This window comes from Canis aureus, chromosome 21, assembly GCF_053574225.1.
Source record: "Canis aureus isolate CA01 chromosome 21, VMU_Caureus_v.1.0, whole genome shotgun sequence".
Taxonomy (NCBI): Eukaryota; Metazoa; Chordata; class Mammalia; order Carnivora; family Canidae; genus Canis; species Canis aureus.
Window position 1 is genome coordinate 9925227 of NC_135631.1, and position 69359 is coordinate 9994585.

Here is a 69359-nt window from a genome sequence, read left to right on the forward strand (position 1 = left end):
AAATGTGTGTATGCATCCATCCATACCCACACATTCCCACACACATGTACATATATGCCTCTGTGTGTGCACACATACTATATGCACACATGTACACAATGGATATGCAACCATATACATGTGCACGCACATGCTTATGCACACACATACATGTACACACGTGCATGCATATATACATGCACACACACATGCATACACACATCACGTATCAGAGATATATGCTGGCTCATTTGCATCCTTCATAATGTATGCCTCTGTAACTCACTCACTTTCATTGCCTTGGAGTACTCATTGTGTAACTATCCACATTTATTTATCCACTCTACTATTGATGGATATTGGACGATTACCAAGATTTTGGCAAAGATGGTACTGGGATGGTATCAGAATAATATGCATCGGGACAGCCTGGGTAGCTCAGCGGTTTAGCACTGCTTTCGTCCCAGGGTATGATCCTAGAGACCGGGGATTGAGTCCCGCGTCAGGCTCCCTGCATGGAGCCTGTTTCTTTCTCTGCTTGTGTCTCTGCCTCTCTCTCTCCTTGTGTCTCTCATGAATAAATAAATAAAATCTTAAAAAAAGAATAATATGTATCAATGGCTAGCAGTTACTAGGTAAGCAAGAAGAGGTTATGGTTGCACGGGGATTCTGAGACATTTCTGGAGTGCCAACCATGTCCCGTGACTTGACCTGAGTGAGGATTGCATGACAGTTTCCTCTACAACCCTTTGTTGAACTGCATACATGTGGATTATGCATTCTTCTTCATACTTCACCATATGAATGGATGAGTGCATGATGGATGAAGGTACATCTATTGTTTGCATCCTCAATATTCTAAAGATGCCTGTTATCCCCAAAAGGACCTAGAGATTAAATGCAGTTTGGATCAAAATTCTCACTGACGTTTTGTGGGAATTGATAAACTAATATCTATGAAGAAATGTAAAGGGCTAGGAGGACCAAAACTCTGGAAGAATGAAAAGTCAGGAGAATGTCCCCAAGCAGACATCAGAGCACACAACTAAGATAGTATGGTATTGGCATGCACATTGAATGAATACCAATCAGAAGGGGGTAGAATGGAACTCCAGAGGCCAGGCCATGCGTATTTGAACAGTAGACATAGGGTGATGCTGGCGCTACAGGACAATCACTCTAGCACGTGGTGCTGGGACAAGAGGGTATGCATGTGGATGAAAAATATGCAAACCATTTATGTAGGTCAATGTCCCCAACATTTAAGAAAGACTATGGGAGAATATTTTCACGACCTAAGGCAAGAAAAGCTTTACTTAAACTAAATTTGAAAGGAGAATATAATCGGTTTATTTTACTACATTTAAATCTAGTTAACTCTCTAAGTTCCACTCTAAGTATCCAGACATCATAAAAAGGGGTTTAAGGAAAAGCCACAAATTGGACAATGTGTTTGGAACACACTTAAAAGCAAAAAAGTAGTGCCCAGAATAAATGGTCAACTCTCGCAAATCGGTAAGGAAACAGAAGAAATAACGCAATAGAGAATGGGCAAACTATTTAAACAGCCATTCTGCAAGCACGGAAATTCAAATGGCCATTAAATGCCTAAAAAAGATATTCCCCTCATGTGTAATCAGGGAATGCAGATTAAACTTGCTCTCATCAGTAGACATCTCTCCAAAGAAGACACACACGTGGCCAACAAGCACGTGGAAAGATGCTCAGCCCGGTCAGCCATCAGGAATGCGCAAATCAGAGCCTCCATGAAGAGCACATTGCACCTGCCAGGATGGTTATAATCAAGAAGGAAAACAGCACAAGTGCTGATGAGGGTGGGGAGGAATGGGAGGCCTCGAACACGGCTGCTGGAGACACAAAGCAGTGCAGCCGCCGTGGGAAACAGTCTCATGGACCTTCAGAGGTTAAACATGGTGCTACTGTATGACTCAGAAGTTTCCGTCCTAGGGGTCTACCCAAGGCAAATGAAAGTGTACCTCCACACAAAGACATGCACACGAATGTTCACAGCTGTGTTGCTCACCAAAACCACTGAGTGCAAACACCCGAATGTCCATCAACTGATGAAAGGAAAACAGAATGTTTTGCATGTGCATGATGGTGCATTATTTGGCCACTGAAGGAAATAAAGCCCTGACACACACTACGGCTTAGGTGAATCTTGAAACCCTGTGCTCAGTGAATGAAGCCAGTCACCAAAGACTGGCATTGTTTGATTCCCCCTCCCTCTTGTACAGAAAGTCCAGAATAGCCAGTATGTAAACACGAAAGTAGGTGAGTGGTTGCCGGGGGCTGCAGCGATGTTGGGGGTAGCAGCCAAGGGGTACGGGATCTCTTGTGGGGTACCGAAATGTTCATGGTTGCACAAGCCTGTGAATATATGAAACTCCCTGAATTGTGCATTGTATGGCATCTGGACTAAACCTCAGTAAAGCTGCATGAAAAAAATCATGCCAATCTACCATTACTCCATTCCAGATAGGTAAAGACGTAAATGCCTGGTGGAACCAAGCTCCACGTGGGGTGCAGAGGGTCAAGAGCTCTTGCCCTCTGCCACCACAATGGGAACTGGCGCAGTGGTTTGAAAAACAGCTGGGCATCACCCAGAAATGTGAAGACGCACCACCCAGATCAGGATACAGAACAATGCTGTCACCAGCCTCCTGAGGGTGATCAACCCTCCCACCCTTAATGCCTGTTGGCCCTGACCTAATCCTGATCCCCGTCGCTGGTCCCTTACAGAACATCCTGACACATCAGAGACGCACCCACGTGGCTGCGGGGTCGGTGGCCTGCTCCCTGCTGCTGCCGGTGTGCGTACATCTCCAGGTGTGTATCCGTTCCCACATTGAAGTTCATTGGGATTGTTTACAGCATTTCGTGATTATGTCGAATGCTGCTTTCAGCGTAGGCTCTGGGGCTGTTTGGGTGAGCATCCTCTGAAAGCTAGGAGCCCTTTCATGGCTTCAGCTGTCGTTTCCAGCCAGGCTCCTGGATTTCCTCCTGCACACGTGTGGTTTAGGGGTCAGGGACCCTGGATCTGGAGTGAGTAAATGCAGATTGTTCCCCTCTCTGCGGCTCTCTCCTACCTGGTGTTTCCTCTCTCACCCCAAACTCTGCCCTCAGACACTTGAGTTCACCAAGATAGAGACCCTCAGGACCAGAGGCCCCCAGGCCTTGCCCTTCTGTTGAATCCCATCAGGCTTCTGCCTGCTTATGGTTCTCCCAAGTTCCTTTAGGAAGTCAGAAGATACACAGTCTGTCTATGGAGAGCTAGTCTGGTTGAAGCTACTTGCAATTTCTGGGGCCAGGTTGCATGGAGGCCTTAACGATACAGTTGACAAGCCCGATCTAACACACCCATGTAGTACTCTGTATCCGATGGTTAGAGAATCACCATACTCCACAGGCATACATTTGTGACAGGTGATGACAGGTGAGCCCACTGAGTCAGTCTCATGTATCTCACTAAATCTGCATCACAGTGACCCCAGTCTCTGATCATATTACAAGCCAGTTAGAAAAACAAAACCAGAGCATCTAAAAGGCATTTTTGAGCCTGGAAAAAAAAAAGAGATTCTAAAATAGCTGGAGAGCAAAGAATAACTTATAATGGAAATTAGATAGAGCTCAGCACAAAGCAATTATAACAACAGAAAACGCTATGAAAGAGCCTCAGTCATGTGGCCAGCGCTGTGCTGTGCTCAGAAAACTGGGCACTCTCCGCTGGAAAGGACTGAGATCACCGGGCTGGTAACTGTGCGTATGAAGGAGAAGACAGCAAATAACCACCCTCCCAGAATTTGAGGGAAACATTTTTAAAAACATAGTAGGAACCAATGACATTGAAAACAAAGATGTATCAGAAGTGCTCACAAGACCCGAGGGGGATGGGGGAGAGATGGAGAGAGGATAAACCTACAACATCCCCAGAGACAAATACAGGTGCATCCAAAATTTTACAAAATCACAAAAGAATGCTATCAACAACTGCATACACACTAATTTGAAATTGCATTTGGGATGAACAACCTTCCAGAAAAAGAACATTAAACCGATTCAAAAACAATAAGACCCAAATGTACCTACAGCTTGGAAGATGTGACATCAGAGGTAGAACACACCATAAAGAGGAAAGAAAATCAAAGAACAGAGGTCCCAACCTCACAACAGGGCCTCTGGTGAGGACAAAAACGAGTAGGTTTTACCATCCCTTTTATGAGTCTAGTGTAACTTCAATACCAAAACCAGATGAGAACTGTCAAGAAAGAACTACAAGCCAATCTTATTTTAAATGCAAAAATCCTAAGTGAAATGTCAGCAAATCATGTTCCGGAAACGTGTAACAAACTCCCCGACCAATGTGGGTTTATTCCAGGAGTGTGGGAATGATGACGTTAAAGACAGCAGTAATGGAAGGTCGTGTCCAAAAGGGGATTCAGAATATTAATTCTTCCAGTCCATGAGCATGGAATATTTTTCCATCTCTTTGTGTCTTCCTCAATTTCTTTCAGAAGTGTTCTGTAGTTTTTAGGGTATAGATCCTTTACCTCTTTGGTTAGGTTTATTCCTAGGTATCTTATGCTTTTGGGTGCAATTGTAAAGGGGATTGACTCCTTAATTTCTCTTTCTTCAGTCTCATTGTTAGTGTATAGAAATGCCACTGACTTCTGGGCATTGATTTTGTATCCTGCCACGCTGCCAAATTGCTGTATGAGTTCTAGCAATCTTGGGGTGGAGGCTTTTGGGTTTTCTATGTAGAATATCATGTCATCGGTGAAGAGGGAGAGTTTGACTTCTTCTTTGCCAATTTGAATGCCTTTTATTTCTTTTTGTTGTCTGCTAAGGCTAGAACTTCTAGTACTATGTTGAATAGCAGTGTCAATGTTACCCAGGGCAATTTACATGTTTAAAGCAATCCCTATCAAAATACCATGGACTTTCTTCAGAGAGTTGGAACAAATTATTTTAAGATTTGTGTGGAATCAGAAAACACCCCGAATAGCCAGAGGAATTTTAAAAAAGAAAACCATATCTGGGGGCATCACAATGCCAGATTTCAGGTTGTACTACAGAGCTGTGGTCATCAAGACATGTGGTACTGGCACAAAAACAGACACATAAATCAGTGGAACAGAATAGAGGATCCAGAAGTGGACCCTCAACTTTATGGTCAACTAATATTCGACAAAGGAGGAAAGACTATCCACTGGAAAAAAAAGACAGTCTCTTCAATAAATGGTGCTGGGGAAATTGGACATCCACATGCAGAAGAATGAAACTAGACCACTCTCTTGCACCATACACAAAGATAAACTCAAAATGGATGAAAGACCTAATTGTGAGACAAGATTCCATCAAAATCCTAGAGGAGAACACAGGCAACACCCTTTTTGAACTCGGCCACAGTAATTTTTGCAAGATTCATCCATGAAGGCAAGAGAAATAAAAGCAAAAATGAACTATTGGGACTTCATCAAGATAAGAAGCTTTTGCACTGCAAAAGGGACAGTCAACAAAACTCAAAGACAACCTACAGAATGGGAGAAGATATTTGCAAATGACGTATCAGATAAAGGGCTAGTTTCCAAGATCTATAAAGAAGTTATTAAACTCAACAGCAAAGAAACAAACAATCCAGTCATGAAATGGGCAAAAGACATGAACAGAAATCTCACAGGGGAAGACATAGACATGGCCAACATGCACATGAGGAACATGAGGAAATGCTCCACATCACTTGTCATCAGGGAAATACAAATCAAAACCACAATGAGATCCCACCTCACACCAGTGAGAATGGGGAAAATTAACAAGGCAGGAAACCACAAATGTTGGAGAGGATGCGGAGAAAGGGGAACCCTCCTGCACTGTTGGTGGGAATGTGAACTGGTGCAGCCACTCTGGAAAACTGTGTGGAGGTTCCTCAAAGAGTTAAAAATAGACCTGCCCTACGACCCAGCAATTGCACTGCTGGGCATTTACCCCAAAGATACAGATGCAGTGAAATGCCAGGACACCTGCACCCCAATGTTTATAGCAGCAATGTCCCCAGTAGCCAAACTGTGGAAAGAGCCTCGGTGCCATCGAAAGATGAATGGATGAAGAAGCTGTGGTCTATGTATACGATGGGACATTGCTCAGCCATTAGAAACGACAAATACCCACCATTTGCTTCGACGTGGATGGAACTGGAGGGTATTATGCTGAGTGAAGTAAGTCAGTCGGAGAAGGACAAACATTATATGTTCTCATTCATTTGGGGAATATAAATAATAGGGAAAGGGAATATAAGGGAAGGGAGAATAAACGTGTGGGAAATATCAGAAAGGGAGACAGAACATGAGAGACTCCTAACTCTGGGAAACGAACTAGGGGTAGTGGAAGGGGAGGAGGGCGGGGGGATGGGGTGACTGGGTGACGGGCACTGAGGTGGGCACTTGACAGGATGAGCACTGGGTGTTATGCTATATGTTGGCAAATTGAACACCAATAAAAAATAAATTTATAAAAATTTTTAAAAAGACAAAAAAACAAAAAAGGGGATTCAGAATGATGCCTGATGTCTCGTTTGCGGGGGGGTAGGAGTCTGCTCGCCGAGCTGTCAGAGGGACCGGGTTTCGGCAGTGAGCTTCCATTCCTGGGAGAAAGACAACACAAAGCAAACCAGCAGATGGGGATACCTGCCCTGAATACAAGTACAACACCCCTACGCTGTCACACAGCGTCCACCTCTGCCAGGGGCCCTGGCTCTTAGCAGCTACTGGTTCAGAGCAACACCTGCTATGGGGGGTTGGGGGTTGGGCAAGGTCTGTTTTCTCTGTCTCTACGTGCCTCTCTCTCTCTCTCCAGTTACAAATACAAGGTAATTCCTGACAACACTGCTCTTTCATACACATTTTAGGACCAGCTTGTCTGGTCTCGTGGGAAACTCTTAAAATTGAGCAGAATTAGGCAGGTTGCAGATGAGTCTGCAGACAGTTAACCCCTCCTAGTGCGAAGTCTTCATCATTGGGAATGTGGGTTCCGTCCCTCTGCTAATTAATTTCCTTTCAATCTCCTGACACGTTGTTTATAATCATCTCCACAAATGCCATAAACATGCCCGTTAGGTACCCTTTTTGTTACTATTGTAAATGATGTATGTAATTTTTAAGTGTATTTTCAGATGCCCTTAGGTGGTAGAAAGGCATTTCATTTTTGTGGTTGTTGTATATTGGTCTTTTATCTAGGAATCTTGCTAAATTCTCTCATTTTGTTTTTTCCCCCTGTACATTCTCTGGGTGTCAGTAGTAATATCCTCTGAAAATGCTAACAAATTTCTTCTATCCTTTCACATCCTAATCCTTTTTCTCCCTTCCTTATTGATCTGGTTCGTCTGTAGACTGGCAAGGCTTTCTGCCAATGCTGAGGAACAGACGGTGACAGTAGGTATTCTTGTTATATCCTTATTTTGAAAGGGATATTTTTAATATTTGTCATATAGTATTTGCCATAGATTTCTGGTGACTGTTACCAAGTTAAAGAAATTCCTCTTGGTTTCTTTTTTTTTTTAAGATTTTATTTGTTTATTCATGAGAGACACAGAGAGAGAGGCAGAGACACAGGCAGAGGGAGAAGCAGGCTCCCTGCGGGGAGCCCGATGTAGGACTCGATCCCAGGACCCTAGGATCACAACCTAAGCCAAAGGCAGACACTAATCACTGAGCCACCCGGGTGCCCCAATTCCCTTCAGTTTCTGATTGGTTATGATATTCATTAAAAAAAAATAATGATTAGATGTTGAATTTTATAAGGAAAATTTCCACAGCCTGTAAGATGATTATACAGTTTTCCTTCTTTTTCTGTTAATGGATTTTCTTGAAACACGTTTAGAATTCAATGTATTGCTTTTGACTAAGTAATATGTTCACATGACTCTAAACTTAAAGGAGTATACGGTCAAAACTCCCAATGGCCCGTTTTCCCTGGCCACCTCCGCATACCCCCTTCCTCCTAGAAGACTCCTATGTCCCCAAGTTCATTTGTGTCCAACCTGAGAAACTCTGTACAGTAAAGGAACATTTTAAAAACATTATTCAGATTCCTCTTTTCTATGCATACTGTACTAATTATTCTGTGCCATATTTTTTGGTTTTGCTTAACAAGTGTCTCAGAGATCATTGCCCAGAGTATATATAGGGATGCTTATTCTTATTTCTAGTGTAGCCACATGGTGCTCCAATGCACAGGTGGTCCATACATACCTAACCAGCCCTTCAGGGATGGACGTCCAGGCCTGGTGGACCCCCACTAGGGTGCGTGGTGTGCACTGATGCCTCTGTACATGCTCTGTCTGCATGTGTGCAAGGACATCTGTGTGACAAACCCTGGATGAGAACTGCTGTGTAAAGGTTATGTACGTCTGAAATTCACCACATTTTATCAAATTCTCTTCGCAGAGGTTGTTTTGATTTATATTCCCTCCAGCCAAGCACCTTGGACCTCTTACCCCATTCTCTTGTTGAACAAACCTGTGTGCATGTTAAAGGCTTTGTTTTGTTCTCATCTGATAAGAGATTGATGGTATCTCTGTGTTCTCATCCACATTTCTTTTTTTGTCTTCATACATTTCAGCCAACTATATTTCCTTTCCTCTGAATTTATGCTTATCTTGGTTATCAATGTTTCCATTGGAATCTTTTTAAGAAAATTATTTATAGGAGCTCCTCATACATTAGGGAAATGAAACTTTTGTGATCGTAACTCATTCTGGGTTTGTCAGTGCCCTTTTGACTTTGCCTATTTAGGGTTTTACCTACTGAAACACTTAACAATTCTTTAACTTAATCAGACATAAAAGAAAAAAATGTAGGGAGCCAAGTTCATGAGTCTTTCAGGGTTTTGGCTTCTGGGTTTAGTGTCACCCTTGGAAAGCCTGTCCCCACTCTGAGATGCTAAAGTGACAAACATAAAAAATAATAATGAGGACGATGATGGCTAACTCACATCTAGTGACTCATCTGGGCCAGACCATTTATTCCGGGAGGTAATTCTGCCATTATTCATCGAGCAGATGAGGAATGGGAGGCACCGAGTCGTGACTTTCACAGGCTCACAGAGGTCATGCCTGGCCCAGCCAGGGTTGGGACCCGGACCCTCCACCTCCAGAGACTTCTCATCCACTCAGTGACACTGCCACCCACTGTCTGCTGTGCTCCTTGTAGAGTTCCACTACTATTAAACCATCCATCTATCTGGGATCTGTGCTTGTGGACGTGAGGCACACATTCCTCCCCTGGCTGTGAAATAATGGTCACATTGCCACTTCTTTCAACACTCCATCTTCCTCTAATATGAAATGCCTCATGACCTCAGCCTCCACCTTGTCTCTCCTTTGGTTGTGCTCTGTCCGCAGGGAGCTCAGTGATTCCCGTGGCCTTAAATTCCATGGATCCACAGACCTCATCCCAGACCTCTTGCCTGAATTCCTGAAGCCAACTCTCAGCTTCATGGTGTGGGTGCCCCTCCCTCAAGCCCCACGTGCTCCCACCCCAGCCTTCTCCTTCCTCTGATGTCCGCAGCTCCCTTGGGGGACTTGCCAAGTCATACACCTTAACCGCTCCTTGCCTCATACCCCACTCAGCATCCATCAGCAAAACCTGTTCTCACTCAAAACATACAAAATATATCGAAACAGTTATCAGCAGCTGTGCCTTATTTCCCTCCAAAGCTCCAAGCAGGGTCTGGTAGAAACTCCCACCACCAGCTCCCGGCAGGCCATGTCTCTGTATTGAATGACATTCCAGAGACAGGAAGGTCCCTGTGACCAGGTCACAGTGCCACTTGGGTTGAAAGCAGGAGCCCCTGAAGTCCTGCTCTGGTTCTAGAGATTTCAAACTAATTCAGATCTAGTGCTCAAAGGCAGAGATGTGACCCCGCACACACTCATCTTCCAGTAGGCTCAAGGGTGTCTTGGGTCTATGTTGAGGGGATGAATTAGGAGGTGAACTTGAGGCCCAGGAAGGCAACACTTGCATCAGGGCTGGCTACTGGCAGGTTAAAACGCCTCTGAGCACAAAGGGAATGCATGGATGCCCCCTCCCCTTCCTGCTTATCAGAAACACACTATCATCTGCTGGCACAATTTGCCTTCTATTTAGTCCATAAAAATTCATCTCTGTAGTCTTTTGCAACAAATCTCAATTAGATCCCAACACAGAACCAAGCAAAAATTGGCTTCACCACTCTAGAAATAGTTGTGGCCTACATGTCAAAACCTCCTAAGGAAATAAAAAGGAGAAGAGAAACAGAGTGGCTGAGATAAAGCAGCAGGAACCAGGTTCACCCTCCATCATGAAACAAAGAAGCAAAAGTCCTAAAATATGGGAGAGGGGGATGTTTCTCAAGTATGGGATGCCTGGCAATTGCAGGCAATTGCCTCTTGAGTGAGGCAAGCAGCATGTGAGATCAGGAGTTGCACCAGCCACCTACCTGGAGAGAACTTTCAGACCATGATGGTGGTGTGAGTGGAGCCTGACAGCAGGAGTCAAGGGAGGTCAAGACCCCTAGAGTTTACAGGAAAAGACCAGGAGGAGGGAGAGAAAACCCAGAGACCAAGTTTTCAGCTATGATGGGGGCATGGACTTGGGGAAACCACCCAAAGTGAGGAAAGGACCATCCAAAAGAAGATGAAAGTACAATCGTCAGAGCTCACACAGTGCCAGGAATAGCCAGTGCCCTCCCCAGCCAGAGCAGATACACCTCAGAGCTGACAGGGACCTGGGTGGAGTGCCTAGAAAGATTTTGCCTCAGCAGCAGGACAGGATGAGCACTAGACTAACGCTGTTCTGGTTCTGTCCAACAAGGCTTTTGATTAGGACCCAAGAGGACCAAATACAACTGCATCTTAGAAGAAAGCTCAGGAATGTTTGTAAGAGAACAAAAATATGTAGCACCCAACAACACAAAACCCACAAGACCTGGCATCCAATCAAAAATTACCAGAATGCAAACAAGCGGGAAAATATCAGGAAAAAAAATCAATCTCTAGAAACAGATTCAAATGACAAAGTGAAGAAATTTATACATAGAATATTAAAACATTTATTGTAATTATGTCCTATATGTTTGGGAAGGTAAAGGAACATATAAACATATTAAAGAGATAGGAAAGTTAAGAAAAGAAGACCCCTCTTTGGAGGTGGAAGAAGGCAAAGTACAGTCTAAGACAAAAACGAGAGCAAATGAGAAAATGTTGGATTAGTAAACTATCCACATGAAACTTAGAGAGAAAATAGACTAAAAAAATGAGTAGAGCATCAGTGATCTTTGAGACACCTCTAAGCAGGATAATGAATTGCATGTTATATTGCATAAAATTGAAACCCAAAAGGACAGGAAACAAAAAAAATATTTGAAGAAATATTAACTGGAAGTTCTCTAAATAAATCCACAGATTCAAAAATTTAAATGAATCCAGGCACAATAAACATGGGTAAATGACACCAAGGCACATAAATTAAAATTGCTTAAAACCAACAAAAGGAAAATTTTAAAGACATCTGTAGAAAAATGACAAGTTACATATCAAGGAATAGAATAAGAATGACAGTAGGCAGTGTCAGAGACAATGCAATTTAGAATATAGTAGTACAGCCATCTTTAAAGCTCTTAAAGGAGAAAATGAAAATCTGAATTTCTAGTTTCATCAAGAATTCCTTCAAAAATGAAGACAAAGAAGATACTTTTTTTCAGACATAGAAGAACTGAAAGGGAGGGTCCTGGGTGGCTCAGTGGTTAAGCATCTGCCTCCGGCTCAAGGCATGATCCTGGGGTCCTGGGATCAAGTCCTGTATCAGGCTCTCTGCAGGGAGTCGGCTTCTCCCTCTGTGTCTCTGCCTCTCTCTGTGTCTCTTATGAATAAATAAATAAAATCTTAAAAAGAAAAGGACTGAAAGGATGAATAACCAGCTGATGTGCATAAAAGAAAATTCTTGAAAGAAGTCCTTTGGGCAGAAGGAAAATGACCCCTGATGGAAACCTGGACCTACACAAAGCAGTGAAGAGTACCAGAAATTATATATATGGAGGTAAAGAATTATTCTATTGAAAAATGTCTTTACAAGATAATTGGCCTTTCAAAGTAAAAATTGCAACAATGTGTTGTGAGGTTTATAATGCAATCTAAGTAAAATGTATGACAACACTAGCACTGAGGCCAGGAAGGGCAGACAAATAGAAGTAGCTACTGTGAAGCTTCTACACTGTGCAGGAAGTAGCATAGTATTGCCTGAAGGTGTAGAGTAGTAAGTTAAAGAGACACATTTAAGTCTTGAATTGACCAGCAAAATAACAAAACAAGGAGTTACAGCTAAGAAGCTGTCAAAGGAAATAAAATGGAATCATTAAAATACTCAACTGGAAAAAGAAGAGGGAAAAAAAGAACAAAAACCTATGGGATAAAGAGAAAACCAATAGCAGGATGATGGATTTAAATCCAACCTTATCAATGATCACATTAAATATAAATGGTCTAAAATCCCAATTAAAAAGGCAGAAGTTGTCAGATTGGATTTAAAAAATAAAAGCAAGACTCAGCTGTATGCTACATTTAAGAAAGTTGCGTAAAATGTTAAGACACAAATAGATTAAAAGTAAATAGATAGGAATATATATATACCATGCTAATATTCATCAAAAGAAAAGAGAGCTGTTTATATTAACTTCAGGCAGGGGCACCTGAGTGGTTCAGTTGGTTAAGTGTCCAACTCTTGATTTTAGGTCCCATAATGAGCTCAAGGTCATGAGATCAAGCCCCACATCAGGCTCCACACTCAGTGCAGAGTCAGCTTGAGATTCTCTCTCTCCCCCTACTCCTCCCGCTGCTTGTGCTCGCTCTCTCTCTTTCTCTCTCTCTCTCAAAAAAATAAATAAAATCTTTTAAAAATATTTTTTAAAGCTTCAGACAAAGTACATATTGAGCAAAGCATACTCCCAGGCATTAAAAGGTTATTTCATAATGACAAGTGGGTCTATTCATCAAGAGAATATAATATTCTTAAATGTTAATGTACCTAATAACAGTGCTTTAAAATACATAAAAGAAAAACTATTGGCACCAAAAGAAGAAATAGACAAATCAACAACTATGTGAGGAGGTATGACAGAGGAACTAAGCAGAAAGTCAGGAAGGCAGTGAAGAGGCGATCACCACTGCCAATCCAACCGACATAACTGACATCTATAAAATATCCCACCCTGAAAACAGCAGAACTCACATTCTTTTCAAGTACACATGAAACATTTACCAAGATAAACCATATTTGGGATCATAAAACTATTCTTAATAAACTTAAAAGGATTCAAATCATACAGAGTGAGGCCACAATAGAATTGAATTCTAAATGCCAAAGAGAACAGTATGTGGAAAATCCCTAAATCCGTGTGTGATGGGTGGAATTCTAAGATGAACTCATGACCTGTGTCCTCCAGTGTGACTCCTGTGATGAATTTCATGTTAAATGGACAAAGGGAGGGGCACCTGTGTGGCTCAGTGGTTGAGCATCTGCCTTTGGCTCAGGGCATGATCCGGGGTCCTGGGATGGAATCCCACATTGGGCTCCCCACAGGGAGCCTGCTTCTCCCTCTGCCTGTGTCTCTGCCTCTCTCTCTGTGTCTCTAATGAATAAATAAAATCTTTTTTAAAAAATGGACAAAGGGATTTTTGCATATGTGATTAAGGTTACTGCTCAGTTGACTTTAAGATAAGAAGATTATTAGGGTGGGCCCCACCTCATCAGAGTTCCAAGCAGGAGATCTGAAGCACAAAAGAGAAGAGATTGGTCATTATGGAGCAAAGGAGCAAGAACCTGACAGGAGCTGTGGGGAGCTGAGAATAGTGCCAAGCCTGTGGCCAGTCGGGAGGCACAGTCTTCAGTTCTCCAACGGCAAGGGCCTGAGTCTGGCCAGCGACAGGCATGAGTGGAGAGGACCCTTGGCTCCAGGTGGGGGCACAGGCCACCAGTACCCTAATTTCAAGGGTGCCCTGCCCAATCCTGGGCCACAGGACTGGATAAAGATAAGGGGTGTGGTTTGAAGCCACCATATGTGTAATAGGTCGTGTTGCAACAGAAAAGGCAAGCAGTACAGAAATTAAGTAACATGCATCAGAGAACTCAAAAGGAAAATTAGAAAGTGTTTCAAATGGATTGAAAATGGAAACACAACATAAAAGTTCATTGGCTTTGGGAGGCCTGGGTGGCTCAGCATTGAGCATCTAGGTCGTGATCTGGGGGTCTAGGGATCAAATCCCACATCAGGCTCCCAGTGAGGAGCCTGCTTCTCCTTCTGCCTCTGTCTCTGCCTCCTCTCTTTCTCTGTGTCTCTCATGAATAAATAACTAAAATCTTTAAAAAAATTCATTGGCTTTAACATGGATGGACCTAGAAGGTATAGTCCTGAGTGGAATAAGTCAGAAAAGGGGAAATGCCATATGATTTGACTCATATGTAGAATCTAAGAAACAAAACAAATGAGCAAAGAGGCAAGAGATAGGGGAGGGGATGAGGGACAGGGAACAGAAGAGGTGGGGGATGGAGGAGGGAATGAGGGATGGGGAGAGGGAGACGGGGGCGGGGGACGGGACTGGAATGAGGTGTGCACTCATCGTGACAAGCACTGAGGAGTGATGCATGAAATCGGTGATTCACTATATTGTGCACCTGAGACTAATAAGCACTGTATGTTAACTATACTGGAATTTTTTAAAAATGAATTAATTTTCAAAAAATTCATTAGTTTTGGCTTAAGTCATATGAGAAAAGATGAGAGTTCCCCCAACTCAATGACCTCAGCCTCCCCTTGAAGAAATCAGAGAAAAAGAAAAATGAAGAAAGGAAGCAACCAATGTGAAAGCAGAAGTCTACGAAACAGGAAACAGAAAATCAGTGAAGCCAAAGCTGTTCTTTTTAGAAGATTAAACAATTTAATCAAGCTCATCAGATTGATCCAAAAACAGTGGGAGCAGACAAGACCGTCAGCACCTGGAGAGACACCTTGGCCGGCAGCACAGATGCAGCTAAAAAACACAGAGTAAGGAGAGAGGAGGATGACTGCCTTCCAGCCGTTCCACCTTGGGCAGAGATGAGCAGACCCGCAGTCGGCCCGAGCAGGTGCACAAGCCCGCTCACCTCCAACCGACCTGAGAAATTGAAATCGTAGTTTAAAGCCTTGTGTCGAAGGACGTTCCAGCAACAGACATCTTTGTGGAGGATTGTACTGAACATTTAAGACAAAGTAACATGCATCCCACAGAAACTATTCCAGGAATTTGAAGAGAAGAAAGCTCTGATCCCATCGCCAGGCACAGATGGGCATTATAAGAAAAGAAACGACAGGCCACCAATGGAAATGCACAAATCCTTTTTTTTTTTAAGAATTTATTTATTCACGAAAGACACACAGAAAGAGGCAGAGCCATAGGCAGAGGGAGAAGCAGGCTCCTCGCAGGAACCCCGATGTGAGACTGATCCTAGGACCCCTGGATCATGACCTGAGCCAAAGGCAGACGCTCCACCATTGAGCCACCCAGGCGTCCCTGAAATGCACAAATTCTTAACAAACGTTTAGGCAATCAAATCCCAAAATACATAAAACGGGTTATGTGACCAAGTGGGGCTTATGCCAGGCTGTCTTAACATTTGAAAATGAAGGAATTTAGTTCATCATATTAACAAACAGACTAAAAGATGAAAAAGCATATGATCATCTTCAAAAGTGCAGGAAAAGCATTTTGCGAAGCCTGCCCTCCATTCCTGATACAGGTTACCAGAAGACAGGGGCTAAAAGGGGAAGTCCCACCGCCTGATGACAGCATGCATGAAAAACCCAACAGATGACCCTGTGCTGAGTGTGGCAGGACGGAGCGCTCTCTCCAGCAGCCAGGAGACAGGGCGGGTGCCAGCTCTCACCCCTGCCGTCCCACGAGGTCCTCGAGGCTTCCTGGTGTAACCAGGGAAAGGAAGACAGGGCATCCGGGGCAGAGAAGAAAGAAATCGTGTCCTCCTTATCTGAGGAACACATGATCATCTGTGTAGAGACCCTACAAAATGTGTGAGTCACTGGAACCCACCGGTGAGTTCAGTGGGGTTGTAGGTTAGATGGTCAGCACACAAACCTCAGCCGTATTTCTCATACTAGAAATGAACATTTTGAAACCGAGGTTCTCAGATGCCTTTTACAAAAGAATAGGAAGTAGAAAACATTTGTAGGTAAGTTTGACAGAAGTCTGGGACTTGTACTCTGAAAACCGTAAAAGACTATAAGAATGGAGAAGCCCTACCAAACGGGCACAAACAGAGTCCAGGGACAGAAAGGCGCCCCTGGGACCGAGGTGCCAGCTCCTCCCAAACTGAGGTAGAGTTAACACAATCTGAATCAAAACCCCAGCAGAATTTGGGGGGTTTTGTAGAAGGTAACAAGCTGATTCCAGACTTTATATAAAAACGCAAGGATGTAAGGTAGCTAAAATCACTCTGAAGAAGGACACTGGGGACTCAGTGATCTGACTTGGAGCCTTGTAAAAGGCCAGCCCGCGGGGTTCCGGGCAGCATCAGAACTGGACCCACACACGTGAGTCGACTGGTGTTCCTCCAAGTTGCCAAAGCAAACCCCTGGAGAAGGGATCACTTTTTAAACAGAAGGTGTTAGGGGTGCTTGGGTGGCTCGGTGGTTGAGTATCTGCCTTCAGCTCAGGATGTGACTCCGGGGTCCTGGGATCGAGTCCCATTTTGTTTTTTTTGTTTTTTTGGTTTTTTGTTTTGTTTTGTTTTGTTTTGTTTTGTTTTGTTTTTGAAAGCAGATTTGTAAGTGGCCAATGAGCAGCAGAAAAGATGCTGAAATTCACACATCGTTTGGGAAACGCAAAAGAAATCCACAGGCCACGGAACTCCTGTTAGAGCCACTGACTTTGAAACCAGGGCCCCCGCAGGTGCTGGGGTGGGGGTGCGTGGAGCAGCGGAGTACCCCACACACCCCGGTGTGAGTCCAGAGCAGGGCCAGCACTTTGCAGACACCAAGTGGATGTCTTTAAAAATTCCCCACCTCTCCCACACGACCCAGGGGTCCCCGATGTCCGACAGGACAGTCAAAAGCGTGCACCCCCCACCAAGCCTGGCATGTGGCAGGTCATGGTACATGCGTGTTCTGGGATGTTACCCGTCAGTGAAAAGTACTGTGCCAGTGATAGTGGTGGGAGTATCAGCGCCCCAAAGACGTGCATGCCCGAACCCCGGGAATTGCGTCCAGTTTCTCCTACCCGGCAAAGAGGAAGCAAGGTTGCAGATGGAATGACGGTCGCTGGGCAGCTGACCCTGAAACAGGGAGATTACCCCGGATTATCTGGGTGAGCGCCGTAATCACAGGGTGCTTAGGCGGGAGGGATGCCACGGGACCACTGGCCGCCGTTGCTGGCTCCAAGGATGGAAGTGGGCCACGTGCCAAGGAATGTGGGGCCTCAAGTGGCCAGAAGGGACCAGCGGCCAGGGTGTCTTTGGAGCCTCCTAGGGGAGCAGGACCCAGTGACACCCGGATTTTGGCCCCTGTGAGACCCAGTCAGGTTTCTGACCCCCAGGTTTGTGAAGTAATATGTTGTTCTGAGGCCCTGAGTGTGAGCTCATGTGTCACGGCGGCAATAGTAAGCTGACAGCGATAAGGTCAGGGATATGGACACATCACAGTCGTCATTCTAGGTGCAAGAAGCCTGACAGCAAAGATGGGCTAGTGCTGTCTGATGACACCCACACCAGCCAGGAAGCACCAGACGGTGGGGGAGGGAGGAGGCCAGAGGGAGAGGGTTGATGCGTGGCTCACTGGGGACCAGTGGGGGCCTCAGGGTGCTCACCTCCACCCACCCTGGCCCTGGAGGTGCATCCCTGAGCGCAGCTATGGGTCAACTAACTTGATGAGTGATTAGACTGACTTTAAAGAAGAGGATTACATTCAGGTCAAAGGGGCGTCAAATGCAGTGGTGCAAGAGGTGCAGGTGCCACAAGCCTGGTGTTGGGTGGTTCAAAGGAAATGTGCTGTCGATCTGGGCTGGCCCCCCCATGTCAGGGGCTGGGGGGCTTCTCTGCATAGGGGGGCAGTACCTCAGGACAGGAGATGGCCCCGGGTGGGCGTCCCTCAGGGAAAGGCTGCAGGTGAGGCAGTGGCCAGGCTCAGCAGGGGTGAAGTGCACAGGGGGCAGGGCCCTGGGGGGAGCCACATAGATCTGGGTCCTGCTTCCAGGGACACCAGGGACCATGGTGAGACCAGAAGCACCGGCCCCGGGAGTGTCGGGGGCTGGGGAGCAACACCCTGCGACGGGCACTGCCTGGAGGGGAGACCACTCTGTGTGCCCCCTTGGTGGTCGTGGGGCTCAGGCTCAGCAGCCAGGCCCCCGGGCAGCCCTCCTGATTCTGGTATCAGATGGTGGCCATGCCTCGGTCTCCCCACTGTGAAGCGAGCCTCTCACCGAGGAGGGGGGTGCGGAAGCGGTGCTCCGCTCTGGTGAACTCAATATGTGTGCAAAGTGGTCTCCCCGGCAAGTCGGGGACCAGCCTGCGAGAGGGACAAGGAGCCTGACCCCCTTCCCCAGCCAGCCTGGGGACAAGCAGACTTTCACTGTGAAAACGGCGGGGAGGAGCAGGGCCAGGCAGTCGGGACTGTGGGTCACCTCCACAAGGACCATGGCCAACGTCCAGGCTCAAAACAATGCCTGCCACCACCTCACAGTCAGAGCAGGGAGTCCAACGTGGGTGTCACTGGGCTAAAATTGGGGCAGCCCCCCTGGAGGCTCTGGAGCAGGACCGGGGCAGGCCTTGGGCAGCTTCTGGAGGCACTGCCCTGGTGGCATGTGGCCCGTCCCCGACACGGGCAGCAGCCAACTGTCCTCCGACCCTCCCTCTCTCTGGCCCTCCTGCCTCCCTCTCATCAGGACCCTCTGATCATGGTTAGGGGACCCCCCAAACCACCCAGGATGATCCCCTGGCTCATGGTCCCTCACTCAAGTACAGCCGCTAAGTCCTTCCGTCCTATGGAGCCATGTCCTCACGGTTCTGGGGATTAGGGTGTTATGCTAGTCAGGGTTCTCCTATCAGCTGTCTGCCTGTCATTCTGTCTACCTACCATCTGATGAGGAATCGGGTCCCAGGATTATGGAGGCTGGTGCATGCCAAGAGCTCCTGTGGGCAAGCGAGTTCTAGTCCAAAGGTGGGAGGAGTTCCCTCTTCCCCAGGGGAGGCTCAGTCTTTTGCTCTATTCGGACCTTCAACTGAACAGGCCAGGCCCACCCACCCTGTGGGAAACCATGGGCATCACTCGGTCCACCAATTCACGTGTCAAAATCTCATCCAGAAACACCTACATAGACACACCCAGAATCGTGTTTGACCAAATGTCTGGGGTCCCCGTGGCCCAGGCCAGTTGACACATAAAATTGACCCTTACAGACATGGGTATCTCTTGGGGCAGGGGGGAGGTGCACTATTCATCCCAGCACAAGGACAGAGGGACTGGGCGTCAGGAAGGGACAGAGCAGGGCAAGTGGACTGGGGGTCAGGGATAGGGTGAAGCAGTGCTCTTGCTCTGTTCCCCATGGGGCCTGGACCACACTGGCTGCCGGGTAGGTCCTGGGACCTTCCATGGTGTAGGGGGGTGGGGAGGAGGAGGGAGGTCAGAGGTCCCAGCAGGTGGGGGACAGGCAGCAGTGGTCTGCACGGGGAGGGGGGGAGCCTGCAGCGAGGCCCATGGGCTGTGGTCACTTGGAGGGGCTTTCAGGAGCCTCCGTGCAGCAGAAAGGCACAGGCCCGTGGGCAGGGGGCCGGCGTGGCCCAGAGAGGGGCTGCCTCCCCAGGTGGTGCTACAGGGTGAGCATCGGACAGAGCAGGTGGAGCCCAGGGCTGGGGGGAAGACCAGCTCCCCCACTGCACCCCCACCCCCACCCCAGAGAGCAGACGCTGCCCCACCCGGGAAGGAAGGAAGTTGCTGGCTGAGCCTGCTGACCACGGGAAGGCCTCTCATCACATGCTCCGAGGTCAGCAGGGCCCAGTGGGGCCTTTCCAGCTGCCCCGTGCCAGGCGCCCCAGGACCCCGCAGCCATCGCGGTGACCTGTCTCCTTCTGACTCTGTCTTCCCTTGCTGGGCTCTCCCTGGGGACCCTCCTCCCTGTGTCACCACTACATCCCTGCAGGCTGGTCCTTCCAGAGACGAGCCATTGCCCCCACCCCACCTCCAACTCAGGGTCAGAGGCCTCTGGCCCCCTTCCTGTTGGCTCACCCCCACCTCCTCTGCTCACTTTGGGGCCTTCACACTTGCTGTCCTGTCCCTTGGCTTGGACGCTTGTCCCTAGTGGTCAGGAGGCTCACTTTCTCCCTGGGCCATCACCCTAACCTCCCACCTAAGCTGTGATAGGCCCCCGGCCAGAGCCCTGTGCCCCTCCCTCGATTGTTCCTACACCTGCTGCCCCTCCTGACTTTGTACATCCATCACTCATGCCCACGGCCCCACACCCCCAGGCCATTGACTCCTGGAGGGCAGGGCTTGGGTTAGGCCCCCTCATCGCACACCCCCAGCACCCACATGGTTCCACACAGGTACCTCCCTGGTGGGGCTGCTCCATCCCTGGGCCCCCCTGCAGACACTGTGAAACTCCTGAGGGGAGACCCCACACACAAGCCAGCCTACATAGAGAAGAAGGAGCAGGTACTCCCCAGGGATCCCCCAGAGGCCTCTGCCCAGGGCCTGGGCCTCACCCTGCCCTCCTTTGAGAGCTCTGAGTAGGGACACTGTCCTCGAGGCTCAGATCAGTGAGTGGAGGGCTGAGGCCAAGGGAGGGTCAGCACCCCCACAGGCGTTGCCTATAAACAGACTCAGCCCCTTACTTCAGCACTTGAGGCTTCTCACCACACCCCTTGACCTTCCTGTCTTGCCTCCAAATCTGCAGCCCCCCACCATCCATGCCAAGCCAGGAGGGGCTGCACAGAAGTCACCTGCCCCCTCACTGGGGCCCCACCCAGGTACCCTTCCTCCGGGGTCTCCACTCACCAGCCAAACCCCTTCCACCCTCAGCTGCCCTTCACAACCTCCCTGGCCTCAAGCAGGGTCCCCACACTTCTCCCATGCTCCGTGGCTCCTCCCTTCAGCCGGAGGCCAGACACGCACCTGGGGAGCAGGGGTGCAAGAGCATGTGGCTCCGGGGAGCAGCATGTAGGCTGGTCTGTGCAGGGGGCCGTCAAGGTCCTTCCCTGTCTTGGGGTCGGTCCTGGGGGGTCCCACGGTTGTCCCTGTGCTTAAGGGGCAGCTGTGGCTCCCGGCAGGACATGCTTCCACGGGGGTCTTTGCCTGAGTTAGGAGGTGAGCTGGAAAGAGGAGCATCATCGGTTAGAAAATACAGAGAGAGGTCAGAAGGAGGTGGTCCCCGTCCTCGTTCAGTCGGAGGGGGTGGGCTGTGCCTGGAGCACCGGGCACTGTGCCCCATCCCTACAGGGTACGTCTGTCATGATCCCGTGTTATGGACAGGAGGCCAAGGCCCATCCTCCCTGTCCCTTCGTTCGTGGACTGTCTGAGCCAGCGGCGCCGGAACGTGGCCCCCAGCACCCCGGCTGGGGGTTTACGGAGGAAGAATCAGGCCATTGTTCACAGGACACAGGGGCCACCTGCCCCCGCCCACTCTCCCTGCCCTCTGAGTCACTGCTCCAAAGAGAGGGGGCGTTGCAACCCCAGACCCGTTTGTCTGGCTGCCTGGGAGGGGCTGGGCGCCGCAGGGAAGCTGGCATCCCCCGGAGCAGGCAGGTATTGACCGCCAGCCACCGGCCCGGCCCTGGGAACAAGCCCAGCGGCCCTTCTGGCCGTGGGCAGAGGGTGGAGGGCTGCAGGGCTGATAACGTCTGTTCCGGGGCAGGCCGAGGCAGAGCAGGTTTTCCCAGCAGCGGAGGTAAGCTGGGACCTGGCCCCCACCCACCTGCGCACCCACCACTGCCAGGCTGTCCCCTGTGGCACCCCCTGGCCCGATGCTCTGCTGCAAGGACATCTCTGGGTGAACTGAGGCAAGATGGCCTGGGCCCCTTTCCAGGGGAAAAGCCAGGGCCCCCAAGAACAGCTGGCCCAGAGTGACCTCTTCCCAAGAGAGAAGCGAGCTGCGGCCAGCTGCCTGGAACATAGTCACTGGTCACATCTGGGGTGGAGCTGGATGCGGATGTTGGGGCCGTGCCCTCCACAGCATCAGCCTCCAGCTGCCGAGACACAAGTCACACCTTTGTTCCGTGGGACACTCAGAGGCCAAGAGTACTTAGGGGAAGCCACAGGCATTGCCCAGCTCTTCCTGACACTCACAAAGCTGCCACCGACAAACAAGCAACCCGTCCAACCCAACCCAGTAGACTTGGGGCAGACAGTACATCCGTCATGCCCATCCCAGCTCAACCAGCCTGCTCATGCCACACAACCCAGAACCCCGGCCCCAACTCATCCTGCCCAGGCCCCATGGCTCGATCCCACCCACCCAACCCAGGCCCGAGGCTCCATCCCATCCTGCCCAGGCTCCATGTCTCCATCTCACCCAGCCTGGCCCCCGTCGCCATACCCCATCCCTCCCAGGCCTCATGGTCCCATCCCACCCACCCACCCAGCACCCATGTCTCTATCTCACCCAGCCTGGCACCCATGACCCCATCCCACTCACCTAGCCTGGCCCCCATGGCCATATCCCATCCAGCCCAGGCCCCATGGCTCCATCCCACTCATCCATCCTGTCCCCATCCCACCCACCCAGCCTGGCCCCATGCTCCACCAACCCCACTCAGCCCCCATGGCCCACCTTCTCACAGCCCGGCTCCGTCTCCCCACATCCAGCCACCCCACCTGTCCCATCTCTAGCCCCTCAGCTCAGCCTTCCTCAGGGCATGCTTCCCCTTGCCCCGGGCTCCAACATGGCCACTCAGAGGCACCGGGCTCCAGGGTTCAGGCCTCTGCCCCTCCTCTTACCTGGTCCTTGGCCCTAGCTTTCATACATGTGCCCCTGCCCCCGCTCCCCCGTCCCCCGTCAGCCTACTCCCACGACCATCCCTCCCCAGCCTTGCCCTGACCTTGCCCCTTGTGCCGAAGGACCTCAGGGACGCCTCTACCTGCAGGTCCACCCCACCAGCAGCATTCACTCTCTGGGCCCCAAATAGAGCGACTTCTTGCTGTGATGTTCCCCATATTGACAAGTGACAACGTGGGGGGTGACAGGACCTCGCAGGGCAAAGGGGCATCCTGGGTTACCTGAGGGGGCCTCGTCCTTACTGGGTGGGGGGATGGGCAGGAGAGTGAGGGCAGAGGGAACAGGCTGGGCTGCGGGCTGTGAGGGCGGAGGAAGAGGCCAAGCCAAGGACTGTGGGTGCCTCCTGGGGACCCTGAGGCAGGAACTGGCCCTGCGACACTCCTGCTGGCCCCCAGAGCTGGAAGGGTACACTCGGCCACCCAATTAGTACTCGCTACAGCAGCCACAGGCCACCAACAGGCAGCTCTGTTTCTCCAGTGACTCATGTCACAGCCAAGCTGACATCCTTATTTTCAGGAGAAGCAGATGAGGAAACAACGAACGCCGCCCTCATCCTCTTCCTCACCTTCTGCATCCACCCTCCTAGTGTCTGACAGAGGATCCCTGACCCTGGGCCTGGCCAGGCCTGTCTCCCAGTGCCCCTCCCCCTAGAGAGCCCCCCAGCCACTGTCACAGTGCAGGCTGCCCAGGTCCCTCCTTCCCCAACACCCACTGCTCTAACCAGACCCTTGCCCAGAGCCTGCCCAAACCTCCCATCACCTCCACCCCTGCAGGGGGAGGGGACCTCCTCCCTGCACACCCAGCCCAGTTACCATCATCAGCCTGGCTCACAACCTACCTCAGGTGCACCCTCCCCAAGAAGGCTTGCCTGAACCCAGTTCTCCAGGAGACAAAACCAAGAGAGTGTGGACACACACAGATTTCATTCAAGGAACTGGCTCTCTGTCATGGGGGCCTGCAGGCTGGAGACCAGGGAAGAGCCCCATGTTGCTGCTGCAGACAGAAGGCCACCCGTAGGCAGAATGCTGGCCTTCTGGGGGGGCCTTACCCTGTGCATTGAGGGCCTTCAACTGATTGGGTGTGGCCCACCCACATGACATAGGGTGATCTAGTTTCCCAAGTCTCTGATTGGAAATGTGACTCTTCTCCAAAAAATGCCTTCGTGGAAACACATAGGATAATGCGGACTGAGGTGACACCAAGTTACCCCTCACACCATCCTGCCTAAAGCAGGCCTTCCCGGTCTCCTCCTCTGCCAACAGAGGCTCTCCAGGCTGCACTGACCGGCAAGCCCCGTGCAGGACAGAGGACACAGCAGCCCCTGGACGAGCTCTGTGCAGCTCCACCATACTGAACCCCAAACCCACATCCTCACTTGAAAGACTCAGACGGCCCACACCCAGGTCACCACCACAGCCCACCTGTGTCCCTGCGCCCCAGCACCCACCCCCACCCCAGGCCACAAGGCCCGTCCGGGAGCTGGGGTCCCACAGATGGAGTTCAACACATGCAACATCCCATCCTTCCGTGGGGTACCCGGCTTCTCCCCCCCGGAGAATCAGGGCCAGGGCAGCTCCGCCCTCCCGGGACCTGGCCAGAGCACATGGCTGCGTGCACACCGCCCTGTCATCCGCCTGATCCCACCTCACATGTGCTTCCCGCCTCCCCGAGCCACAGGGGCTTCTCTCCGTACCTGGGGCTTGCTGGGCTCAGTTTCATCTTAGGGTCGTGCACCTGCTGTTGTGTTCCCCAGCCCCCAGCCCACCTTTGTTCTGGGGCTGGCCCCTGCTCATCACCCAGCAATTGTCCTAAAGACAACCCCGCCTCACTCTAGAATGGTGGCCCCAGCTGTCACTTGGCCTGTGCCACAGCTTATAACTAGGCCATTTATTGCTGAAGGACTTGGTTCGGGTCTAGTTGCCCCAAGAAGGCAGGTCCACGTCTGTCTTGTTCACTCCCAGTGTGTAGCACAGTGGCTGGCACCCTCCAGGACAGTGGGTTTTGATAGGATAAAGAGCTTGCACCCATTCCAGGCTCAGGGACACTGCAAGCTCTGCATTGGGGCTGCTGAGGGAGGGCCTAGACCCGGGGGCTCCTGGGGGCCCCTAAGGGTCCCACGTGGCTGCCAGCCCCTCAGCCATCTCCCTGGGGCAGCCGTGATAGAGAAAGGCCAGACTCAGGGCTCAACTCTTGGAGCTGGAATGTATAGCCCAGAGGGCCTGTGAGACACTGGGACCTAACTGTGCCCAGGCACCCCTCCTCCTTCCACCTGTGCCCAGGTACCCCCCTTCCACCTGCACCTGGGCATCCCTACCCACCCTCCTTCCACCTGTGCCAGGGCATCCCCACCCACCCTTCTTCCACCTGCACCTGGGCATCCCTACCCACCCTCCTTCCACCTGTACCTGGGCATCCCCACCCCCACTCCTTCCACCTGTACCTGGACATCCCCACCCCCACTCCTTCTACCTGTGCCTGGGCACCCTTCCCCTGCCCTAACTGTGCCAGCCACTCCCACCCTCCCCCACCAGCTGTCCAAGGTCAGCTGACAAGAAGTTAATTCCCTCACAAGGCCTCTTGTGCAGCCCTAGCAGAACTAATAGCCTGGGCCTGTGGCTGGGGCCCCAGGGCACTGCACCCTCACCTTCCTTCTAAGGGCCGGAGTGGCCGGCTCTGAGGGCTGAGTGTGGGGTGACTCAGGCCCAGGAGGAGGGTGGGTCAGGACACTGGGGGTAGGCATGACTCAGCATCTCAGCTGCTCTCTTGCAGCCTCGTGGGAGGACCTGGTGAGAAACCTCTTCCTGCCTCATCTTCTCCCTGGGGTTCTGCCCTTTGGCACATCCCCCTCAGCTCTGGGGCTGTGCTCAGGGCCTGCAGACCCCCCTTCTCCCTCTGGGGTATCCAGGAAGCCACAGGTGCAGAGCGCCAGTGAGGAATGACAGGCACTTTGCAGCCTGCTTTGCACTGGGGGCTGTGAGGGTCTCGGAGACTCCCGGGGACACCCAGGCCTGGGGCAGGGGGGCCAGGGCAGAGAAGAGCCAGCAGGAGCCCCCGTCTGCCTCCCTCTTGAATGGATGGGTTCGGGGAAAGGGAGAGAAAGGCTTCAGGCGCAGTGCCCAGCAGTGTTTGCGGGGTTCGTGGCAGTGGGTGCGGAGGTAGTTCATTCATTCTCAAGGCTCTGAGCCTCCCCTGCGTGCACCTGCCACTAATCATTCATCCCTTCTATGGTCCTGGGGACAAGCTTCTCCAGACTCTAGGGAGCTTTCCTGTTGGGGCTTCTGTCAACAGCGCTGCATGTGCATTCTCGTCCCTGCCTCGGTGGCTGGGTGCATTTCAGTTGGGTGTGTGCCTAGAAGAGGTGCCAGTGGCCAAGGACAACCCGGGACCAGCGTTAGTGGACAGGCCACACGGTTTTCCATCCCTCGGACCGGCACGGGCCAACTGCTCTGTGTTCCTGACCACAGCTGGGGTTTTCCAGTGTCTCCACTACAGCCACCCCCACAGGCGTGCGGGGTGCGGACCCGGACTCGAATCTGCACATTGCTGACGGGAGTAGGGACAAGCACTGGTTCGTGGGTTTACTGACAGCCGGGTTTCCTCTGTGTGTGTGCGAAGTGCTGGTCAAGTCCCAGGGATTGTTTCCCTTTCTGTTGGGTTGTCCGCCGTCTTATAGGTTTGTAGTTGCCACATATGTGTAATGAGAATACGTGTGCTCGCTTCGGCAGCACATATGCTAAAAAAAGTAATGAGAATACGTTTTCTCTCACCATGACTTGCCTTTTCACTCTTAATTCGGTATTTTTTGAGGAACAGAAGTTATTCATTTTAATGCGGTCTAATTTATCCTTTTTCCCCTAAGAGAGATTGGTGCTTCTCTCTGTTAACAAACTTTAATTTCTAAAACAGGTTTATATTTACAGAACAATTGGCTGAGGGTAGAGTTCCCGTAAACCCATCCTTCATATGTTCATAATTTCCCCGCAACTAACGTTTCTCGTTGGTGGCTGTCAAAGTTGGCAAGCCAATATTGTTCTATTATTAACCAAAGTCCATCTCTGACATCAGGGTTCACTCCCTGCTCTGAATTTCAGGGGTTTGGACAAGTGTACAAAGTCCTGCATCCACCATGCACGTTCCACACAGTTTCCCTGCCCCGAAAACCTGTGCTCCTCCTATTCCACTCTCCCCCTTCCCTTCCTGAACCCCTGGCAACCAGGGATCTCGCTACTGTGTCCATAATTTTGCGTTTTCTGGGATGTCACAGAGTTAGAATCACACAGCACGTGGCTTCCTTCGATTAGGGAGATGCACCTAAGATGCCTCCGTGAACCTTCAGGGCTTCATGGCTCACTTCCTTTTTGTGCTGAATGGACCACAGTTCGTCCATCCACCTGCTGAAGGGCCTCTTGGCTGCTTCCACGTGTGGCGTTTATGATACAGCTTCTACAAGCATCCATGTGCGGGTTTGCGTGTGGACATGAGTCTTTGCCTCCTTCGGGTGAGTACCAAGGAGCGCGATGGCTGGATGGAATGTGCGTGGATGTTCAATACGTGCCCAGAGCAGCTGCACCATCCTGCGTCCCCACCAACAGTGGACATGACGGTCCCCGTTGCTTCACGTCTTCACCAGCAGTTCGGGCTGTCAAGGGCTGGATTCCGGCCCTAGCAGGTGTGTAGTGGGGTCTTGTAGTTTTGATGTGCATTTCCTACGTGGCATGAGCATCTTCTCGTGTGCTTCTTTGCCCTCTGCGTGTCTCTGGTGTGGTGCTCGTCCAGGCCATTGGCCCATTTTTTAGTGGACTGTTCATTTTCTTACTGTCTAGTTTTAAGAGATCCTCCAGTATTTTGGAAGTCAGTCCTTTACCAGAGGCGTGCCTTTTAAAAATGCACTTCCATCTGCAGGTTGTTTTGTTATCTTGACAGTGTCTCTTTCAAGTTTGGCACTTTTTTTGTGTTTTCTCCTTAACAAATACGCATCGGTTAAATTCATGATTCTGAGCTTGTGAAGACATTCCCCTTTGTCTTCTCTCTACAGCAGTTCCTCCCATTGGCGTTCAAGTCTCCGATCCACCTGGAAGGCTGTGTAGGGTGTGAAGGAGGGATCGACATCCTCCCGGCCTCCTGTCTGTTGATGGAGAAGATTGTTCTCCATGTGTGCGACTCCCCTGTTCTGGACGTCTACTTGTGACTGCAATGTCAATGCCACACTGTCTTTGTCATTGGGTCCTTACACCCAGCCTCTCCCTGAAAGTGCTCCCCTCAAGGTCAGATTGCTAAATCCAGTGGTTGGCATGCAGTCTCATCCTCCACCCAGTCCATGCAGAGCCTCCTCGAATTGCTCTTTGCCTGGCTTCCAGGCTCTCCTTTCTTGGTCTCTTCTGTCCGGAGTGGCTCAGGCTCAGTCTCTGTCGCCATTCCCTGTCGATTCCCCCTTCTCAAAGTTGAGAGGCTGCAGGCCCTCCTCATCTCTGTCTACACTCAGCTCTGGTTGCCCCCAACCACAACCCCCAGGTCCCAGAGCTGCTGCCTCTCCACAGTACCCCTTGCACATCTGACAGGCATGACCTCAACCTGACCCGCCCAAAACTGAGCTCCTGGTCTTCCTCCCAGATCCCCTCCCCCTGCATCACTTCCTGTCTCTGCCAGTAACAGGCCTTCCCTCAGATATTTTGCACAGACCTGGGTCAGTACTGACCCCTCTATCACAGACCACTGTCCAGTCCATCACAAAATCCTACTGGCCTGGCCTCAGAAATGCAGAATCTGGCGGCTTCTCACCGCCTCCTCAACCACCACCCTGACCCAAACAACATCCGCACTGGCCTAGGCACCTCAGCCTCCTGCTGTCCCCTGGCCACCCCTGCCCCTGCCCCTTCTCAGAACAGTGGGGTGATGCTGGTCCGGGCCCTCCTCTGTATCTGCTCAGGGCCCTGCAGGGTGGCCCCTCTGCCCCCGCCCAGCGTGCTCAGTCTGCCCTTGCCCAGTGAGTTGACCCATCACCTTTCATTGCAACCTGCTCCTCCTGTCCACTGTCTGCCTCTGATCCCCTGGCCTGTCCCCTGCATTTTCTTAGCACCCAGAGCAGTGCCTGGCACATGGCCGGTGTTGGACAGTTGTGTCGGGGAAAGACACAGGGGTACACAGAGTTCCAGGGGGGCTGACCCGCGAGGCGTTGGGAGTGGAAGTGAGAAATGGCTTCTAACCCATTCTCCTTCCCTGACTCACCCATGCCTACCCTACCCATCTGGGCCTTGGTTCTCCCTACTAGAGAGTCAAGGGTTAGGCTGGACATCCTCTGGCGGCCACCACTAGGAGCCAGAGACACCGGGCTCCTCACTGGATCCAGCTTTCTGGGACCCTCACACCTGCTGAACTGACTTAAGGAGCCCTGTTCCCAGCAGGTGTGCCCTGGGACCCCCGGTCAGTGGGCACTGGCATGCCCATAAGCCCTGTGGTTGTATTCTGGGCCCACTGCCCTTGGTCCAGCAGGGGTGGGTACCTCTTCCTGGCCTTGCACCACATTTGGCAGGGGCAGGGGACAGGGTGCTCTTTGGGATCTCTGCACCTCACTGAGGCTACAGGAATTCAGGGACCACAGGCCCCAGGCCAGAGCAGCTGTGTAATATGGGAACACGGCTTTGTCTGGTGCCAGCCAGTGGAGGCCCAGCACAGCCCACACCCCAGCCTATGCAGTCATGGCCTGTAGCACTGCCCACCGGGGAGGGAGCCCCGGGCTGCCCTTTGGGAGCAGCTGCAGGGCTGGGGGTAGCCTCTCCCACTCCCTTTCCACCCCAAGGCTCTCCTGGGTGTTGAAGAGGTAGGGAATCAGGGCAACCCTGAGAGCCTTGGGGGAAGGAGCACGGAAGCCAGCCAGGGACGCTGAGCACTGCTCGGGGCCAACAGCTTTGGAGAGGGCACAAGCCAGGGTCTAGGGGGCCCATGTGTCTCTCCCACACATCACTGTCCAGCAGCCACTTCATGCCAGGCCCTGCTCTGGGTGCTGGGGGGTCATGGGAACAGCACAGAAACGATGTCCTTGCTCTGCACGGGACGGCTGGACACATGGTCTCTCCAGCCATGTGTCCAGCCATGGCTTTAGGCCATGAGGGGTCCCTTCTCGGCAGCCCCCACTATCTTCGGGGGAAATCCCAGGGTCTCAGCCTCAGTGGCACCTGCGCCAGCCAGATACAGCTGGCTGCCAGATCACCCTGTGACCTCTCTGACACACCCTCCAGCAGCTTTGCTGGCCTTGTAAGGGCTTCTGTGGAAGAAGCAGATGGGCCTCTCTGAAGATGTACTTTCTCATACATCTGTATCTGAGCATCGCAGGACACGCATGGTCTAGTGGGTGCTGGGGACCCAGGGGGACGCCGGCTGGGACCAGCTTCAAGTGTTTGTGGTATCCAGCCCATCCAGACCCCAAGTGATGCATGTGAGATAGCAACTTGCCAGGAGGGAGGTGATAATGCCCCATGCAGAGCTCCCACTGTGGGGCCTGCCTGGAGCACAGCCAAGGACCTGGGCACCCGGGGTCTGATTCGGAAGGCAGGGAGTTTGTCTGGTTGGTCCTGGCTCTAGCCCTCACACCCAGAACCACACCAGGTGAACCCAGCATACACGGTGGTCACAGAAAAGATGGGAATCCCAGTCTGCCTGTCGTGGACCACTGAACCGGTTCACCCCGTCCAAGTGAGGTAGCTGCAGCACCACTCAAGAAGTGCCCTTGGTGAGGGTTCTCTAGCGTTCACCTCCTGCCCACATGCCAGCTCCCCAGAGAGGCCTGCTCCCAACCAAGGCCACTTCCTCGCACATTCTCCTCATTAACTTCCTCGCCACATGGACTCTCTGAAATGACCTGCCCAAGCTCCCTTCCTCCTGCATGCCTGCCCCTCCTCTGGCTGGAACTGGGGCTGGACAAGTGGACGGGCCCATCCCTGCAGCAGCAAGCTGGACATCACTAGTGACTAGGGGAGGTGGGGGCCCTGAGGGGGCAGTGGCTCACTGTGGCCTCAGCAGGTCTGGGCACTGGCTCCAGTGAGGGACTCACTCTCTCCCGAGGCCGGTGCAAAGGAGCCCAGACTTGGAGGTGAGAGACCTGGCTCCTTACCTGACCCCGCGGCGCACGCAGCATCCCTCGAACGGGGACCTGGAAGGGGCAGTGGGCCCCCAGGGGCAAGACGACCCAGGGCTGCCCAAGGAGGGTCAGACGGGCGCTGCTCGGGGAGGTGGAAGGGGGGGGGACGGAGGGTGAAGCCCTGGCGATCCCCAGGATTGAAGGAAGAGTGGGAAGGAAGAGGCTCGGGGGGAATGAGCCAGGGCGGTGCAGCAGGTGCAAGGTGGGGGCGTGGGCAGGCGGTGCAGCAGGTGCGAGGAGCGGCGTGGAGAGGGAGGCCGGGGCCCGGGAAGGACTGCGGGGCCTCACGCGGTGCCCAGCCCGCGGGTGTGGTGCGGGGAGGAGCCCGCGCTCCGGGGCCCCCCGGCTGCCGCCGTCCCGAGTGCCCCGCCGGCTCCCCGCGACCGCGGCGGCAGCACCGCGCACCCCTGAGGCCGCGCGCGGGCGGGCGGGGCGGGGCGGGGCGGGCGGTCCGGAGCCGGGAAGCCGGCGTGCGCGCCCCCGAGCGCCGTGCGCGGACCCGGCGGGGGCCCGGCCCGGATGGCCCCGCCCCGGCCCCGCCCCGCGCACGCCGGCCGCGGCCCGCGTGACCCTCCCGGTTGCAAACAGTGCGGTCAGCTGACTCGGCAACTGCGCCGTCATCCCGGCTATAAGCGCACGACCTCGCGGCGCTGCGCTCCGACCCGGCCGCCGCCACCATGCAGCCCCCCAGCCTGCTGCTGCTCGTCCTCGGCCTGCTGGCCGCGCCCGCCGCCGCGCTGGTCAGGTGAGGCCCCGCGACCCCCGCGCGCCCCCGGTGCCGCCGTGCGCCTCGCGGGGCCTCGTCCAGGGCTCCCGCCCCCCCGCGGCCCTCTTCTCCCCGCCTTGGAGTCAGCCCCGGGGGGCAGGAGGCTGCAGGAGGGAGGATGCGGGGACCCGGGCTGACCGAGCCCCCAGCACAGGTGGGGTTGCAGTACGCGCCCTCCGCGCCCCGCGGGTGCAAGTCTGGAGACCCGGTGTGCGTCCCACGCCGCCCCCCGCCGCCAGCTGTCAACTGGGCGTGGTCACACTCGGGCGGACCCAGGGGCTCCTAGCGCAGGGCTCGGCCGGACCCCCTCTGACCTTGGGGGCCCCCAAGTGTTTGGGAGACAGAGGGGAGCTACCCGGGGACAGGGCCTGGGGCTGGGTGAGCGCCGGCCGGCACCGGGCTGCACCAGGCGTCCCCGCCGGCACCGCCTGCCCCTGCAGGGACCGCGCCTTCCTGGGCCTGGAGGCCCGTCCCCTGTACGGGGGCCTGCGGGGGGCCTGCATCAGGGCTGCGCCCGGCGCGCCAGCCAGCCTGAGGACTGGCGCCACCCCCCCTCCCACTCGTGCAAGGCAGCCTGCTTTCCCAGGTGGGGGAGGGTGCAGTGGGCCAGCCCCTCCTGCTCCCGCACCCACTCTTGCCCCCCCAGGGGCCTGTGTGCCTGGCCTGGGAAGGCATCCTTCCACCTCTGCTGTGGGCCTTTGGCCCGTGCGCAGGTGGGTGAGGCCACAGGGCCGTGAGAGCTGGCTGGGGGCCGAGTGGACTCAGCCTTGCCAAAGGGCTGTCCTGCGTGGGCTTCACCACGGGCTTGGCTTGGGGGCACGTCGCCCCAAATGGAGTCTTTGTGAGGATCCAGCTGCAGGGCTGAGCCTACCCTGCTGCCACCCACAAGACCCCCACCCCCCACCCCCCAGGGCAGGTGGCTGTGGGGAACCGAGTCTGCCGCCATGTGGGGTAGTCAAAGCAGAGCCCTACACGCCTCTTCCAAGACGTGTGGGACCAGTGGCATCAATGCCTGGGTTATAGGAGGGCGTGTCCCCTTCATCCAGGCAAGAACCTTGGACTCTTCCAGCCTACCAGGTCTTGGGCAAGAGTCCCATCTTCCTGAAGCACGCCCTTGGCTTGCCAGGAAGGGCCAGCTGTGACCTTGAACTCCCAAAACCCCTGGGCTGGGAGGACCTTTCATCCAGCTGTCTGCATGTGCTCTGGGGTGCTTTCCCGACCCGCCTCCTGCACCCGTCGGAGCAGGGTGCCAGCTGAAACCCGGGAGGAACCAAGGATGCAGGCCAGGGGAGGCGACCCCGGGCACCTGACCTCAACCCCTGGCTCTTTCTGCCCAGGCTGACCGCCAAGGCTGGGAGGCAGGGGCTCGCAGTGGGGGTGCCATGGAGTGCCTCAGAGGAAGGCAGACCTGAAGGCACAGACCCCCTGCACTCCGGCGCAGTCATTGCCTTCCTGGGGTCTGCACCGTGAGAGGGCAGAGGACACGCCAGCAGGAAATGGATTCACTACTGCATTGGCAAGGGCCCTGGAGGGAGACAGGGTCATGTTGAAGGATGGCCAAGGAGGACTTCTCAGATGTGGTAGCATTGAAGACCTGTCCAATGGCCAGGCGAGAGCCAGCCCGGGAAGGCACACAGGGAAACTGAGGGCATGTCTGCGTGGGGTCTGTGTGGAGAACACCATGATTCCCGAGGGCCGAGTGGATGGGTCACCTCAGAGGGCTTTGGGCAGAGGTGACACTGATGCCCCCAATGGACCCTGCAGGCCGCTGTCCCAGAAGAGACCTGAGCGGGCACAGTGGGGACGAGGGGTAGGGGGTGCTTCTGGAGCTGCCAGTGGCTGAGAGTGGGGGGGGTACAGAGCAGACCTGAGGAAGCTGGGAGCCCTGATGAACCCTGCCCCCTCTTCTCCACAGAATCCCTCTGCACAAGTTCACCTCTGTCCGCCGGACCATGACAGAGTTGGGGGGCCCCGTGGAGGATCTGATTGCCAAGGGCCCCATTTCAAAGTATGCCCAGGGGGCGCCCGCAGTGACTGGGGGACCCATTCCTGAGATGCTCAGGAACTACATGGACGTGAGTATGGCGGTTGTCCGCTTGGGGCGGGGACTGGGCTGGCAGCTAGCAGTGATTCCGGCAGGAGATGGCTTTTAGGGAAAGTTCTGTATGGGCAGCCAAGAAACACTCTTCTCAGCTCCCAGCCACCTGTGGCTCTGCAGGATTCACCTGCTCAGGGAGGGGTGGGGCCTCTGCTTAGCCACGCCCTCTCCTCCTGGCCCTGCCCCCCCTCCCTAGGACTCCCATTTGTGTCCCCCTGCTGGACCTGGTCCTGTGGGGGCTGGCAGGACAGGTGGGGTGTCCGGGGCTCCCCCGCCGTGCTGTGACATCCCCCAGTGCGTATTACTGACCATTAACATCAGGAGTCGTCTCGTTCCTGAGGCCAGCCTGCAGGAGTGGGGGACAGGGTCACTCTCTAAGGATAAGCAAGCTCTGTCCAGGGCCATGAGCTGGGGGTAGAGGAGCCTAAATCAGACCCAGGCCCTCAGAGGCTGCAGGGTCCTTGAGCTCGGGTCACCTGGCCTGCCTGCCCAGGCATAAATAACTATCTGCTCTGGAGCTTTTTTTGTTTTTGTCTGTCCTGCTGGAAGGCCTGGAGCCACCCATGACCCAGTCATGCCTTCTTTTCTTCCTCTTTGGTCAGTGGCCAGTCCTGATCATGCCCAGTGCTCCTGGAGGGGCAGACAGGCTCGAGGTGGGATATTTTGTAAGCCCCATAGTAAGCTGGGGCTGGGTCAGCCTGGTCCCAACTCTGGGGTCAGGCCCTGGGACCCAGCCTGGCAGCCCTAGAGCTACCCCTGATTGGCAAGGACCTAGCTCTGGTCCACTTGGGTTTGGGACAGGGGGCCGTGCCCTGTGACCTGTCTGGCCAGAGCCCCAACGGTGCTAAGAAGCTATGGCCTCCTAGGCATGTGACTTGCCCCGGGGGGCGGAGGGGGGAGGGCGGAGGAGCGCCTGCCTCGAGGCCTGACTGACCAGTTCCTGATCCCCCAGCTCAAGCACATGTGTACACACATAGGCACACACGGAGATTCGCTGAGTCATCCCCCAGCCCCCCCAAATCTGGACACTTCTGCGAGGTCATGAGACAGCAGCTGCTGGCTCTCCCCGGAGCCAAGTGTCAGGAGAGAGATTCTTGGCTGGGATTGGACCCGGAATCCCATGGTGACCTGGGCCCAGGCTCCCTCCCTGGAGAGGGGGTGCCCAGGCAGGCAGTGCTCACATCTCACATCCAAGTGCCTGTGTCCTCTGACCTGCGAGAGCACCTAAAGATGGGGTTTCCCTTTGAGGCTCAGGGGGGCTTGTGCCCCCTTCATGCTCCCCTGAGCCGTGGGTCAGTACCTGGGGCTTCCCCCGGGCTGCCCTCCTCCCCTGTGTGCCAATGGAGAAACTGAGGCCCAGACTAGTGAATGTAGAATGTAGGTAGTGAGAGATTGAGCCTACACTTCCAGCCTCCAGGATGTACCTCCTCCTCCCTTTGGCCACCAACGCCTCAACCTAGAAGTCCTCCAGGTTTGACCCTATGGGGCAAGGGCAGGGAGAGAATGACGTGGCCCCCGTCGTGAGGAGGAAGTCTTCCCTGCTGGGGCCCCGGGGAGCTGAGACAGAGGGGTCTTCCAAGTCTCAGGGAGGACCAGCTGATGTGACTGCTGCTTTCATCTCTCAAAGGGGTGGTTCTCCGCCACCCTGATGTGGTCAGACAGGAGTGGAGCTGTGCCCAGGGGCCTGGGAATCCAAAGTGCCCAAGGGTATGAGGACCAAGGGCTGGGGAGGGACAGAGGGTGTGGTCAGCAGCAATAGGTCTGGACCTTGGGTGTCCCTTCTCTGTCTTGAGTCTTCCGGAGTCCGGCTCCCTCTTAGGCCCTCTGGGGACATGGGTGCCCTCCCTGCGCAGCCTTAATGGACCCTGCTCCCCTGCCAGGCCCAGTACTACGGCGAGATCGGCATTGGGACACCCCCGCAGTGCTTCACGGTCGTCTTCGACACCGGCTCCTCCAACCTGTGGGTCCCCTCAATCCACTGCAAGCTGCTGGACATCGCCTGCTGTGAGTCAGGGTGCAGCCTTGTGGGGCCGGAGGAGGCAGGCAGACTATGGTACCCGGCCCCCACCTCACACGGGCGTGTGTTCCCCCCAAGGCTCTGGGGCCAGCAGGGCAGGCCTGGGGCTCTCAGTGGCTCTGCCTCAGCCCTTCTTGGACACCATATGACTTCTGCCTCTGAGCCACACCAGCCAGGCCTGGCCCCTCCACCCTGCCGCAGGGCACCCCACTTTCTGGGTGAACCTGTTTGTGCCAGCCTGCCTCTCTTCCAAGGATGGGGCAGACCGGTGCTGGCTGAGACCAAGGCTGGGGGGTCACGGGTCCCCCCAACACTGGGGGAGTGGCTTGGTGGGGGCCCCATAGCTGGTGGCCAGGGCCTGGCCAGGGTGGCGAGCTAATGGGCTTCTCGGCTGGCACAGGGATCCACCACAAGTACAACAGTGGCAAGTCCAGCACATATGTGAAGAATGGCACGTCCTTCGACATCCACTACGGCTCGGGCAGCCTCTCTGGGTACCTGAGCCAGGACACTGTGTCGGTGAGTCTGCGGTGAGGCTGCCTCTGGGCCCGGGGATGCTCAGACGGCTTGGCGACCCCAGCCCCAGCCCAAGGTAGGGCAGCTGAGCCAGGATGGCAGAGACAGCTTGAGCGAAGGCTGGAGCTGAAGAGCCTGGTGGGCTGCGCTGGGCAGGCCTCGGGAGCAGAGCTGGCCCCGTGTGTCTCGGAGTGTGGGGACGGCCAGGAGGGCTATAGGGGAGAGTGGGGCCACCAGGATGTGGGCATGAGAGCTGTAGGTGGGAGTCCGGGACCAGGACCTGGGGAGTGGTTAGCAGCCAGCCGCCGGGCGGAGGAGCCAGTCCGAGGGGCCTGGCTTCTGTTATGATACCTTGGGTTTGAGGTGCCTGCTGGGCCCTGCGGGCTAGGCCTGGAGACACGGACAGGGTCCCGCCACTGCCTGGGGACTTGGGGTCGGGGAGGGCAGAGACATGCTGGGAGCCCTTGTCAAGGACGCTGGAGGGCCTGCTGCGCACCCTGCCTGCAGCAGAGACTGTTTGGGGTGAGGCGGGTGGTGGGCAGGCCTTTAAGGGTTCTGCTTGCACCTCTGTGACCTCTTGGGGTGCCACTTACCTGGAAGGGTCTGGAACAGGGCAGAGCAGAGCCCCCTCCCAGCCCCAGCCAGACCAGAAGGCGGCAGGGCATGGCCAGGGTCCAGCCAGCTGGGTCTGTCCCTTGTGTGGGGGGTGGGCTGGGCCATGGTGGTCGGGGACCTTCCTGCAAGGGCACAGCCCCTATACCCACCTGCCTTATGGAGTCCCCTACTCCTGTCTTTGAGGGCCCAAAACAGGATGTTGCCTAGCATACTCCCTGCTCCCGGTGTCAGGGTGTCAGCCTCAAACAGCCGTTTGTCCCCACATCCTGCCCTGTGTCTTTATCTGGTGGTTGGCTGGTCCCAGGTGGGGGAGGGGTGGCGGGGCCTTGAGTCTGCTGAGCTGGGTCATGGGGTCGGGTCATGGGGTTCCGGCAGCCCGAGGGCCGGGGCAGGCCTGGGTGGGGCCAGAAAATCAGGGCTGAGCATGGAGCCTACCCCTCTGTCCTGACGACCGTGGACACCCACGTCTCTGCCCCCAGCTGTGTCCCACCCGGCGTCACCAGCCCTTCCTTTGGGGTCCTCTGTCTTGAGTCCTGGGTGCGTGGCCCTCTGACCCCCACACCCTGGCCCACAGGTGCCCTGTAAGTCGGCTCTGTCGGGCCTGGCTGGCATCAAGGTGGAGAGGCAGACCTTCGGGGAGGCCACCAAGCAGCCGGGCATCACCTTCATCGCGGCCAAGTTTGACGGCATCCTGGGCATGGCCTACCCCCGCATCTCCGTCAACAACGTGCTGCCTGTCTTCGACAACCTGATGCAGCAAAAGCTGGTGGAGAAGAACATCTTTTCCTTCTACCTGAACAGGTGGGGTGGGAGGGGCCCAGAGCTGTGTGGCTGAGCACAGGGGGCTGGGGCTGTGCCTCCCTGGCCACTCACCAGGCACCAGGCCTCAGGCTGCGGCTCCTGACCTGTGGCTGTGACTGGAGGGGGTTCTGACCACCCCTTGACAGACGAGCGGGCGGCTTTCTGGACAGGCTCTGGGGAGCTCGAGCTGCAGGCCCAGGCTCCCGCGCAGCGGGCCTCACCGCTGCAGAACCAGACCCTGGTCAGGGGTCGTGGCAGCTCCTCCTGGGTCAGCCCAGCCTTCCCGAGGTCTGATGGTGGGCCGATGTGGCCCCTGGATCACCGACAGCCCGGAGGGGACAAAGCTGTGAGCCCTGGTCTGTGGTAGGACCTCTGGAGGTGAGGGACCTGGGGGCTTTCCAGGGAAGGTGACCGCCACCCCCCTGCAGCTGCACCGAGTGTTCTGGTGGCCCCACACAGAAGGGTGGGTGACCTGTGTGCAGTGTCCTGGAGAAGGAGCTCCTCAGTCCCCCCAGGGCGGTGCCAGAGGTCCCGATGTGGGTGTGCCCAGGGTGGAGGTGTGGGCAGTGTGAGCAGATGGCCCACGCTGCCTGTCACCATGCTGCATGCCCCCTCCTCACCCCACAAGCCACTTGCCCTCAGGGTCCAGCCTCAGGCACTTCCAGCCAAATGCCAGCCCCAAACCCTCCCCTCCTGCCCAGCCCCAGCCCTCGGCAGTGAACACTCCACCGCTGCTTGAGGCAGAGCTGTCCTCGGGAGGCTGGATGACCCCACACAGGTGGACCAGGGCGAGGGATTGGCCAGGCCCAGGCGCAGGGCTCCCTGGGTGAGGGGGTGATGGGGCAGGGCTGGTGTGGGGAGCACCCAGGAGGCAGCCGTCTGGTCTCCACACTGATTTTGGAGGCAGGGGGAGAACTGGACATCACAGGTGTAGAGGGAGGATGGGGTTTGGCCTGGTGCTTCTGAGGGGGAGCAGCCAGGAGGAAGGTGGTGTGCTCAGACACGGAGTCTAGAGGGGAGCCAGGAGGCCGGAGCAGTGTGAGCTGAACACGAGAGCTGGGTGAGGGTGAGGACATCCTGGGGAACACCCGGCACAAGGCCCTAGGAAAGGAATGAACTTGCTCAATTCTTGGTGCTATGCAATGCCTCCTCCTGGAAGCCCTCCCGGGTTCTTTTTTCCTCTGACAGATGAGGTCCCCTTCCTTGGCTTCTAGCTTTCACTTCCCCATTTGCCAGCTGGCCTGACCCTGGCCTTCTTCAGCTGGCAGACCAGGAGCCTCTGCGAGCTGAGCAGGAGCGCGGCCTGCAGGCCACACCGGGTGTGGGATTGGAACCCCACCCATCAGGGAGAGGAAGTCCTCTTCCTTCTTGTGACCCCTCTGGAGCTTCCATCCCTGCAGCCCTACCCACCCCTTCTGACTTGGCCACAGCCTGTGTTTGTCCTGCCCAGCGGTCAGGCTGGACCCACGGCCGGTGGCTGACTCCGCTTTCTCTTCTCCCAGGGACCCCAATGCGCAGCCTGGGGGTGAGCTGATGCTGGGTGGCACGGACTCCAAGTACTACACGGGCCCCCTGTCCTACCTCAATGTCACCCGCAAGGCATACTGGCAGGTCCACATGGAGCAGTGAGTGCTGGGAGGGGCCCCACTTGGTTCTGCCGGGAGCGTGCTTTGTGTGGGGGACCCTTGCTGCCCTCCGTCACCAGGTCTCTAGCTACAGCCCTTGGGAGCAGGGGCTCCAGCGTGGAGACGGAGAGATGGGGCAGGCTGAGCCTGCACCCCACCAACCCTGGATGTCCATTGCTACCTCCTGGCGCCCCACTGAGCCCCTGGGCCCTCAGCTCGGGGCCTCCTCCGCTTGTGGCTTCTAGGCTGGCACCTAAAAGGTCACCTGCTCTTGGCCTCTTGAGCTCTAGCAAAGCTGTGGCAGAGGTGGGGGGGTGCCTGAAGGAGGGGACTGCCTGTCAAGGCCCACCCTGAGCCTGAATGCAGGCCGGCATGTTCACACCCCTTCCCCGCAGGGTGGATGTGGGCAGCAGCCTGACGCTGTGCAAGGGGGGCTGTGAGGCCATCGTGGACACAGGCACCTCCCTCATAGTGGGCCCCGTGGACGAGGTGCGTGAGCTGCAGAAGGCCATCGGAGCTGTGCCCTTGATCCAGGGCGAGGTGAGTGGGCCGGGCAGCATGGGCAGGGTGCCTGGGCCACAGCCCCCTACACCACACCTGAGCTGCTCTGTTCTCTCTCCCTCAGTACATGATCCCCTGTGAGAAGGTGTCCACCCTGCCCGATGTCACTCTGAAGCTGGGCGGCAAACTTTACAAGCTGTCCTCAGAGGACTATACACTGAAGGTCAGCACGGGTGGGCTGGGGGCGGGGCAGGGGGCGGGGCTGGCCACAGGCCAGGTGCTTACCACCCTGGCTATCCCAGGTTTCGCAAGGCGGGAAGACCATCTGCTTGAGTGGCTTCATGGGCATGGACATCCCCCCACCTGGCGGGCCTCTCTGGATCCTGGGTGATGTCTTCATCGGCCGCTACTACACCGTGTTCGACCGGGACCAGAACCGGGTGGGCCTGGCCCAGGCCACTAGGCTCTAGCCGCCTGCCCGCTGGAGAGGAAGGAGTCCAGCAGGAGGAGGCCAGCTGCCCCACCCTCCCGGCCGCCCCTGCCACACACACTCACGCTCAAACTCACACTCATAACCCAGCTCCGCAGGCGCCGGCCTGCCGGGCTCGCCGTTCTGTTCTGTGGTTTTCCCCAGCCCTGGTTACAGAAATGCTGCCTGCCCGCCTGCCCGCCCATCTGTCTGTCTGTGCGATGGGGGGGGGGGGGGTGGGCAGCAGCCAGTAGGCTGATCCAGAGCATGGAGCCCCTTCACTAACTTGGAAGCCCCAGCCTGGCTTGGCAGCCGATCAGTTGTGTGTCCCAGGACCCCTCACCCAAGTAGTTCCTCCTCCTGCCCCCCCACCCCCTGGTCTGTGCTTCGGGCCCGGCTGCCCAGGCAGGACCTCTGGGCTGAGCCCCCACCCCGGGCCAGGCTGTTTTCTGGGTTCCTGCCCCTGGCCTGGGGTGGGGAGCTGGGTGCTGCTGGCCCCACCTGCCTTCCTGTGTAGGCCCATCGAGGAAGGGCCAGCCAACGCCTAGGACAAGCAGGAAGGAGCAGGAGCAGGAAGGGTCGGGCCAGGGGACAGAAGCCAGCCTTGTGATGCCGTTGGAGTCATTCTGGAGCTCGACCCCAGCTAGGAAGGCATTGACTGGTCCAGGGTCAGGGAAGGAGGGGAGGGGGTGGTGCCGTCTACTCTGCAGCTCCCCACTCTTGAGCGGCCCGGAGCCAAAGTTGACTTGAAAATACAGTTGTTTGGGCCTCTTTTTTCTGTGTTGGCGTGTTTTGTGTTTGGTGGGAAGGAGCTGGTGGGGCTGGTGTGAGCTGTTGTTGCAGAGAGCTGACTCACAGCCAGGCGGGGGGAGAACGTTTGGAGGTGCCCTGGCTCCCAGACCCCAGCCCCCCTGCCCTGCACAAGGGACCTCACCAGTGGAGGGCTGGCTGGTCCTGAGGCCTGGGGCAGTGACCAGCAGGATGTGGCCTTGGCAAGAGGCTGCAGGGCAGGACTAGGCAAGGTTGCCAGAGCCTGCAGTGGGCACAGTGTTCAGGGCATGGCCCAGGTGAGTGCCTGCCATGCATCCCTGGGGAGTGTCCCACCAGTGGGGCCCTGGCCTTCCCCGGTCCCCCCAACCCCCCATTAGAGCCTAGGACAGGAGCCTCCAGGGTGCTGATTGCAAGTGGGCAACCTGCCTCCCTCTGGGCCTCCTGGCCGGCACCTGCATGCCGTCTCTGCAAAGCAAGCCGATGTTGGACAGGCCAACCTGGGGGCCTGAAGTCTCAGGGTTCAGGGATCCCAGTTCGGGATTCCTGGGCTGCAGCGACCTCCCTGGTGATCTGGCCTCTTGGGAGTTTGCTGAGGCATACTTGGAAGCATCTGCCAGGAGGACAGGAGGATTGAAAGGATAAATAGGAGTTTGTGAGCCCTTGGGATAGAATACTCTCTGGGATCAGCAGCTCTAGACTCTTGTCTAGAGCCCACTCCCTGCGGGTGTAAAGGCAGGGAAATGGCAGCTATGACAGACGTCGCCGTCCTGGTGCCTTCTCAGCCTTCAGGGCTGTGGCTGTCCTTGGCCCGGCCCTAGGGGTCAGGGAACTGCACCCCAGCACTGAACCCCAGCTGGCACCTTTAACAAACACTCAAGCAGAATTGCAAGGAGGCTCATAAACATGTGCCCTGTGTTCTCTGCACTTGAAATACGAGCAGGGAGCAGAGCTGCAGGACCTGGCAAGGCTGCTGGGGAGACAGTGTCACCCAAGCCTTTGTGCGCGCGGACGCCTGGAGTCAGAGCCGGCCAGGAAGAAGGCAGCCCCTCCCCAACACCCCTGTGCCTCCTCCCAGCCTGGTCTCACAGGGCTACCTCCACCCTGCACACCCTGTCCCCTCTGGTCTGGGACACAGGGACAAGCACAGCTGGAGGCCCCTGCCCGTACTGAGATGCTGTGTAGATGAGCATAGGCTGAAGCCTCCAGACCCCCAGCCAACAGGGCCCAGGACCAGTATGACTGCCCTGGGCTGCTGCCTGGGAGCCTCTGGACCCTAGACTCTGACTCCGGGCTCAGATCCAGCCCCTCTGACCCAGCCCTAAGCCTCCGGTCTGTCTTTAGAAGGTGGGTAATAACAGGGCACTCCTCGCCAGGGCTTTAGCAGATCCCCACGGGGAGCCCAGCTCAGCGCCTGGCACTGGTCCTGGCTGGCCTGCCATGCTCTGCACCAGCCCAGCGGGCCCCGGTGGGCATTTCCTGCCTCTTGCCCTTGTCTGGAGGACACCCGACCTGAGTCAAGTGCCTTCCCTCACCTACTGGGTGGAGGCCAGCAGGGGCTAAAGTACCCTCCCCCCTGCTGCTCTGGGCTCTGGGGCCCTCAGAGAGGCAGCCTCAAGACTGCCTGGAGCAGAGGGCCCTGACTCCACCCTGGGACCTGAAGCAGGCTCCGGTGGGCCGGGCGCCCCTTTCCTGCTGCCTAAGGACAAGCCGGACTCTTGTTCCGACCAGCCACATTGGCCACTGCCTGCAGCCTACCTGCCTGGAGTGGCCCCAGGACAGAGCCTGGGGCAGGTGGGGCAGTGCCCGGCCCCGGGAGACCTGGTGGCATGGCGTCCAGACCGCAGGTAGGCTCCGTCTTAGGTCAGGCTCAGCCAGAGGCCTGGGGGTCCAGGTGCCTGTTACTGTGGCCCTTGGGAAGGGGCCAGCGAGGGAGAACTGACTCCTGGTACCCCCATAGTCCCTATCCTCCCTCAAGCCTGTGGGCTCTTGGACTGGGCCTGGCTCCACTGAGAGTGTGGCCAGGATGGGGTGGTGGCCCCAGTGCTTGGTGCTGGGGAGCCCTCCCACTCACGGAGGGTTTTATCAACCTCCTGGAGGTTCCTGGGGTTCTTAACAGCCACCAATGAGGCCTGGCAGGGTGGCCGGGGGCAGGGCTAGAAGGGGAGGGTTCGGGGAGGGGCTGGGGCCTATCCAGAGAGGTGGGTTCCCAGAACCTCAGACGCATGCAGAGGTCAGGGAGAGCAGGGGTGGGCAGAGGATTGCAGGACAGCAGCGGCCCCGAGAAGACCCAGGCTCGGAGGAGAGGCTCGGGGAGCCAGGGGAGGCTGGTTGAGCTAGTCAGGGGGAGCTGGGGAGGCAATCTAGGACCACCGCACATAGGTGCAGCTCCCAGGGAGCTTTGGAGGGCCTGGGGTCTGTGGAGGCTGGTGGGCTGGTGAAGAGGACCCAGCTCAAAGGGCACCGGCATGGCAAGGTGGGTCTCCAGGAGACACAGAGAGGGCCAGGGCTTCTTTCTCCCTTGTACATGGGACTCACTGGGACTTGTGCAGGAAGGAAAGGTTATATGGGGACAAGTATGAGAGAGAGAGGGCCTAGAGGGAGGGCAGGTCCCCGGAGCAGGCTGGGGCTGGGCCAGTAGGCGTGGGTCAGAGGAAGGGACATCTGCAGGGAACACAGCCCAGGTGGGACAGGCAGGCTGGCAGAGCAACATGGGCAGGTGAGTGGACTTGTCTCCAAGGAGACAAGTGTCATTGGGGGGCTTGGAGGAGAAAATCTGGCCCCATGCTTAGAGGGGACCAACCAGTGAGAGATCATGGCCTTTGAGGCCAGACTCAGTGAGGGATGCAACCTCAGGGGTAGGGCCTGGGGCTCTGGGCTGGGGTGCACGAAGTCAGATCTGGGGAGAGGGGGTCAGGAGCTTCCACGGGGGTGGGGTCAGAAAGGACAGGGCCATGCGAGGGCACCAAGGCTCAGGGAAGGCCTGGACTCCGTGGACCCACAGCTGGGGCCACAGGGAAGGGCAGGACTGTACAGAGGTGCTACAGTTGGGGAGCTGGAAGGGGCTTGGTTGGGGATAGGGGTATGCGCGAAGGGGAGCAGGTGGGGTCGGGATAGCTGTGGGGATGTGCTGGGAGGGGCACCGGCTGGGGTACCCGGGCTCTGGGGAGGGTGGGGGCTCCGCCAAGGCAGGACTGAGATGTGAGGAGGGGAGGCCAGCAGGAGGATGGAGATGCCCCCTCCTGGAGAGGCAGAGGCCAGAGGGGCTGGGGGCTCAGCAAGAGGGAGGCCCAGGGAGGCGGGCGGCTCCGCCGGGCGACTGGGGGTGGCAGTGGGGGAGGCCCCAGCCCCGCGCGGCCCCGCCGGCCCTGCAGCCCCCGGGTCGGGCTTCCGGCCGGCGCCCGGGCCCCCACCCTGCGGGCGGAGGAGGCGGGGAGGTGGCTGCGCCCGCCGGCGCCCGTGAGTCAGGCTCAGGCTGCAGCCGCGCGGCCGGCCTGGCGCTGCGGAGGGAGCGCAGGAGCGGGGACAGAGCGCCGCCAGCCCCGCGCTCCCCCCGCCGAGGCTGGGCCGCGGGGACACGGAGCGGCCGGGCACACAGGGGCCGCGGGCCGGCGGAAGGACGCGCGGACGGCGGCGCAGGGGTCGGGCCGCCCGCCGAGGAGCCACCAGCAGGTGAGGGCGCGCCGTCCGTGCGGCTGCGGCAGACCCCGGCGGGGACCCCCGGGGGTGCAGGGCGCCGCCGCCCGGGTCCCCGGCTGAAGAAGTGCGCGATCCGCAGAGTGTCCTTGCGCGTCTGGGTGGCACCGGCTGGGTGGCTCCCTGCGAGCGGGCAGCGCTCGGGGTCCTGGCCGCCCGCTCTGGGCCGGGGTGGGGGGCGGGGACGACGCGCAGGAGTTTGGGGCGCCCGCAGCGGCCGTTTCCATACCCCGGCGATCCATTGCATCCGAGCCCGCGTCGGCTGTGTGTGTGCACGCTGCGTGTCACAGTGCGGAGCTGTTTACCTGGAAGCATCTCAGCGCACGGGTGTGCCCCGGGTCTGGAGAGCCGTTAGTGCCCAATGTGTCAGCGGGTGTCAGCCTGCAGGTGCTCCAGAGAGCTCTGCTCGGTGGCCAGACAGTGGCTGAGACGCTGTCATTGTGGGTTTGCGTGCCCTGTGTGTGCCAGGGTGTTTGGGATGGATGCTGGCGTGCTCTGTTTATTGCAACAGCCTGTCGGTCGGGGCATTGTTGGGTATGGGGGGGGGTGTTGCTGCTGTGTGTCAGTGGGTGAATGTTTGTGCGCAGATGGCAAAGTGATGAAAAGCCCCCGATGCTTCTGCCAAGGCTGCTGTGAAGGGCTTTGGCATCAGGGTGGCTGGGGCGGGTGGGGGAGGTGAGTGGCAGCCTGGCAGCTGGCTGCCTCGGTGGGGATTTCCATCTCCTTTGGGGCTGCTCGTGAGTCCGCAGGGGAGATGCTGCAGGACGACAGGGCAAGCCCTGCAGGGCGGGCAGGACCTGGCTCATTCTTCCTCTCCTCCTCCCTCCAGGCCCAGGGCCCCGGCCAGTGCCCAGCCCCGCTGGGAGCCCCGGCCAGCACCACGGACGGCGCCCAGGAAGCCCGAGTCCCCCTGGACGGGGCCTTCTGGATTCCGAGGCCCCCAGCAGGCTCACCCAAGGGTTGCTTTGCCTGCGTGTCCAAGCCCCCGGCCCTGCAGGCTCCAGCGGCCCCGGCCCCTGAGCCCTCAGCATCGCCCCCCATGGCGCCCACCCTGTTCCCCATGGAGTCCAAGAGCAGCAAGACAGACAGCGTGCGGGCCTCTGGAGCCCCCCAGGCCTGCAAGCACCTCGCTGAAAAGAAGACCATGACGAACCCCACGACAGTCATCGAGGTCTACCCAGACACCACCGAGGTCAACGATTACTATCTGTGGTCCATCTTCAACTTTGTCTACCTCAACTTCTGCTGCCTGGGCTTCATCGCACTGGCCTACTCCCTCAAAGTGAGCTGGGCGGGGGCGGGGGGCAGGAGGAGTGGGTGCTGGCAGGTGGGGGCCGCCTCATGGGATCCAGAGCCACATGGGCACTGGCTAGCTCTAAGCCAGCAGGGAGGGGCTGCCCGTGCCCATGCTGAGCTGAGGAAGCTGCCAGGGTGTCTTGACAGGGCTGAGGGGCCACAGGACTGCATTCTCTACACAGCCCGCTTAGTCGTTGTGGAGCAGTCCCAGGGCCCGACATCCTGTCCTCTGGGCGGGGGTCATGGAGCTGCCCCTGGGCAGGTGGGGACGGAGCCAGCACATTGGTGAAGACCCTTGGAGCCCTTGCCCTGCTGACAGGAGGACGGTGCAGAAGACCTCCTCCAAGCCCTCAGAGGGAACCTGAAACCAGGCAGGCATTCGGGAGGCCACGATAGACGGGGTCTCTGATCAAGTCCCTGCTTTCTGCCTTCCCACTCTTATGGTTTCTAGACTGTCCTGGTGGCCAGGGTGCCTGGGGAAAAGAGACACAAATATGTCCCATGCACCCCTGACCCCACACCCTGAGTGGGCACAACTTCCAGAAGCCCCTCATTGTTGTGAGAGGAGCTGGCTGGGAGCAGAGCTGGGTGCCAGGCAGACAGGACCACATGTCCCCGGGACAGAGCGGGAAGGAATGGACCGAGCTTGCAGGAAAGAGGCTGTGACCCACTCACATTTGAGGTGGAGAGCTCTGTGCAAGTGTGTCAGGACTGAAGAGCTCTGGGCTATCGGAGCCCAACCAGCAGGACCCATCTCCCTGTCACTCCGGAAGGGCTGGGCTCGCGTCTAGCCAGATCATCACTATCCATGGATTTGTGTGTCCAAGACCAGGTGCACTTTGCTGATTGCAGGGGCCCAGTGACTTGGGGGCAGTAGGGTGGGGCTGCAATGGAACATGGGGGCTGGAGGGACAGGAGGGTCTAGGCCAGGGAGGCTGGCCCGGGAGGAAGGATGGAAGCTGGACAGCTCTGCCTCTGTGCATCTTTCAGCCCCACCCCTGCCCCAGGCATCACACTCCCTGGCCACCTGGCTTTCTCCGCCTCCTGACTCATCATCAGCATCACCCACCACCAGACGCACCTTCGCCTCCAGGCCTGTGTACTGAGCTCAGGGCTCCACCATGTGTGAGTGAATGAGTGTGTGTGTGTGTGTGTGTGTGAGTGCATGTATGCATGAGTGTGTGTGCCCAGGAAGGTGCGAGTGTGCATGTGTATGAGTGTGTGTCGGTATGGATGTATAAGTATAATTCCACATGTGAACATGTGTGCATGAGTATGTGGCTGTAAGTACACGAATGTGTATATTTGTGCATGTAAGTGTATCACATGTGGGCTTGAGTGTGTGTGTGTGTGTATAGGTGCAACTGTGCTTGTGTATGAGTGTGTGCATGAATATAAGTGAGTGTGCCTGTAATTAAATGCATCATGTGAGTGTGCATGTGGGTGCATGAGTGTGTGTGCATGTGTGTGCTGTGAGGGCAGCAAAGGGAAGGGGTCCCTAGAAATTAGGGGATGGAGGTCCTGGGCCAACCTCAGCTCTGGCTCTACTGGAACAGTGCCAAGCAAAGGGAACAGTTGTGGGGAGGCTGGTAGGCAGCTGGTGTGTGGCTCTGCCTCCCCTGGTGCCCTCTTGCCACACCTTGACGATGGCCTGTGGACATGGGCTCCTGTCCGGAAGCTGTCCCCTCCTCCCCTTGGCTCGGCTATGGGCACCGGTTGGCACAAGGCAGGTCCATCTGGTGCAGGTTGTAGGTAGGTCACAGATTTCTGAATGGTGCAGGATCTGCACTGGGGTGGGGGTAGGTGGGTAGAAATCAGTGCTTCTGGGGGGGGCAGAAGGGAGCTCACTATGACGCCACCCTGGAGCTGTTCCCCCATGTCCTTCCTGGGGGACAGCCAGGGCAGCAAAGTTCAAGGCTTACCAGGAAAGGAGGTGCAAGGTGAGTCATCTCTGGCCGGGGCAGGGGGTGGTCAGAACTGGCTGGCTCGGGTTCCTGCAGCTGGGAATTTGTCCATCTGTCCATCCACTGCATGTCTCCTGGCCCGCTGCACCCTACACCATTTGTGGCTGGTCATGGGCACTTCCAAGGGCGCCTGACAGACTTGGGGTCAAAAGGCCTTGGCCAAATTCCCAGCCTGGTCCTTAAGAGCAGTGAGCTCTTAACAAGCCACCTTCAGCTCAGCTCATTCCTTCATCTGGTCACAAAACAAACTGAAATGAAGCGACTTTTTTTTTTTTTTTAACTTACTTATGATAGTCACAGAGAGAGAGAGAGAGGCAGAGACATAGGCAGAGGGAGAAGCAGGCTCCATGCACCAGGAGCCTGATGTGGGATTCAATCCCGGGTCTCCAGGATCGCGCCCTGGGCCAAAGGCAGGCGCCAAACCGCTGCGCCACCCAGGGATCCCTGAAGCGACATTTAAGCAAGCACTCACGAGCAGGGCAGAGGCTGGCGTTCAGGGTTGGGGGGGGTGGTGGTGTGAAACAACATTGTGTCTCTGTCTGCCTTCACCTGTCCGTCCACCCATCAAACCATCCGCCCACCGTCCCCGCCCACGTGGGCCAGTTCAGGCCAGCGCAGGCTGGGTCAGCCACACACAGATTGCAGCCTTATATGGCTCAGCCTAGTGTCCGGGGGAAAAGAGACACAGAACGCCAATTCTCCACACTCGCGGTAGGCATGAGCTGCTCCTAATGACCAGCTGGCTCCCCCTTGTCAGCCAAGTGAGAGCCAGGATCTTCATCTCGGCATTCAAGGCTTTTTAAGATCCTTTCTCAGCCATTTCCTAGCCCGACTAGAGGCACCCTGCCCCAGCCCTTCCGTGAGCTCACCTCGGTTTGCAACATGCTGCTCCCACAGCCTGAGGGGCTGTTACGAAATCTAGGTCTTCCATCCACAAAGACTCCACTGACTCACTCTGGCTGAGCCCTCACGTCCCATCAGAGACTCTGTGACCCCGTCATGGCTGCCCACCCCACCAGACCCACGCTTTCATCTTGCTGTCACTGGTGCCAAGGCAGGGCTGACCATCAGAGTGGTCAAAGGATGTTGTACGAATAGGTGGTTGGACAGAGGACACCTTTGTGGACGAAGTGTCCCAGTGCTTCAAAAGAATACTTCATTCCTGATTTGGGACAAGTTTGGAGTCGGGTGTGGGAGACTTATGGGAGGAGGCACCATTTTCGCTGGGCGAGGGTGGTTAAGGGGACAGGTGCTCTAGATGGAAAAAACGTAAACCAGGACATGAGGGTGGGGTGATCTGGGAGGATTGCAGGGCCACCATCTTCTGTGGAGGACGAGAAGATAGTCCTGGAAAGCCAGCCATGGCCATGCAGTGAGGATTTGGAAAACTACATGAGTTGTTTGGATTTCATTGTGTGGAAGACACAGAAGGGAAAGATGGTCAGAGCTGCAAAATCTGCAACCAGTGTGGAGGAAGGGGACAAGAGAAGCCCAGAGGCAGAGAAAAGTTAGGGTCTCAGTGTGATGGCCAGAAAAGGGAGCTCATGGCTTGAATTAGGGCTGGGAAGGCAGGCAGGAGGGGAGGAGCACATATAATGACATGGTGGCTGCTCAACCCTGGCTCAGAAGATTGTGGACTTCCCAGTAATGAAAGTGAGAAAGATTGATTAAGATGGGGGAGACTGTGCCAGTTTTTGTGTATACATATCTGCCCACTACCTGCTTCCTGAATATCAATATCATCCACCCACCCATCCAACCATCCATGCATCCCCCCATCCCCCCACCCACCCATCTATCCATTCACCCAATTCACCCACCAACCCAACATTCACCCATTCATCCACCAACCTACCTGCCCATTCATCCACCCATCCACTCACCCACCCATCCATCCACCCAGCCATCCATCCAACCATCCACCCACCCACTCAGTCACCCACCCATCCACCCACCTGCCTGCCCATCCATCCATTCATCCATCCACCCACCATCCTTCATACACCAATCCATCTTCTTTTATTCCCTTCAACTCATCCAAATAGTCACCCAACCCTCCATTCATCTGTGTTTATACATGTTCATCATTCTTCCTCCTCCCTTCCCTGTCTTCCCATCCCACCCCACCTATTTTATACATCAGTGCACTTAACTATTCATCTAACATCAATTTCTCAGTAAATTTCTCCATCTTACTTACCAATTCTACCTATCAGCCATCCATCCATTCTCTGACCCAATACATCAATACATCAATACATCAATACATCCACTCATCCTTCAAGCCATCTACCATCCCTTCTCTCCTCTAGCTGAGCCATGTGCATCCATTCATCATGTACCTGTCTTCACACTCATCCTTGCTCACCCCCACTCTATTACTCCTTAAGTCATCTCATCCATCCATGCAATCGTTGCACTATCTTTTTTGTCTATTTTCCCTCCCTTCTCATCCATCCACATATCCAACTACACTTCTTTGAACTTTGTGGAAGAAGAAAGTATTGAAGAGAGGGAAATCCTAAGATTTATCCCGGGTGACGGTGACCTCCTCCTGAAGAACATCTCTTCACAACCAGAGAATCTTGGAAATGGATGCAGCTCTCCCCACTGTCTTTCCAAGACTTCCTGGGCTCCAACCCACTCCCTGCATCTTAACATCCCTTCCCAGAGACCACGGGGACTGCCACCGCTTCTGTTTATGCAAAGCACCTATTCTCAGATAATCCCTGTTAATTTTAGATCAGAGAGACCGATCAGAGTAGAGCACACTTAAATCCTCCATTGATCATACAACTCTCTGAGACCAACTTCCTCCTTTATCTTATATATCCATTTATTGATTCCAGCTTTATGAGATACAATTGACATGCAACATTGTATAAGTCCAAAGGATACATTGATTTGTGCATTTGCATACATTAATACATGATTTGATACACGTACCTGCAACAGGATGATTGCAATAAGGGGGTCTGTTAGCACGTCCATCATCTCACATAATTTTTTATAATAAATTTATTTTTTATTGGTGTTCAATTTGCCAACATACAGAATAACACCCAGTGCTCATCCCCTCAAGTGCCCCCCTCAGTGCCCATTACCCATTCACCCCCACCCCCCGCCCTCCTCCCCTTCCACCACCCCTAGTTCGTTTCCCAGAGTTAGGAGTCTCTATGTTCTGTCTCCCTTTCTGATATTTCCCACACGTTTATTCTCCCTTCCCTTATATTCCCTTTCCCTATTATTTATATTCCCCAAATGAATGAGAACATATAATGTTTGTCCTTCTCCGACTGACTTACTTCACTCAGCATAATACCCTCCAGTTCCATCCACGTTGAAGCAAATGGTGGGTATTTGTCGTTTCTAATGGCTGCATCTCACATAATTATCATTTTTGAGGTTTATAGTTTTTTGGTTGTAGGAACACTTAAGATGTGCTGTTAGCGACTTTCAATCAAATAATATTTTTTCCGATCCTGTTTTGTTTTAAATAATTTCAGACTTACAGAATAATTGCAAAAAGAAACACAAAAGAATTCCTGTATGCCCTTTGCATAGATGTTCCCAGTCCTAGGCATTTCCTTCTCTCTGGCCGCTGGCCTCACCTCCTCCCTCTGGCTGCAGGTTCGGGACAAGAAGCTTCTCAACGACCTGAATGGAGCGGTGGAAGATGCCAAGACAGCCCGGCTGTTCAACATCACCAGCTCTGCCCTGGCAGCGTCCTGCATCATCCTTGTCCTCATCTTCCTGCGGTACCCACTCACCGACTACTAAGACCCCACCGGGCACCGCCGGCCGTGGAGACAAAGCACTGAGACATGTTCATTTTCACGACTGATGTGATACGGGATGCCGTGTGGGGCAGAGCAGGGCATGTGCCCTGGAGTCCCCCCTGAAGCTGTGAACCGGGCAGCGAGGCCGTCAGAAGCTCTGTATAGTACAGGGGCAGCGAGCTTCGGGCCGGCGCACCCTCTCTGCCTCCTGACCCTCTGCCTCTGCCTGTTTCTGGGGTCTGTGGGTGTCTCCCTGCGCTGCTGCACCCTGGCTTCCACTGGCTGCCCTCCCTGACCTCCTGTGCTCCCCTCCCAGGCTCCTGGGGCCCCTCTGACCTGACACCCAGCAAGAAGGGCTTCTGTGGGAGCTTCCCAGTTTGGGGGGGCTGCCAGCATCTGGGGACTCACTCTATCTTCCCTGACCCCATCTCCTCCAAGCTGTGACCCTGCTCAGAGCTCTTGTATCTGTGAACTTTCAATAAAATACCTGTCTGGCTCCAGCCCAGCCTCTGTCCCACAGCCGGGCAGGGTATGGGGGGAATTTGGCGGCTTTGGCAACCCCACTGTGTTGCTGCCTGGTGGTCCAGGCCCCCAGTGCTGACTGCCGGGGAAGGTTTGCTCTGTGACCTGGCAGCCTTCTGCCCACCATGCAAGGGGGACTGAGGGGAGCTTTGGCAGAGAGAGCCCCAAACACCAGCCCCCTGAGATGAGGCAACACAAATATAGCTGGCCACCTGGCTGTTAGAGCAAAGAACACCAGCGCATCCCCCAGGAGGGGACCGAGCCCTTGTGGCACAGGGTCATGGCTGGTCTGGGAGACCAGAGGAAGTTCCAGGCAGCTCAGGTGTAGAGGGGGAAGGAGGAAGGCCTGCAAACTTTACCCCCAGGCCCAGGGGCGGGCTTAGTATTGGAGGGACCAGGAGAGATTTGTGGGCTTTGAGGATGGTGCTGTTTGGAGCATCAGGACCCCTTGGAGAGGCCAAGGCGGGGCATGGGCTGCACAGAGGTGGGAACCATGGCGTGTGGGCTGGGGCAGCTGCAGAGGGGGTCATCGTGTCTCAGGGGAGAGGCTGATAGGATTTGGTGATGGTCTGGATGTACAGGTGAAGTGGGCAGGGAGGAGCCAGAGGGGAATCCCTGCATGTCCGACTTGGCCAGGGCTGTGCGCTAATATGGGGACATCAGGAGGCACCCTGTGGGAGCAGGAGAGCCATCTGGGCTGAAGCTGTGGTTTGGAGGCTCTGCGGGGAGCCTGGGCTGCCTGAGCAGTGACAGCCGGCACAGGGCCTGAGGAGCACCACCCGAGGAGCATCACCCCTGTTTGGAGGGCTGACAGGAAGAAGGGGCATCCCCGTAGGAAAGCCGGGAGTGTGGGGGGCCATGGAGGGAGAGGCCAGGGGTGCCCATTGAAGTTAGGGGCCTGAAGTGAAGGAAGGAAGCAAGGCAAGGGGCAAAAAGCTCTGCTTGGAGGGATGGGGACATGGCAACAAGTGGCCATGAAGGGAGAAGAGAGGTGGGGATGCCATCAGAGCAAGAAGCCATGCCCAGGGCTCAGGGTCAGTGGTGATGGAGAGTCAGCAGGAGAAGGCGAGGTGACCAGGGCGGTCAGGGGGGCGTGGGTGCAGAGAAGGTGCAGATGGAGCCCGGTCGAGGCAGCATCCAGACAGCAGGAGACAGACTTCTCCTTCACCCGGGACCGAGGCAGAGTCGCTGGGGGATGCGGTAGGTGTGTGGACCTGGGGCCAGGCATTGGGGTTCCCCTCTGGCCTCCCTGGGAAAGGGGGGCAAGCCAGGAGCAGGGCAAGGCCTAATGGGGTGTGAGGTGCTTGGAGTCTTTCCTGGGCAAGAGACCCAGGGCAGGGGGGCCATGCCCTCAGTCTCCAGGGTGGCAACAGGGTCAGCTGAAGGTGCGCGTCCAGGAGCTCCATGGTTTTCTACCCGAGGTGCCCACTGGGGAAGATCCACCAGAAGGAAGGTGTCTGGGGGGCTAAAGAGCGGGACACCGGGCTGGGCATCTGGTGAGGACAAGAGGGCATTGGGCAATCATGAAATGGCCAGGCTGCTGGGACCTGAATCCTGGTGGGTCCACAGGTCTGCGTGCTGAGGCACGTAGAGCAGGGAGGCAGGGGTGTCTGTGAGAGGGCCAGTTGAGGCAGGGCTCCTAGAAAAAGCAGATCTGATCTGCGGAAGCATTTCCCAGGTAAGAGTGTGAAGAGGCTGGGCCTGGGGACTTCAAGCAAACAGGGCCTGGGTGGTTGGGAGGTGCGTGGGTGAGTGAGCAGGACCCCAGCCTCCGGCCAGACCCAGAAGCCCAGGAGAGGTAGTAAGCAGGCATGGAATGCCATGCCATGACCCCTGACCCCAGACAGTGGCAAGATGTGGGTGGGGGGAGCTGGGGCCCTACAAGGTTGCATGGAGTTAAATTGTGGCCACCCCATACAGGGGAGCAGGGAGCCCTCCAGGTGGCCCCCAGGAGGAGCATCTGGACATCTGCCCGGCCTGGCGTCAGCTCCGACCTGGATGCCCCCAAAGCTTCCAAGGGCACAGCCAGTGGGTTCCCACCAGAGCCCAGCAGCTTCCTGGAGGAGTGAGGGTCAGAGCATCATGGGGAGGGCGTCTGGGGAGCTGGGGAGTGCGGGTGAGCTGAGGCCCTCCCCCGGTGTCCAGCTGGCTTTACTCTGCTCAGGTGGGGCCAGGTAAGTAAGGGCGAAATGTCTTTGCTCTTGTTCCTGAAGCTTTTGCTACCAGCATCTGGCTGACCCCCGGGACAGGTACCCGGAGGAAATGCATCCCCACCACAGGGGCCGCAGCCCGGCTCTTCCGTGGAACATGCCCTGCCCAGTTGGGCTCATATAGCCGCAATGATACAGTGGCCTTGCAACCAGCAAAGGCACCCTTAGCAGGGGTCTGCATCCTTCCTGGGCAGCATGCTGCCATGCCTCAGGGGCACTGTCTTCCCCACCCTTGGGCTCAGGAGAGGGGCTGGCACGCGCTGGGCGGGCCGCCTGAGGCACTGTCACCCCAGCATGCGGGTGGGTGGTGGGTCCAGCCTCCCATTCTGTGTCTTTGCCCCTCCAGCCCTCCCTGGCCCCCTCAGCCCCCATCCCCCAGCTCCCCCTCCCTCTGTTTTTTTGGTTTTGCACAGCGTCTGGCAGGCAATTGCCGCTCAATAAATACTTGTCTTAACGAATGAGCCCGTCACCTCGGCTTGCTGTCTTCCTGTCCTCCATCTGCATCTCCGGTGAGGGACTTTCCCTGCCCTCCCCTCCCCCATGCCACCTGCTGGGCCCCACACTGCCCTCCTGACATCTAGCCCACGCAGTCCAGTTTCAAAGGATCCAGACCAAGTGGCTGAATGACAAGTGGGTCTAAAGGCCGAGACTGACCATGTGCATGTGTGTACTTGTGTGCATAGTACGTGCACGGTGTGAGGAGGGGTGCTGTGCGGGTGGCCCCCAGCCTCTCTCACTTTGGCCACAGGGGCCACATTCTCCAGCCCGACCTTCTTCTCCAGACACTGGAAACACAGAATGTTCTTTCTTCATCACGGGTTCTCAGGTCCCCTCATGCTCCCACTGAATAGAGATTCTGGGTCGGGGGGGGGGGGGGGGCACAGGGGTCGGCAAGTCTCTGACCCTGACAAGCTGCAGGGCCCACCTGCAGATGAAGATGTCCTCAATCGATTTCCCCAGGGGCAGGTCCAGGGGAGGTTATTCTGAAGCAGAAGAGACACCGCCAAAAAAAAAAAAGAGAGAGAGAGACACCGCCCTGCCCTGGAGGCACCTGCTGGGCTACGGACAGAGAGGGAGCAGCCCCGGGGTGGTTTGAGGGGCAGACGAGGTGCGCCCCTAGAGCCCAGCCCAAGGCCCAAAGAGCAGCGGAGCAGGGCAGCAGGGCAGGAATGTCAGCTCCCATGCACCTTGTCTCCTTCCCCTTAAGCCATCCTGAGGGAGGCAGGGTGGGGTCTCCTCCTGGCTCCAGCCTGTGCTCCCTGACACTCATGACACGAGCATCTTTGTCATATGCTTGCTGCCACTTGCATGTCCTCTGGCTAAATGCCTGTTTTATTAGCTTGAGCATGTCCTTCCTCCCAGGCCATGGGTTTCTTCTTGGTACCCTGGTGGCTCCGTCTACGTCTTATTTCCGTCCCTCGACGGCCCAGCCCTGTCCTGCTCGGAGGCTCTCAGAGCGCTCTTCCCTGGCATCTTCTAATAAACAGAACATCCAGTTTCAATACGGTCCCAATTACCAACATTTTCCACTGGGTTAGGACCTTACTCCTGGGACACAAAAAGAAGGGAATGTAAAGGAAAACACACCAGTCCATTTGCTGAATCAGGGGTGACATCAGGGTGCTGATGAACTTCTACTTCTTGACACCGGTGGTGGTTATGTGAGTTTTTGTTTTATAAAAGTCGTTAAGCTGTGTGGACACGCCTTGTGTTCCCCGCATGACCCGCAGGCATTTATACAAATATATTCATGAATGCCATCAACTCAGGCACGTATTAACATACATTTTCATATATGTATAGAAACAAATCGGTACATGTGCCCAGCCTTGTTTGGACCCAAGTGATTTCCCTGGGGAAGTTACTCTTATATTTATTCATAAGTAAGTACAATGCATGGAAGAGGCTGTCTCTGGAAGAAACCGCTCAGACAAGACTGAGATGTGCACCTGCATGTGGGTCACTGCACCCAAGAGAGAGGGAGCCACTGGAGGATGGAGCCAAGAAGGTTTGTGGGGAGAAGGAGGTACCTGGGGCAGGGGCTGTGAAGATGACGGGAGGCTAGACACAGGAAGGGGGTTTGGTCCAGTACGTACATACGGTAAGATGGATGGGAGTTGGTGAGAAGTGTCGAGGGACAAAGGGAAGAGCCACAGTGCTGAGTGGGACTGGGGAACTGAGACACCCACAGCTGTTCCCACAGGGAGGGTCGGCCAGCCATAATACCCCAAAAACAGCAAGCTAGCCAATGCCCCGATCCTGGCTCTTAAGGTCGCTGAACCCCTGCAGGGACTGGGCTCCCTGGGGAGCAGCCAGCAGCAGGTGGCACCCGGGCTGGGACCATGCCCCGCAAGATGACCTGGAAGCAAAGATCTAAGGAGGCGTGACCCCCACTCCCACCCAATCAGGCCCGGCTGAGCTTCAGAGTATGTCCTGTCAGTAAAGGTTAAATCCATCGACTACGACAGGAAATCATGAGTCCACCTGCAGATGAGTAAGCTGGAGGCGCAGTGAGCACGGGGGTTGGTAGGGAACCCGGGGGACCAATCATAATCACAGGGAGAATGAGACCCAGCAGGCCGTGCATCGGGGCACCCACCACCCCTCCTAGGCTCTGCCGCTTTCCTAGCGCGGTTCCCAGGACTGGGGAAGCCATGCCCTTACCATTTACCAGTTCCCGTGATGAAAGGACATGGCAGGGGACACGGGCAAGCATCCAGAGGACATGTGCAAGACCAAGTGTGTGGGAAGGGCGTGGAGCTCCCACAGCCTCTTGGGGTGCATCCGTCCCCCCAAACCTACACATGGTCCCCGGCCTGGAAGCTCATCAGACCCCATGCTCTGGATGTTTCAGAGGCTCCTCTGGAAAGGGGGGGTGGGTGGAGAGCAGTAAGCTTCTAATCAGGTCTGGTCTTTCTGGTGACCGTCCCCCCAGGAACCCCCACCTTGAGTCACCTCCGTAGAACAAAAGATGCTCCTGTCACCCAGGAGTTTCCAAGCGATTCAGGAACTCAGCGTCAGGACCCGGAGTCAAGGACCAAATACCAGAACAAAAGATGCCGCTGGGGCTCTCCTCGCTGGAGGCCACGGGGACCCAGGGCCGAGGGCCGACAGAGATGGTGGCGGGCATCACACGCTGCCCGGAACCCTTACACCAGTGCCACACAAGCCCACACCGAGGGACGATCAAAACAGAATCATCCTGCCGCCTGCTGAAGCCTTGGGGCCACAGGAGTCCGGGGAAGACGGGGGCCACTCCCCACCACAGCACACGGGTCACTACATACAGTGTCGCACCCCACTCCGCGGTCTGCTTTCCATGCGCCTGCGCTGTCTTTACACAAACCCACGTGATTTATGTCCCATCATGTCTTATTCGTGTTTTTTCTGCCAGAATTAATGCTTTTGCTAATAGGATTCATGAGCTCCTGCCGCTTCTCGCCCTGTTCACTGCTCCCTCCAAGGTTTGGAGTGCTGTCCTTGGTGATTGCTTCATGGGCAGTCCCGGCCACCTAGCAGGTGTCCTCTCCTGCAGGGGACCATCTCCAGGGTGCACCTGTCGGTCCTTGAACCCCGGAATCTGAATTACCATAGCTTAATAGTTGAGTCCAAACACCTACTTGACCTCCCACAGGGGTCTTCTCCCTAATTTATTCACTTTTCTACTTTTGATATTCATTTAATTGTAGAATCAACTTTTTTTTTTTTTTAATTGTAGAATCAACTTATCCAGCAGGGGGGAAAAAAAACCCCACTGGGATTCTGATGAAATCTATAGATACATCTGGGAGGAATTTCCATTTTTCTAAGATTAGATTTTTCAAATCAGTAAGTGTGCCGTAAAGTTTCATTTATTTAAGCCCTTTTAAAAAATGGTTGATTTATTTATTTAGGGAGAAGAGGAGAGAGGCAGAGAGAGAGAGAGAGAGAGAGAGAGAGAGTCTCAAGCAGACTCCCCGCTGAGTGAGTTGGGAGGGGTGGAGGCTGGATCCCATGACCCTGAGACCAGGACCCCAGCCGAAACCCAGAGTCGGACACTAACCTGACTGAGACACCCAGGCGGCCCCACTTAAGCCCTTTTAAAGTGTTTTGGGGAGAACCAAAACACTCTGCAGTTTTCTGCATCGAGGTCTTACAGCGCTTGTAAGATTTATTTCAGATACTTGATTTTTATGCTATTGTAAATGTTACGGCGTGAAATACTCTCTTTCCCAAGGGTCTGCTGCTGATGTAAAGAAATGCATCTGACTTCTAAGGAGCCATCCTGTATTCGGCATCCTTACAAAGGGGATTTTTATTTTCACGATATTCTTTGTAACTCCTGGATTTCCCACATATCCAACGACCACAGCGTCTGTTTGCCTGCAAACTTCCAGGCCCCGCTCTTCCTTCCTAATCCACAGACACCGCCGTGTTTGTTTTCCGTTGATGCACCGACTTCAGTTGCGCTGTGAAATAGAGGTCACCCTCTCCCCGCAGATACGTCTTTCCAGGCCGCACGCTTTGGGATGACATTTGCTCTGGGTGTTTGTAGATCTCCGTTACCAGCTTAAGGAACTGCCCTGGTATTCTCAATATGCTAATATTGACATTTTTGCTATAATGCCACAGACAGGAGAAACTTTGCAAATCTGCAAAAGCACGGACTGCACATTAGAGAGCTGATGGGAACGCAGATGTGGGGGCAGACGGCGAGCCAACAGTGAGCACCAGGTCCCCGTGGTCCCCTCAGGACGGGCAGCCAGCGCCCCAGGCAGTGCCCCTCCATGCACCCGCCGGGCTTATTTCTACGGTATCCTTAAGGGCGTTCACTCCAGATTCCACCCAATTTAATCATCCAACCCAGAGGGTAGACATTTCCAGACTGAGGAGCACAAAGGGAATGGTTTCCCCGTTTCCCGATTCACGTTTCGGGCTCCCCAGGTCCGCTACCTGTGGCTGTTGTGCCTCCTGGGAGAGCAGCTGCCCATCCCTCCAGCAGCTTCCACACAGGACTCCCCGCGCCCCCTCACTGTCTTCAGGGCTTCCAACACTTCCCCTTTTGTTGTGAAAATGCAAATTTCAATCATTTAAAATCATTAAGATGTTGGGGGTGGGGTGGAAGCATTTGCGATGGCTCTTCACTTACTCATCGCTTTGGGGCTATTTCTCACTTTATGAACATGCATCGTAACAGAAACGGCTCAGTTTTATTTATTTTGTATTTTAATTTTTTGAAAAGGTTTTATTTATTTATTCATGAGAGACACAGAGAGAGAGGCAGAGGGAGAAGCAGGCTCCCTGCAGGGAACCCCATGTGGGACTCATCCCAGGACTCCTCCGGGATCACGACCTGAGCCAAAGGCAGATGCTCAACCACTGAGCCACCCAGGTGTCCCAGAAATGGCTCAGTTTTATTAAACTGATATAGAATATGATTGAATGGTTTTCTGCACCTTTTGATTTGATTATATGATTTTTCTCTTTTAATAAGTTCATTTGCAAATCACAGTATTTGATTCCCCCTGGTATTCGAACAACCTTGCATGCCCCAAATAATTCTAAAATGTTCATTTTGCTTTATTATCTTAAAACGCTGCTATGTTTGTTGTGATTTCTCTTTCTTGCATCTGCTCTCAGGAGGGTGACAGACTTGCCACTTTCCTTCCTCGCACCGTCCTTGGGTGTCAAGGTAATGCACATCTCGAGTTATCTCAAGGGTTTTTATTTGCATTTTATATTTGCTGCCTTGCTTATGTTTGCTGCAGAAGCCATGGGACCTAGGTTTTCTTTATATGGAGGTTTTGATTTCAATTTCTTTTTCTTTAACACAGAGTGTTTTTTTTGTTCAGTGTCCCATTTACTTGTTCCCATCTCTGATCTCCCACGGTAAATACCTAACTCATTCATTTTTGAATAGACACCAACTGCTTTCCAGTCTGGGACTCTTCCCCATAAAGGCTCCTGACCACCCGTGCTGCCTTCAGGACAGCCATTTCTGTTTTATTCTGTGCAGTGACTTCTTCACTCTTTGGGACATTGAATAAATAAATATAAGAAATGATAGTTCCTTATTGCGGTTTCAGGCCTAGGTGTGTTCCTAGCATGACTGTATGCGGTAGATGGCGTGATGTCATACACGGTGAGCTGTGTGCCACATCGAGACACCACACCGCAGAGTGGACAGGCTACGTGTCCCACCTCTGTCCCACCTGCTGCTGTGTGTGGAACTGCCCTGCACTCCACGTCCATCCTGCCGTCCAGCCTTGTCCATCCTGCCATCCAGCCTCAGGTCCTCTGCATGTGTGTGGACGGCCATGCTCTCCCTGGGTCCTCATAAGGTCATCCCTCTTCTTACCAGGACCCCAGTCACCCTGGATCAGGGCCACCCCAGTGACCTCATTTTAACCTAATTACTTCTCTTAAAGACCCTCTCTTGGGGCACCTGGGTGGCTTAGTGGTTGAGTGTCTGCCTTCGGCTGAGGTTGTAATCCCAGGGTCCTGGGATCGAGTCCCCATGGGGAGCCTGCTTCTCCCTTTGCCTGTGTCTCTCATGAGTAAATAAAGAAAAATCTTTAAAAAAAAAAAAGATGCTTTCAACTGAGATCACATTCTGAGGTCATGAGGGTCAGAGCTTCACATATGAATCTGGGGGGGACACAGCTCAGCCCACAACAGTTGCCTCTGAGTGACTTTCTAAGAGTCGCCAGCGTCACAGAGGGAGGGGACACTTCCCTCGCTCACCCGCGACCCTCCCCTTGGGATGAGAGGATTGTGTGGGGGACAGAACCAGCCTCTCAATGGGCTGCTCCAGGTCTGACCCTCAGAAGCCCAGGGCTGGCAAGCACTCATGGTTTCTTCACCAGGAGAATTTTATCATGTTTCTGAATCCTAGTGTAAACAATGGACTTTTGGTGATAATGACATGTCCATGTAGGCTCATGGAACATAACAAATGCACCACCTGGGGAGATGTCGAAAGTGGGGACCATGTGTGGAAGCAGGTGGACACGGCAACTGGTACACTTTCCACCCAGTTTTGCTGAGCACCTAAAAGTACTCTAAAAAATAAAGGCTATTTTAAAATAAATAACAACTATTTTTTAAAAACTAGTTCCAAAAATGAAATATTTAGAGGCATCTGGCTTGCTCAATCTTTGAGGGTCTGTCTGCCTTTGGCTCAGGGCATGATCCTGGAGACCCGGGATCGAGTCCCACATCGGGCTCCCTGCATGGAGCCTGCCTCTCCCTCTGCCTGTGTCTCTGCCTCTCTCTCTGTGTCTCTCATGAATAAATGAATAAAATATTTTTTAAAAGGGACAAAATGAAATGTATGGTGGAAAGCAAAACAATTTAAAAAGCCAAAACAGTTTTGAAAATGGAAATACAGCGAGAGCAGTGGTATTCACTGCCTATAGCCACGTTTGCGTTGGGACCCACGACAGACGTGGAGTCGCCTGAGGACCACAACCCCCCCCCCAGCTCTGACAGAGACACAAAGGCAGCCGAGTGGGGGAGGGACAGCCTTTCTCAACAAATGGAGGTGGAAAGCTCAATAGCCATATGACAAAGGCCGAAACCCCACGGTTGTACGAAATCAACTCTCTGCCAACCATAGGTTCAAACCCAAGCTGCATGACTGTAGTGTATTTTTTTTAAGATTTATTTATTTATTTATTCATGATAGACAGAGAGAGAGAGAGAGAGAGGCAGAGACACAGACAGAGGGAGAAGCAGGCTCCATGCCAGGAGCCTGACAAGGGACCCAATCCCGGGACTCCAGGATCCCACCCTGGGCCAAAGGCAGGTGCCAAACTGCTGAGCCACCCAGGGATCCCAACTGTAGTGTATTTAAAAGGACATGTGGGTGACCGTCTTGCGACCTGAGTCATAAACACAAATGTGTGTAAAAAACAAAAGTAACCCGTGGAACTCCCTGCATCGTGGGCATAACAGGTGGTCGTGAAATCTTACGGCTCTTGCCCAAAGCAGGAAGGAAAGCTGACATCGGGGACATTTGTCTTCTTCAACTTCTTCACCAAGAGTTTAACCATTGGAGGAGCTCATGGTTATCATCACTTCCCCTAGTAATAAAGTGACAGGGGCTCTGCCCTCAGCAGAACATCAAGGGGAGCTCCACAGATCACCCCCAAGGGAAATAGAGATGTGTCTAAAAAAACACCAATGGCCACATAGTCTCCGGCAATGGCCCAATGGTCATTTCAAACAAAGCGATGTTTGTTCAATAAAATCTACTAAAAGCTGGTACAAACTGAGAGTCTGTAGTATTTGAGCTAAGAAGCTAAGACGTATGCCCTCCTCCCGACCCAGCTCCGCTCAGCTCGAGACCCCGCTCAGCTGCGACCATGAACATGGGCCGCCTTCCCCACCTTCCCAGGTGGCCACCCTCGTGGGGGCAGGCTGTCCCCACCCTTCATCCTGCCCCAGCCACCTGTGTGTGAGGCTGCCTTCTGGGTGAGTGTGTCTGAGAGGTGTGGGCACCCCTTTCCGCTCAGACCCCCACCTGTGGGACCTGAAGATGTCCCTTCTGCAGGGGGAGGCTGGGGGATGCACTCTGACACCCCCTGGACCTCAGACTCAGAGCAGAGAGATATCCTGCTCTCTCCTTTGGACGGCAGGTGGGGTCCTAGGCCACCTGCCCCTGGGTGTGGGGTGAGGGCTTCAGGAGTGTTAGCCTTGTGCAGGAGCCCTCAGCACCCACTGCCCACTGGACGGCCAGGCCCCTGCCTCCTGCCCTCCGTCTGAAGTCTGGGAGGAGCGGGAGTGCGTGGGTGCCACCACGGGAGAGTGCCTGCATCCACCTGCTGCTGCACCTGCATCAGAAGGAGACACGTGACCTTCAGCATCGTGTTCACTCAGCAAAGTCAGGGGGTGGGCATCGGGGGCTGAGGGCAGTGACCCCTGCATGTCAGAGTTTTCTTGATCAGAGAGCGGCTGTAAGAGGGCTTCTGAAACCCCAGCGAGATCTATTGCATGATACGTCCCCTTTCTGTGACTTCACCTCCGCACGGTGTGGCAGCAGTAGAAGCCAACATGTTTGGGGTCTGGGCCCCTCCCTTTGTTCCACGCTGACCGCCCCTACTTTTACAAGCTCAGCTAAGGATTTTAAAGCATTCTGTTTACTGCACCCCACAATTACATTCTTTTAAGAAAAGATTTTAAGGATCCAGGATTTTCCAGGTCATGTGCCTTCTGGTGGTTCTAGAACCAAAGACATCCGAGGGCGGGTGCAGCCCTGGAAGTGACAGGTCCTGCCCCCCACCTCCACCCCCACCCCCACCCTGGGACTTCACAGGACAGAGCCCTCCCGCCCTGGGGCAGGGCAAGGAAGACAGGGACTGGGAGGCAGCAGACCTGCCCTGTCCCACGCCCCCGCCGCAGCTTTGATGTTGAGGCTGATGCCTCTAGCGCAGGCTCTCTGCAGTTCCCGGGCATCTTCCCGGGGCAGGCCCAGCGGCTGGGTGTCCCAGGAAGCCACATGGCCCCAAAACAAGTGTGCACCTGCCAAAGGGAAGTGCCGGAGTCTTCCCGTGGGACAGGCATCTTTCCCGGCACTGGCTAGTTGAGCTGTGGCCTCTCTTGTCCTAGATGACACTGAAGAGACCCAGGACAGCCAGATGGGTCTGTGGGCAGCGTCCCTGCAGCCAGCGGGCCGTGTGTTGGGCCACGTTCTCCAGAGCAACGGAATCAACAGGATGTGTGGGTAGAGAAAGACACTTATTTTAAGGAATTGGCTCGTGACATTGTGGAGGCTCTGTGAGCCCAAAGTCAGAGCCGGGAGACCAGCCTCACAGACTCTGGTAAGAGTCACATGTTGAGTGCAAAGGCGTCCTGCTGGCAAACCAGTAGGAGCCAGTATCGCTGGTGGAGCCCACAGGCTGTCCACTGGCAAAATTCCCTCTTGCTTGGGGAAGTCAGTCTTTTGTTCTACTCAGGCCTTCAACTGATTGGATGAGGCCCACCCACACTGTGGACCTTCATCTGCTTTTACTCAAAGTCCACAGATTTAAATATCAATCTCATCCAAAAAATAGATGCATCCAGAATAACGTTTGACTGAATATCTGGGCACCACGGCCCAGCCAAGCTGACACATAAAATTAAGCATCTCACTCGGGAATGGGTACATCACATCTTTGCTCTGTGCCAGACCAGTGATCCTCCCCCTGGATGTGAACTTCAAACCCATTGTCCCCTGCGTGAGTTCATCAAGCCGTAGACTTGCAAAAATTCTTCTCTTCCAAATCAGGCCTGTGAATTGGTCCCTTAAATCTTACTGAAGTGGCCCTGGACAGTCTCTGCCCTGGAGGGCACCCTCTATTCTGGGGCCCATCACCCCACATGATCTTCACTCCAGCACAACATGAAGGTCATACTCTGTAAACCTCTCTGCTCGCTCTCCTAAGGGATAAGGCCTATGTGGCTTCTCTTCCCCCTCTTAGTCCTGGCTGCCAGGGAGCTCACAGCAAAAACTGGGCTCTTTGGTGGTCATGTCCCTGGACCTGGGGCCATGATGTCATGGAGCCCTCCAGTCTTTCTTTCCTTTGGGGGTGGGGGGGCATATTCTTGCAGAACTGGTGCTCTGAGATCATCTACACCCTCTGGGTGTGTCCGCTGGCTTCCGAGCAAGGCTGGGCGGCATCAGACCGGGGACAAAGTGACATTGCTTTAGATGCCAGCTGCGACTTACTGGCTCTGTGGCTTAAGGGAACTTCCCTAATCACCAGGTTGCCTGTGGTTTTAAAGATACATTTAGGACAAAGTGTGTAAACATCTCCCTATGGCCGGTTGGTCATAGTTCTCAGGTGAAGGGAGATGCTAAGTTAGGTCCAAGTAGAATGGGCACCGCTGGTCGGGAACAGCCGGACAGAAAGAGGCAGCCTTTCTGATGCCCAAAGCTGGTCCCCAAGACATGAGGAAACTGGCAGTCTGGGGGTCAGGGGCTGAGGGCTGAGCCTGCCGGAGAACAGCTGGGAGGAGTCGCCCCTGGCCAGCCCAGGTCCTCTCCAGGGCTCAGGGAGGTGCTGCCCCAGCCCTGCCAGTCCAGGCCTAGATCCAACAGTGGCCAGGAATCTGACCTTCCCCAAACCCAACAGGGCTTGGGGGCCCAGGAAGGAAGCTGACACACACCCCAATTCTTGCCTCCTGGCTGAGCAGGTGCCCGCTCCTGTGCGTGAACCAGCAACCTGACCTGTGCACCCCAAAGGCCTGGGACAGACACGAGCCCCAGGCAGGCACCCCATGCAGCCTTGTAGCCACCTCCCCAGCCGTGCACTCCCAGCGTGTGTGTACATGTGCATCTGTTGCCTCCTAGGACAGAGGGCGTGCCCTCTCCCTGGCGCCTCTGCCCTCCCACGATCTTTAATAAATTGAAGCCCCTGGCACTGGCTCAACCTTCCATCCTGGCTTCAAGCAGGACAAGCAGTCAGATGGAGGGGTTCGGATTGCACCCATGTCACCTGTGCCCTGGGACCTTGCCCAGATGTGTGCCCACTCCACGTCTGGTGCTCCACCCTCAGCCCCTGGGATATGCAGAAACAGCAGGACCAACCTTATTGGAGAACTGGGTCAGCCAGGCCCTCCCGGAGCAGGAACCTGGGACAAGGGTCTGCTGGGTCTCCAGGGCAGAGTGGAGAGCCTGGGACATAGCAGGTGCTCCATAAACACGAAGGAAGAAAATGGACAAGTGGAATACAATGACAAAGATGTGAGGAAGAGAACCACAATGAGAGCAAGGCTTCTGGGTGCAGAACATTTTATTTAAAGGGATTGAAGGCCCAGCTGGACCTTAAGAACCTCAGATATAGTTTGTGCCCCTACTTCTGATCTTGGCTGCCCAGCTGGCTCGGGAGAAGCATGAGGGAAAGGGCAAAGAGTGAGAGTCAGTAGGAGCCCGCGGGCATGGAGGGTCACCTCCTGGGCTGGACCTGGAGAGTGTTCGTGGAGGAAATTTCAGGCTGTAGGTGTTGGAGACCAGGAGGGATGGAGTGAGGAAGAGGAGGCTCTTTCTGGTAAGTAACAGGAAGGGGAGTCACAGGACAAGCAAAGGACCATGGCAGGATCATTCTCTTCCTCAGGATTCAGAAAACTCTTCCTGGGTCCGGAAAGTACCCAGAACTGATGAAGATCTGCTCACTTCCTGGGAGATTGAACTTACTTGAGGCCTCTGGTCACCATCTCAGACTTTGCACTGGCAGCAAACAGGGACACAGCAGCTGGACTGGGAACAGCAGGGTTTGCAGCAGCAGGACTGGGAGCAGCAAGGTTTGCAGCAGCAGGACTGGGAGCAGCAGGGTTTGCAGCAGCAGGACTGGGAACAGCAGGGTTTGCAGCAGCAGGACTCACAGCAGCAGGGTTTGCAGCAGCAGGACTGGGAACAGCAGGGTTTGCAGCAGCAGGACTCACAGCAGCAGGGTTTGCAGCAGCAAGACTGGGAACAGCAGGGTTTGCAGCAGCAGGACTGGGAGCAGCAGGGTTTGCAGCAGCAGGACTGGCAGCAGGATGACCCACAGCCCCCCTTGGAGCCCCCACAGGACCCACAGCCCCCCTTGGAGCCCCCGCAGGAGCCACAGCCCCCCTTGGAGCTCCCACAGGAGCCACAGCCCCCCTTGGAGCCCCCGCAGGACCCACAGCCCCCCTTGGAGCCCCCGCAGGACCCACAGCCTCCCTTAGAGCCCCCACAAGATCCACAGCCTCCCTTGGAGCCCCCACAGGACCCACAGCCCCCCTTGGAGCCCCCGCAGGACCCACAGCTAGAGCAGGGACAGGCCGGCACACAGCAGCACACGGGCTTGCAGCAGCAGACAGGCACACAGCAGCTGGAGCCACAGCCCCCAGAGCAGCCACAGCAGGTCATGGTTCTGGTAGGTGGAGGGTGGAGCAGGTCAGAGGAGCAGGTGCAGAGGGGAGGGGTTCAGGTGTGGAGCCTCCTGGGCCGGGGGCCCTTATATACCTGCCCGGGGTCAGGTGAGATGCTGGGCGCACGGTCATTTCCTGGTTCCTGTTTGTGCCACTTCCCCAGGGAAATCACATCCGCTTGTTTGTCTTCAATCTTACAATAACCTCAGTGCTCTCACAGTTCTGCGCTTCTATAGCCCATGATTTCCTCTCACGTGTTCCCTGAAAAACAAGAAAGCTTCTGTGTCCGTTGAAGGCGATGGGAGCAGGGTCCTTGGCTTTGAGGCCGTGTTCATCTTTGCTACCTGTGTTACTTTTCTGTGGCTCCCAGAACAGATGGCCACAAAGGCAGTAGACGTTGATTGTCCCCCCGTTCTGCTGGAAGTCCACGGTGGAGTCAGCAGGGCCGTGCCCTCCCTGACAGCTCTGGGGGAGGATCCCTCTTGCCTCCTCCAGCTCCTGGGACCGCCAGCATTCTTGATGCTCCTGGCCTCCAGCTGGTGCCTAACTCTGACTTCATGTGGCCTTTCTCCCTGTGTGTCTGCACCTCACCTCTCCTCCTCTTTTCTCTTACAAGGACACCAGCCATTGAATTGGGGCCTCACCTCAACTTGACTCCACCTGCAAAGACCTGATTTCCAAATAAGGTCGTATTCTGCAGTTCCAGGAAGACACTGTTCAACCCACTGCACTGCCTCATCATGTTCCTGATGTGATTCCTGATGCTGCCCTGGCTGTGAAAGCCCAGGAAGTGTCCTAGAAGGCAAGGGGGGATGGAGTCCAGGGAAATACTCTGGACCAGTCAGTCCCATCGTGCCTGTCACCTCTGGGAAGAACAGGACTGAAGGTCAGGACAGGACTCAGGATCAGGATGGGACTCAGAATCAGGACACGACTCAGGTTCAGAATAGGACTCAGTATCAGGACAAGACTCAGGAACAAAACAGGACACAGGACTAGAAAAGGACTGAGGATGAGGACAGGACTCAGGACAAGGATAGGATAAAACACAGTCTCAGGACAGAATCCAGGATTGGGACAGGACTCAGGATTGGGACAGGACTCAAGATTAAAATAAGATCCAGGATCAGGACAGGATTCAAGATTAAAATAAGATCCAGGATCAAAACAGTTCTCAGGATTAAAATAAGACCCAGGATCAAAATAAGAACTCAGGATCAAGATAGGATTCAGGATCAGGACAGGATCCAAGATAAGACCAAGACTCAGGATTAAAATAAGACCCAGCATCAGAACAGAACCCAGCATCAGGATAGAACTTGTTATCAGAATAGGATTCAGGATCAAAATAGGACTCAGGATCGGAATAGGACTCAGGATCAGGATAAGGATTGGGATAGGATTCAAGATCAGAATAGGACTCAGGATTAGAATAAGACCCAGGATTAGAATAGGACTCAGAATCAGGATAGAACTCAGGATCAGGATAGGATTCAGGATCAGGATAGAATTCAGGATCAGGATAGGACCGAGGATCAGGACAGGACTCAGGACAAGGATAGGACTCAGGATTGGGATAAAACAGTCTCAGGACAGAATTCAGTGTCAGGACAGGGCCCAGGGTCACATAGGACTGGCTGACTCAGGGATTGTTTATTCAGGGCG

At 55.3% G+C, this 69359-nt stretch overlaps 2 protein-coding genes and 3 long non-coding RNA genes across 9 annotated transcripts in view; 3 read left to right on the forward strand and 2 right to left on the reverse strand.

Annotated features, from left to right (window-relative positions):
• Positions 1-6121: 6121 nt before the first annotated feature.
• Positions 6122-21158, reverse strand: LOC144292505 (uncharacterized). 4 transcript variants are annotated; one of them, XR_013359881.1, is made up of 4 exons: positions 20315-21153; positions 19147-19315; positions 17297-17351; positions 6122-6640 (listed from the first exon to the last, which is right to left on the reverse strand). It is a non-coding gene; the product is annotated as an uncharacterized LOC144292505 (long non-coding RNA). The 4 variants fall into 4 exon arrangements; XR_013359882.1 differs by lacking the exon at positions 6122-6640 and adding an exon at positions 14983-15577 and having other exon boundaries at positions 20315-21155; XR_013359880.1 differs by lacking the exon at positions 6122-6640 and having other exon boundaries at positions 15579-17351; positions 19147-19380; positions 20315-21158.
• Positions 21159-23315: 2157 nt separating this feature from the next.
• On the forward strand, positions 23316-28724 carry LOC144292506 (uncharacterized). The gene is made up of 2 exons (XR_013359883.1): positions 23316-27728; positions 28098-28724. It is a non-coding gene; the product is annotated as an uncharacterized LOC144292506 (long non-coding RNA).
• Positions 28725-31775: 3051 nt separating this feature from the next.
• CTSD (cathepsin D) lies at positions 31776-41375 on the forward strand. Its single transcript, XM_077862898.1, has 9 exons — positions 31776-31938; positions 33875-34034; positions 35938-36061; positions 36475-36593; positions 37780-38006; positions 39509-39631; positions 40027-40171; positions 40257-40355; positions 40435-41375. The coding sequence occupies exons 1-9, from the start codon at positions 31871-31873 to the stop codon at positions 40600-40602; spliced, it is 1233 nt and encodes a 410-aa protein (XP_077719024.1). The 5' UTR covers positions 31776-31870; the 3' UTR covers positions 40603-41375.
• A 1808-nt stretch (positions 41376-43183) lies between these two features.
• On the forward strand, positions 43184-52604 carry IFITM10 (interferon induced transmembrane protein 10). Its single transcript, XM_077862899.1, has 3 exons — positions 43184-43216; positions 45895-46347; positions 51956-52604. Exons 1-3 carry the CDS (start codon positions 43199-43201, stop codon positions 52103-52105), a joined length of 621 nt encoding a protein of 206 aa, XP_077719025.1. The 5' UTR covers positions 43184-43198; the 3' UTR covers positions 52106-52604.
• A 13970-nt stretch (positions 52605-66574) lies between these two features.
• Positions 66575-69359, reverse strand: part of LOC144292509 (uncharacterized) — a 13519-nt gene continuing 10734 nt past the window's right edge. The window contains exons 1-3 of one of the 2 annotated variants that reach the window (XR_013359884.1): positions 68039-68380; positions 67789-67955; positions 66575-67056 (exon numbers count right to left, since the gene is read on the reverse strand). This is a non-coding gene — a long non-coding RNA (uncharacterized LOC144292509). Of the gene's footprint in view, positions 67057-67788; positions 67956-68038; positions 68381-69359 lie in introns of those variants that run through there. The other variant, XR_013359885.1, reaches the window with a different exon arrangement.

Bases quoted from the DNA above. Each gene is read 5' to 3' on its own strand.
- CTSD (XM_077862898.1), top strand. From the start codon at position 31,871: ATGCAGCCCCCCAGCCTGCTGCTGCTCGTCCTCGGCCTGCTGGCCGCG. The intron at 31,939-33,874 runs GTGAGGCCCCGC...TCTTCTCCACAG, and splicing joins CCCGCCGCCGCGCTGGTCAG to AATCCCTCTGCACAAGTTCA. The intron at 36,594-37,779 runs GTGAGTCTGCGG...CCTGGCCCACAG, and splicing joins TGAGCCAGGACACTGTGTCG to GTGCCCTGTAAGTCGGCTCT.
- IFITM10 (XM_077862899.1), top strand. The intron at 46,348-51,955 runs GTGAGCTGGGCG...CTCTGGCTGCAG, and splicing joins CACTGGCCTACTCCCTCAAA to GTTCGGGACAAGAAGCTTCT.